Source organism: Miniopterus schreibersii (assembly GCF_964146895.1).
Source record: "Miniopterus schreibersii genome assembly, chromosome: 6".
Taxonomy (NCBI): Eukaryota; Metazoa; Chordata; class Mammalia; order Chiroptera; family Miniopteridae; genus Miniopterus; species Miniopterus schreibersii.
Window position 1 is genome coordinate 2,074,923 of NC_138107.1, and position 68,170 is coordinate 2,143,092.

The window sequence follows — 68,170 nt, forward strand, 5'->3', positions numbered from 1 at the left end:
GGCGCGGGCGCGGGCGGGGGCGCGGGCGCAGCGCGGCGGTTCTGCCTTGCAGATCCCTTCCACTGGGTGGGCCCCGGCGCGCTGGTGGTCATCGCCGTGCTGCCCGTGCTCCTGCTGCAGCTGGCCGCGGGCCTGCTCTTCCTCTGCCTGCAGCGCAGACTGAGAGGTACGGGCCCTGGCCCCAGCCGGCCTCTGCCGCTCATCCCCGTCGCCCGACTTCGGGGCTCAGGGTCGCGCAGCGCAGGCGCCTCCGTCGAGGCGGCCGAGGGGGGTCGCCCCGGGAGAGCGCGCTGCGGGGGGGGGGCTGGGCTCTCGGGGTGCAGAGCTGTGGCCTCGGGGCCGCCGCGCAGCGCGGGTCCCAAAGCCCGTCCTTCCCCCAGCTGCGCGGAGGACTCGGGCCGGCGGCGCCCAGGGCCCGGGGGGGGGGGGGGGGGGGGGGTCATAAAAATGGGGGCTTTTCTCCCCCTGAATTCACCCCCCGTACAAAAGGCCTCCAGCCCACGCGCTGAGCAGAAAGAGCCTGGGGGCACCCCGCGGGCGCCGCCCGCCCTCCCGCCGCAAGGGGGGTCGAGGGGCGATGACGTTCCGCAAAGTGCCCGGAAGGCGGCGGCCGCCGCGAGGTGCCCGCTGCCTCGGTCTGTCGGGGGAAGTGGCCCGTTTCACAAAGGGACAGCCCAGCGGGTCAGTGGCGATGGGAACCGAGACCGAGACGGGGCCGTAAAACCTGGGGGCGTGCGCTGGGCTGCTCCCCGAGGCTCCGCTTTGTCCCAGTATTCAAGGCAGACGCCAGCCAGAAGGGCCTGGCCTCGGCTCCCTCCCGCCCTCCCCCCGGGGCGGCAGCGGGCCGCGGCCCAGGGCGGGGGGTGCCAGGGCCGCGGGGGGGGGGGGGTGCCAGGGCCGCGGGGGGGGGTGCCAGGGCCGCGGGGGGGGGGTGCCAGGGCCGCGGAGGGCGGGGGGTGCCAGGGCCGCGGGGGGGGGGGTGCCAGGGCCGCGGGGGGGGGTGCCAGGGCCGCGGGGGGGGGGGGTGCCAGGGCCGCGGAGGGCGGGGGGTGCCAGGGCCGCGGGGGGGGGGGTGCCAGGGCCGCGGGGGCGGAGCAGGAACTAAGTGCTGCCTTTCTTTATTTTAGGAAAACTTCGGGCAGAGATAGGTGAGTCCCAGGCACCCTCCCCCTGGACCCCATAACCAAAACGGTCTTTGCCTCTGTCCCAATACCCCAAGTCCCCTCTGAAACTCCAGAGCAGCGAGACCGGTGGGGCATTCCTTCCTCCCCCTGCTGAGCCAGGGTAGCCCAGAACCCCAGCCGCCCTCCATCCGTCCGTCCGTCCGTCCTGTGTCCCTCTCAGCTAGAAACAATTCTAAGTGATCAAAAGCCACAGCCAGAGGAGCAAGCACAGCCCGGGTGCCTTCTAAGTCCCTGTTCACTTGCTCTTTGCAGAGAACCTTCACAGGACTTTCGGTAAGCGCTGGGGTTCCCGGCCCTGATCAGCGGCTTCACCCGGCCCCAGCCGCGGGGAGACGCCGGCCCCGGCTCCTGGCTGGCCGCCTCTTTCTTTGAATAAGTCTCCCGCGTGTAGGATGGGTAAGATGATAGCGGGCACACCGCACGCGTGCCGGCGCTGTGCGGCAGCTTCCCCGTGGACTCACCGTGTAGGGGTTAGGCCGTGTGCATGGTTTCTCCTCTCAGGCAATACACAGGGGAGGTAAACAGAACCTTTGCACAAATACTTGCTGTCTAGTTGGGGAAGTGACCTATGTACATGAATTAACTGAAAACAAAGAACACATATCACCAACTGAACTCAAGGTGTCGCTTTCCATGACTAACCATGGAAGGCTTCTTGGAGGAAGAGTGAAGACACCAAGCCCCACTAGGATGTGGTTCATGTCTAATAACTTGTCATTTCAAAATATTGATAAACATAAGCAACATTTTGAGATTTCTGCAACACATTGTCCAAGTAAGAAACATTCAAACCTGTGAAGAATTCTGTGAGTTTGTTTGAGCCAAACTGCCGACCATTCCCGGGAAGCAGACTCTCCAAGGCTGAGACAGTCTCCCGAGAATGGCAGTGGCCCCTTGTTTACACGTTACAATCAGAAGAGGGGACGTGAGTGGGTCACATGAAATCCAGGGGTGACAGGTTGCGGGGGAGCAAAGCGGGGAAACCTCTGGGCTTGGACAGAAGGTGAAATGACGGACACACTTCTTTTACTTAGGTGGGTGCAGGACAGTTGACTCAATACGAGGAGGGGACGGGGGTCTCCGCAGAGCGCAGAGCGGTGCCTGAGCTTTGAGGGGTCTGGAAAAAGGAAAATTGCTCCGACATTCCCATGATATGTTATCACAGATGGAAAAAGACAATAGGCTCAGTTAGGGTAAAGATGGACCCTTGTCAGGGAAGATGCCGGCCTGGGACATGGGCCACCATAACCTGCTTTTAGTTGAAACGCTGTAACTTCAGACCATCCTTTATGGTTACTTTAGGTCTCTGAGTTTGCAAGGCCACCACACAGACCTCCCAAACTAGTCAGGTCAGCATGTGGCCCCTTGTTGCCCACAGGGTTTGGAAACCCAACACACTACGGAGGGGTAGTGGCTGTAGGGAGAGCGCCGTTAACCCTGTTTGTTCTTTGGTGGGCATGTCAGATCCTCACTTCCTGAGGGTGCCCTGCTGGAAGATCACCCTGTTTGTCATTGTGCCAGTTCTCGGACCCCTGGCTGCCTTGATGATCTGCTACAACTGGCTACATCGGAGACTAGCAGGTGCGGAGGGAGGCAAACAGGACACGAGCAGTGGGGGTCAGTCAGTCCTGAATGGGAAACAGAAAGATGAACCAGGGCTCCAGATGCTGGGACTTCCTTCCTCCCCAGGGCCAACTGCGGGCTCCTCAGAGAATCCACAGGGTCCCTTAGTGGAAGGGAAGGGGGGGTCCCTGCGGATCTGCACAGGGAGGGTGTGGGGAGGGAGCTGGTCACCTTCCACCAGTCACCTATTTCTCTTTGTTTTCAGGGCAATTTCTTGAAGAACTAAGTAAGTTCTCTCCTTCTTATAAGCTGAAAACAAAAGCAGGAAAGTAGCAAGAGAAAGAGGGGCTACTGAGGGATGGAAAGCCCAGAGGAAAGGAGGGGTACATGGGCTTCATGGGTACAGGGGGAGCCCCTCTCGCCAGCTTTACAGGTGTCAGGGAAGGAAGCTGGGGGCACAGCAACCTGCTGCCCGATTTGCTCCACCTTTGGTGCCCCTGGGCAAAAATCCCAGTCCTAGGGCAGCTGCCTGGGCCTCAACTCAACCACCCACTGAGACAGGCACAGACCAGATGACCCCTGAGGGCCTTTCCTCTCCCTGGTTTCAAGGTAGAAACTGCTGACAGATTTTTCAAGTCACTTTCTCCTCCTAGGAAACCCCTTCTGAGTGACGCTGCATCTTGGCAGGAGTGTAGGAGAGCCCGGCTGGCCCAAGGACTGGTCCTTGCAATAGTTCCATCCATCAGGTTGCACGCTCACTGGCCTCTGCTGTGGGGACTTTCCAATTTGCACTTCTAGGAATGCTCTAAATTCCACAAAGGATTGATTTCTTTAAAAAAAATGTTTTCTTGGAGAGAAACATGGATTAGTTGTTCCACCTCATCTACACACCCGGTGGCTTCTCTCCCTTCACGTACCTTTTCCCAGCTGCTGTCTTTCTCCACTTTTGCTACTCGCGTCTTTCCAGCTCCTGTCTCCACCTGGAAGTCAGGTGCTCCCCAGAGGCGCAGGGGAGGGTCTGAGGTTGTGTTGTAAACGCTGGCCGGTACCTCCAAGACCTCAGGCCCGGTGGGCCGAGCGGAGGGCGGCAGGGAAGCAGTCTGATGAGCCCGAAACACCCAAGAGCAGAGGGAGCTGCAGAGGACAAGGGGGGCCACAGACACAGGCCGGCTCCACCTCGCCCTGCAGCCTGCCGAGGAGCCGAGCAACCAAGGATGCAGCTGGGCCGCCGCCTGCTTTAGAAGGCTTTCCTTTTCCCTCCCCGGCTCCTACAGACGGGTCCCTGGGACTTGCCCTCCCATTTTCTCACCCATCAGAGTGCTCACTGTTTTGTTCAACAACAATTACTGCTTGATGGTTTATGAGACACAAGGAAACAAGCTAGGTGCTAATTAATAATACAAGTTTCTGGTGCCACTTCTGGTCCCTTTTCCTTTCTGCATTCCTTCATTATCCCCTCGGCTCTCCCCCTCCACCCCAGCCTCTCTACCCTGGAAAACCAAACACAAACCAGGGCCTCCATCAGAAAGTCCATTTATTTATGTTCCAAGACTCTCACCGCCTCATCTGCCTCCCTTCCTCTGCATCCCTTCTCCCTTCCCTCCGTCTCCTGGGGGAATGGCTCTTAGGAGATCCATTTCCTGCCACAGGGGAGGCACCATGCAAAAGGCCAAGCCACTGGCCCAGAATAGCCCAGCACCTGTGGGGACTGCTCAGGCACAGCCCCTTGCCTTTGTAGCTCCCCCAGTGGCCCACAAGGTCCTCCCTCTCCCCAAAGCAGATGTCGCAGACAGGGCAACGGTAGACCTTCTGCTTCCAGTGAGTCTGCTGGTGCCTGAGCAGCCCAGAGAGTGAGCAGAAGGACCTGCCACAGCAGAAGCAGCCGTTGGACTGCTCTGTGAGGTGGGCCTTCTGATGCTTGGAGAGATGGGCCTTCTTACCAAAAGTCAAGGGACAGTAAGAGCAAGAGAAGACCTTGCATCTTGAAGGCTTTGGAAGGTGGGACTTGGACTTGGTACTCAGGCAGTGGACCCTAGGGCTGGCTGCCTGCATGCTGGCCCCAGGCCCTGGGGTTGTGGTAGCGGGGCTCTGAGCTCTTGCCATGACCACCTGGCTCTTGACTGCACATTCCTGCTTCCTGTCGACAGATGGCTGGTTGTGAACTACAGGGCCCTTGATTCTAAATATGGGTTCTTGGGTCCTGGCCACTGGCTCCTGGTTTGGGTGTGTCTTCTGGTGACGTTTGACCTCGGACTGGTCCCGGAAGCACTTCCCACAGAAGGGGCATGAATGGGGCCGGTAACCCAGATGGACCCGGCGGTGGCGACTCAGGCCAGAAGCATCACGGTAGGTCTTGTCACAAAGTGAGCAGCAGAAGGGCCTCTCCCCAAGATGTATGCGTCTGTGGTAGCTGAGGGCCTTGGGGTTCCGAAATGACTTCCCACACTGGCTGCAGTTGTTTGTCCCCTTAAAATTGTGGACAAACTGGTGGTAACGGAGGTTGGAGCGCTTACTGAAGCTCCTGCCACAGATGTGGCAGGGAAAGGATGGCCCGGCCCGGGACGCCAGGAGCACTGGGGTCCTGTTCAGGGACCCAGCTGGAAAAGGGGGTAGGCCAGACCCTGTGCATCCAGTCTCATCTCCCAGACTCGGATTGTGCTCCTGAAGGTCCTCCCTATTGCCTCCTATAACAACTGGGGAAGAAGAACACAGCAAGATGCTCTGAGAACCCGCCATTCAGTCCAAGACCCTACCCCTCCTGCCTCACTCTCAGACCTCATGGGCTAGACATAAGGATAATTTGGGGGGATTCAAATTAAATGCAAGTAAAAATTTAACTGGAATCTGTCAACAGTATCAGATTAAAATGTTAACTTATAACATTTTCTGAAATCCATTTCTGCTTATTTTCATAACATATGCAAACTGGGACAGCAGTGAAAGGAGGTGCTACTGAAAATGAAGCTGAACTGAGAAGTACAAACTGGGGTGCCTGGCAACCAGGTGTGGTCAGCCTGGCCTGCAGTCTCTCTCAGTCCGTACTCAACACTCAGGAACAAGTCTCCCACCCCAGCTTGGCAGCAAGTTCACCCCTCTCTTTCTTTTTCCCTCAGAAAAGACTTTCAGCAAAGGAGTATCACTGATGTAAGCACCCTCCATGTAGTCTCTCAACCCAGAAACTGGAGGCAGTCACTTGTCCTGAATGCTTAAATATCCATCTTCTTGAAGCCAAGGGACTCGAGCAGATGACCGCCTACCTGCAGGGAGGCCTTCTCCACTTGCGGGACAGAGATCTGCTCCCCACTGTTTCTCTTCTTGTTCAAGCTTGGTGATCAGATCTGGGTTAGACAGAAAGATTCTAGCTGGACAAGGGAAGGAGAAGGCACTGAGGTCCCAGGCTTGGCCCCTCCGTACCCAGAGGGGGCAACAGGCTACTTCTTTTGTGTCCTTGGTTTAAGAACCATAGTCTGGGACACATAGGTGCAGGGAGGACACTCAAAAGGTGAGCTCCTAAGTAGTGTGGGTCATGACCCGAGTGCCTCAGAGAGTCCCGGTGGGATGAACAGTGAGTGAGCCTGCGGCCTGGGGGAGCACTGGTACCACGTTGCCTGCACCCAGGCTTCCATTTCCTGGACTCTCACCGAGTTAGTTTCCCAGATCTCTCACACCTGAGACCAAGGGCAGTGAAGCTGCTCGTAAGCTGATCGGCCTGACCAGGGAAATCAAGTGCTGCAGGGTCCCGGACGGGGCTTGCTGCGGGCACCCCAGCTGCTTACCCACAAACACCAGGTTTTTGAAGGTCTCAGACATGACATCCTGGTAGAGGACCCTCTGACGGGCATCCAGACACTCCCACTCTTCCTGGGTGAAGTTCACAGCCACGTCCTCAAGGGCAACTGGCTTCTGGAAGAGCAGGAGAGGGTCAGGGAGTCTGTACACAGAGGCCCACACCTGGTCTCAAGGTCAGCAAGCTAAGAGAAAAGGAAAACCGTGGAGTAGGAAAAATACAGAAACAGGCACAAGGCCAGCAACTGGGATGTACAGAAGGAAAGGAGGACGGGGGACGGGAGGAAACAGCAGCAGGAGGGGGGAGGGTGTACTGAAAATGAACAGGAGGGAAGGAGGCTGCCACTCCGGCAGGTTTCGGGAAGCGCTCCACGAAGGTGCAGGGTGCAGACTGAGAAGGGCCTTGTGCCCCTTTCCTGGGTGTTGTTCGGCTTGAAACAGCTGAGAGTCCATTTGACCTGTCGACGGGAGCGGGGGAGGGAGCTGCAGGAGCCAGGACCCGGCCCTCTCCCAGCGCGGCCTCACCTTCGCCCAGGCCTCCCACCAGCGCTCTCTCTTAGCTGCCCGCAGGGCCTCCTGGTCGGTGCCCGCGCCGGGGAGCAGCTTCTGCACTCCCATGGCGTCTCTTCCCGGCTGTAGCCACGCCCGGGCCTGCCCCGGGCTACACTGATGGAGAGGCTCCACAAGGCCAGGGTGTGGTGTGGCTTTCTGTGGCAAACGTAGCTGCTCCAAGGGCTGTCTTCCTTTGGGTCCCTCAAAGCCCAGGCTGTGGAGCTCAGGGACCTGGTCGCCCCTGGCTCAGCAGCCACGTCCAGTAGTGCCAGGTTGGGGCTGGGAAGGTGGCTGCCAGTGTTTCTCCCGCTTCTAGCCAGACTCGGACTCGCGCCGCCTCTGGGAGCCTGAGGTCAGAGAGAAACAAACACATCAGCAAGAGGGGAGAGGGGAGCAACAGGGAAACAAAACACATGGGCGGGGGTGGGGGAGGACGGCACAGCTTCCCCATTAGGTCAGAAGTTCTCCAGCTCCTCCTGCCGGGGGACCCTCTCAGCGCTGCCCCGTCAGGTGACAATTAACTAGCAGTTTTACTAACCTAAAGTGCAGAGATGCCAAGTTGCTCAAGGTTACTCCGGGTCCGGAGCAGAACCAGCGCTGTGAGGACGTGACTTTGGCTGCCCCAGAGCCCTCTCCCGAGCAGCGCGTGCCCCAGGGACCCAGCCTGGCCTGTCCTCTCCATTCTGACCTGGCTTCACTAGAAACGACATTAAAGGAGGCACTCTCTAAGATGCCATCTAGGAGCAAAAAATATGATGCTTTGGACTTTAATGTACACAGATCTTTGTAAAGGATAATAGTGCCGCCTGGCCGGGAGTGGCTCAGCTGGGCGAGTCCCGTGCTGGGCAGGGCACACACCGGGGTTGCGGGTTTATTCCCCCGCTGGGGCTCGCACAGAAGGCCCCCGACTGATGTCTCTGTCTCCCTTCCTCACAGGTCCTCGGGGAGGATTTAAAAAATTAAAACGGAATAATAGTGATAACAACCCAACATCAAGCAGTATTCAGAGCTCAGGCTGAGCCCAGCATGGGGTTCCTGCCCCCAAGCAAACCCGGCCGAGCGCCCCTCGCCCTCTGGAGGTGGGATGAAAAGAACAAGGGCTTTTACAAAAACCCGCCGAGTTCTTCCTTTCACTTTTTTGGACGGGTGATGGAGCTGAAAATACCAGAAAGGAAAAGGGCATCTGACATTGGCGTTGACTGGGTGGCAAGCAGGAAGGGGACAGGCGGGAGCACTTCTGGGACCTGAGCCTGAGTCGCCCCGTCTCCTGGGCTCTCCAGTCACCCTGAGGGGCGCAGGGCTGGATTATTTTCCGAGTTCAGCGATTTTCAACCGCCTGCCGCCAGGATTTTTAAAACATGCGAAACTGACTATTTAGTCAGGGCCCTGACCTCTTCTCCCTGAGACCGTCAAATAAAACTCCGCCAACCGCCAGCACAGCCGTGGCCGTCTGGTGGGAGCGAATCGACATTATCCGTATTTTGTCAGGTCGGCAAAAGGCACCTTCTTGGTGTGCCGCCAGAGGGAACACCGCCGCCGGCTCCCGCAGAACACAGAACAGGTCACATTTCGAAACAGCATCAGTGTTAGTATCCGCAAGGCCCGCCTTCCCGCTCCAGCGCCAAGGGCGCAGCCCCGTCGCCAGCTGCGGGGCCGTGCGGCCCGCGGAGCTCGCCGGGCGCGTGGCTGCGGCGCCGGGGCTGCGGGGGCTCCCGGGGCTCCCGGGCCGGCGACCGGCCGGAAAACCAATCCCCGAGGGAGCGTGTCGCCATGTTCCCGTCCTGGGACACCCAGTCTCTCTAACGCAAACCGACCCACGGTTTCCCACGGCACGTGGAACCTGCCCTCCTGCCCCGCCCGTGGCCCAACCACCCGAGTTTCCCGTCGCTCAGCCGCGGGAAGCAGCCCCGGGTCTCGGCTCAACCCCTCCAGGGCCCTTTCCGGCCACTGCGCAGCCCTGCCACCAGCGCCCAGCGCCCGCGGCCCCAGCTCCCGCGCGCCCAGCCGCCCCAGCGCCGCCCCCGACGACTGCGCTCCCAGCACCTCGGGGCCCTCACCCGCAAGGCGCCACCGCACCCCGCCGAACCCCCGCACTCCCGCCCGGGGGCCTCAGGCCGCCGGACGATTAGAACACCCACTGGGTGAGGCTTCTGTGCTCCACGCGTCAGTGTGCGCCCGAAACTTCCTTCCTGGGGGCCCCGCTTTCCCAGCACGTGCCAGGACCGGTCCCCAGCGCCGGGTGCGGGTCTCCAGCACGGCCGGGCTGGGCGCGCAGGGGGCCGCACCCCTGACGCACCCGGGTCGCCCCAAGATGCCCCAGGGGTGGCTCCTCCCTGGCTCCCCCTAGACCACAGCGCACCGCTCTCCCCGCCGGCCGACCTCTGGGGGGAGGCGCGCGGGCAGACACCCCTCCACGCGCTGGACCCGGCGCCCCGAGCCCCCGCTACTCACCCGGCCTGCGGCGAGCGCTCCACGCGCACGCTGTGCGCCCGCGGCCCGCGACCGGCTCGCGCCACCGCGGGCTCCCGCGTCCGCCTGCGCACTGCGCCCGCCGCCCGGCGGCCCCGCCCGTCTGTGAGCCGCAGGCGCCCGCTCCCGGCCGAGGCGCGAGGAAGCCTTTAAGGGGCGCCCCGCCCACCGGCCGGCGCTCCGGCCGCGCAGGCCTCCGGCGCCGCCGAGCGCTAGTGTTCCTCCTTCCCAACCCTGACGTAGCCTCGCCAAAGGATCGATTTTTAAATTAGAGCCTCTGATGGAAACCAACCACCATCCCCGAGAGGCCAGCGGACAAAAGCGAGGCCCTCGCGGCCCGAGGACGGATGGAGCACAGGCCGCCCAGGGGCGAAGGCCAAGGTCAAGGTCAAGGCCAAGGGCGGCCCGACAGCCGCGGGCGGAGCTGGTGGCCGCGCTCCGGACGCCGGACTGTTCACTGTAGTCACAGGAAATAGTAATCGCGCTCTGTTGACGGTGGTGGTTCTGTTCTGATTAGAGGAAGCGCCTTCTCACCCGGCTGGGAGCTGTAGGCCCGGGCGTGGGAATTACCCTTGGAATGGGGTCCAGCCTCCTTTTCCGAGAACTGCCCATCTCAGGGAAAGAGGAACAGCCTGTTCCCCGAATAATGGAGCGCCGGAGGCCCCGCCCTTTGCGACCCCAGCCCACCTCGCTTGTAGCCTGTGACCCTTACACCTTGGCTGCTTCCCCAGGCCTGTCATTCCTACTTTCCATGGAGCCTTTGTCCCTCTACCCAATATAAGCAGCTGGCCTCCGGGGGCGGCGGAGCAGATCTCCGTGGATGACCCCCTGCTCTCCCATATTGCCAGTGATACTGGAATAAATGCTCATATACAATTCAAGCCTCTCTGCTTAATTGGCTCAGGTAGGGACAGGCAGCCCAGACCCATTGTTGTCCGGTTTCAGAGTGACAAGATTGTTACTGTAAGGTCAGTTGGAGGGGCAGGCGTGTGGAGCCGCACAGAGCTCGAAGGCACGTGGGGATCCAGGGATGCCCAGGGAACTCTATCGGGCTCCCCCATATGTGAGCACAGTGTCCAGTGTCTAGAGGGGGCTGAGGGCTGCAGCAATTCCAGGCTTCCCAACAGGGGTCCTCCACCATGCCCCCCCATACAGTAGGTAGGGAGCACCAGGGAGTCTCCCCCATTGGCCAAGATGGTGCAGGGGGAGGTTCTTACACTGAGCAGCCAGAGGCTAGAAAGATGGATGGAGAGGGCCTGAGCAGGCCAAAAGCTAGCAAGGTAACTGGATGGGGGAAAGCCTCCCCTCCCTACCCCTGTAAGAACCCTGGGCTCGAGCGGGAAGAGGAGGTGGTCTTTTGAAGGAGAGTCCACCACCAAAGTGTAAGCAGCTGAATAAACCTCTTTCCTTTTGCACCAGCAGCTTTATCAGGAATTTGACTTTTGTTTCAGCAAGCAGCTGAATTCAGTTACATGGTGAGAGATGGCAGGCAGAGGCAGGGGAGCAGAGAGGACCATGACCAGGTAAAGCTACCTTGGACACCTAACCCAGCTGAACCACATCTTTCTCAGAGATATCCTTTTGTTTAATTTTCTTTCTTTATTTATTTATAAATCCCTACTCAAGAATATATTCTTATTGATTTTAGAAAGAGAGGAAGAGAGAGGGAAAAGAGAGAAACATCCATTGGTTGTCTCCCATACCCAACCCAACTGGGATCCAACCTGCCGCCTAGGTATGTGCCCTGACTGGAAATTGAACTCACAACTCTTTTGGTATATGGGAGGATGCTGGAACCAACTGAGCCACCCAACCAGGGCATCTTTGTATTTTTTTAATCAGCCCAATGGAAATATTTCACATTGGCATGGGGTTTTACAGTTTACAAAACACTTTTGTAAATAGAACCTCCATTAAGTCCTCACAATCACCATGGGAGGTAGGAATTTATTCCCCCTTTATGTTACCGATAAGTTTGGGTTCTAGTCTCCTAATATAAAAGAATTTAGACCAGGGACACTGATAAAAGCAAAGGCAGATTTATTGAGGCTCTGTAGAGGGTGAGGACCTGAGATGGGGCCTCAGGCTGTTACTGGAAAGGGGACCGACCTGGCCCTTGGTGGGTCTGCCTAGGACCAGCCAGTAGTGCACAGGTTCTTGACTTCGTGGAGGAAAAATTTCACAGCACGAGTCGAGATGACTATGAGGGAACATTTATTAAAGCTGGGGACAGTAAAACAAGTAAGGGCTCAGCATAGAAGCAGCAGCAGGAGGGCCTAGAGAAGTCAGAGAAAAGGGGCCTTGGGAACAGGCTCAGGGGACTCGCCTGTGAGGAGTTGCCGCTGCCCATTGCTGCCCTGGTTGCAAGTCTCCTGGGTACCCCTAGAGTTTAGGAGATGCGTGCCCATGGGGAAAGAATGGAGGGGTGCTCCCCAGAGGGAGAGCACGCCTGGGTCCTCTGTCTTGAGGCTTTATCTCTTTCTCACAGATGGGAGTCTTAGGGGAGGTCTCAGGGGAGGGTTTCAGCAGAATATTCATCTGTTTTCTAGGTTTGCTCCTCCAGGACCGTGATTTCCACCAATTGGTCAGTGTCAGGGCAGGGGGTCGTAGTCATTGCAGCTGGTCTTGGCATCGTCCACAGGGCTTCGCTACTTTTCTGGGCCTGGAGCTGAAATACAACTGAGGCCTAGATGTTGTTTCTAGGGAGGTGACCTTCTGTGTCTGCTGTAAATTTCTCTGCAGTTTGTTCCACTATGAGTCTCAGTTTCCCTGTTCCACTAGTCCTGGCTTACTGGCCTGTCTCAAGGTTCTGTACCCCAGATGTAGGGCTCAGGGGGTTTTATGGTTTGAGGACATGGAAATTGCTGGGGTTAAACAATCAGAGAGTAGGTTAGCAGGCTTCTTTTTTGGAGCACTAATGTTCAGGTATACAACAGCAAACTGAAGCATTCTAGAATTGTGCAGCACTTACTCTGGGATGCAGGAAGGGACTTTCCCAACCAGGTATTGAGTTTGTCTCTGGAGTTTGTGGCTTGGCTTTCGATCTGAAAAATAAACTTAAAAGAAGTCAGCCCTAGTCAGTTTGGCTCAGTGGTTAGAGCGTCGGCCTTCGGACTGAAGGGACCCCGGTTTGATTTCCTGTCAAGGGCACGTACCTCGGTTGCAGGCTCGAATCCCCAGCCCCGCCCCTGTCCGGACACGTGTGGGAGGCAACCAACCTATGTGTCTCTCTCACATCGGTGTTTCTCTCTCTCTCTCTACCCCTCTTCCACTCTCTCTGAAAAGCAATGGAAAAAATATCCTCAGGTGAGGATTGACAAAAAAAGTCAGAGTAGTTCCTATTGATAACAGCCATAGCTCAGAGCAATTTTGGGGAACATTTTATTCCACCTGTTTTATTTACAGGTGAGGAAATAGACCCTGAGATGTTAAGCCTGCCAAAGCCCACATCCTGCTGCTCCAGGACCTGAACCAGACCCTCTGCTGTCAAGTCACCACCTGGTGTCTGGGCTCCATTGTTAGTTCTGGTGGACTGGCAGGTGCAGGTTTTAAATCTCTCAGGGATCCCAAGGTATGGGTCGGTGCTCTGCTTATGGGCAGACAATTTGTGTTGTGGACTGAGGAGTCTCCAGAAGCTGGCTGGTGGGGAAGGCGCCAGGAAAAGCAGAGGTTGAAGCAATCGCATACATTACCACAATCCAGACCAACATGAAAACAGGAGGGGGGAGGAGACGTCAAATATGCTGCTCATTAGCATGAAGAAACTAGGCCCACCTTCCAAAAAGACAAGATCTGACCCTGCCAGGCAAGAACCTGCCGCACTTGTTTACCCCGTCTAGATAAGAAACATTCAGCCCGGCGGGCGTGACTCAGCGATTGAGCATCGACCTAGAATCCAGGCGATCGGGAGCCCGGGTTGCCGGCTCCATCTCCAGTCGGGGGTGTGCAGGAGGCAGCCCAGCCGATCAATGACTCTCTCATCATTGATGTTCTTCTCTCTGAAATCAATAAAGATATATTTAGAAAAAAAAAAAAAAGAAACAAAGAAACATTCAAACCTGGAGAGAATTTTTATGAGTTTATTTGAGACAAACTGATGACAATTACCAGGAAGAAAAATCTCAATGGATTGAGAAAATGCTCCAGAGAATACCTATTTTGTACCTTATTTTATACATTACAATCAAAAGAAGAGGTGTAAGAGGGTTACAGGAAATCCATCGGTGGGATTAGGGAGGCAGGAGAAAGCAAAAGGAGGAAATCTCTGGGATTGAGTAAAAGTAAACCAATAGACATAAAATTCTTAACAATTAACATGATAACAATAACAATGAAAGGATTTACGGTCTCTGCCCTGGTGCACTGATTGTGCCTTGAGGGGTCTGAAAACCGGGTTACCCTGACATTCCAAAGATATGTTATCTTTATCATAGATACGAAAAAACAATGACAGGTTCATTTAAGGTAAAGATGGACCTTTGTCAGGGAAGATACCGGCCTAGGAAATGACTACGCACCAAGGCTCACTCTTAGTTAAAAGTTTTAGTATCAGACCGTCCTTTGTGGTTACTTTAGGCCTTTGAGTTTGTAAGGCTGCCATGCAGGCCTCCCCTGAGCTTGTCAGGTTAGCATGTGGCCCCTTTTTCATCCACAACCCTAATTCCAGTCCTGATTCCAAATCACCTTATTTCCAAATTAGGCAGCTGGCCCCTGGACCACAGTTTCCTGATTTGATCTAATCCTTAAATCCTGAGGATCAGCAAAGAGAAATGGGATGCATAGGGCATTTATTCATTCATTCAATAAGCATCACACCATGGGTTTGGAGAAAGAGGGATTGAGAGGGACCCGGTTTTATTGATCTCTGCATGTCTCGACAGCACTCTGCACAATCTCAGCCAAGTTACAGGAGTTTGTACAAGACAGGAGAGCAGCACCATATGCACTATGAGGCAGTGCCAAGTCCTAGGGCAGAGAAGCAACCAGGTCAGGGAAACTGATTTAACTCCGATGACGACAACTCCGATGGGGTATTCTAAAGTGTGAGTGGGGATGGTGGCAAGGGGACTACACTGAAGTAATACAAGATGTAAGATAGATATTGGGGCTTGAGTGTGAAGACAAAGCGCTGGAGGAAGGAAGCTAAAGGAGAGCTGGGTATTGTGGGAAATTCTGTATATGAAGCCTCGGTTGATAGAACTGAAGGCTGGTAAGAAGGGAGAAAGGGAGAAGCAGCCTCCTGGTTCTGATCTACACTGTTCCAAATACTGAGACAAGCCCTTGAGCTAACCACCAACTGGTAACAAAGACCCTGGTCTGAAGTTTAGCAACAGCCAGGGCACCATGTGGGACAGTCTTTGAGTCAACTTCCTGGTTCTTGGACTTTAACCAGTGCCTCAATTCTTTCTCGTTAATAGGCAATAAAATGGAAGACCTTTGCCCCACTGTCACAATCTAGCAAGCTGTGGCAAGTTTTCTATCCATGAACCTTTGAGCTACTGTTGGAAGAGGTCATTGAGAGGCCATGATAGCCAGTTGACCCATCAGCTGGACCGAGGCAATCAGAGGCTCCACAGGCCCTCCCCTGTTCTTAGAACGTATGTTCTGCCCACCGTTCCCACACTAGGAGCTGTTGTAAGGCCATAGCCTTGAGAATAAGATGTTGAGACCATCTAGACTGACTATGTGACTGAACCCAGCTAAGACCTCTGGACAAACCTTTAAGATTCTGATGGGAGGTGTGAAGATGTACTTGTTTTGCAGCCGCTCAAGACACACTTTATATGTAAGGTGCCTTGCTTATTAAACTCCCCACCGGCCAACCTGGAGAGCCCTGCCTCCCGACCTCAGTGCCAATGTGCAGCCAAAAACGGGTGTTGTCACTCTACTTGGAGGGCAGAACTCAAGGCCATTTTCATAGTTCTCATCAATACTCCCCTTGGTCAACCTTCCTATGATTTTACTGACTCTTGGGCTGCTGGCCAATGGCCTCGCTATTTGGCCTGACAGTTGAAAAGCTAGACTCATTAGACATTTCACTTTGGAGCTTCAAGCTATGAAAATAAACCATAGCTGCTGACTTAAGCACCCGGGTCACTCAGGCGAATGCCCACAGGAAGAGCCTGTCCTCTGTTGAGACTGACTGGAATCAAGCTGCCCACGGGGGCTGTTTTGTGCAGATTGCCCACTGCTGCCTAGATCCATCACCACACCAGACATGGCAAGAAGTTCACTATCATAGACTGGGCACAAAGTAAAGGACTCAGTTTGATTTGGACTTGAGACTACTGCCAATTTTTGTCCATACCTGCTCCGGGCAGATGAACTTCAGAAGATTTTTAAAAAATTTTTTTAAATTATTGATTTCAGAGGGAGAGGGAGAGAGAAAAGCATCAATGATGAGAGTCACTGACTGCACGCCCCCTATTGGGGATTGAGCCCACAACCCAGGCATATGCCCTGATGGGGAAACCAACCTCGATCTCCCGGTTCATGGGTCAATACTCAACCACTGAGCCACGCCGGCCAGGCTTCAGTGTATCTTTGACCCCCTCTCAGGACTACTAGTAGTGCTTCATCACTGTTGACACTTTTTTAGGGCGGTGTTATTTTAGTCCAATCAGCCTACTCCAGCCATACCACTGTGGCCCTTGAAACTAATGTGTCACGTTCTCAGCTTTCCAGATTACAGTGGTACCTCGGTTTTCAAATGTAATCCGTTCCGGAAGACCGAGTTCTGAAACATTCAAAAACCGAGGGTTCAACAGCTGACAGCTAGGCCTCAGGATCTTGCACTCAGCAGAAGCCGTGTGGCATGTTTGACCTACAAGGCATGTTCGAAAACCGAAGCATTTCCGTCCAACGTTCGTAAACCGAAATGTTCGTCAATGGCGGCGTTTGAAAAGTGAGGTGCCACTGTCTTTTTAGTCTGACAGTGGTGTGCCTTTCATTGCGAAGCCTCCTGACAATGGCCTGACAGGGTGTCCATGGATCTGTCGTGCTTCCTAACATCATTCAGAGGCTGAAACAGCCTTCTTAAAAGCTGACGAGAAAGGGTTTTTTGCTCTTCCTTGCCTCACCTGGCCCAGCTTAGGCACTGAATGCTGCTGTCCTGGCAAAGGGTCATCTCCTGATGGCAACTTCCTGAGTCATAATCAGGAGGAATGGGATGGAAGGTTGTGTAGGCCTATTTTGGAAATTCCTGGACAGGACGCTCCCTTCTTTTCCCTAAAAGCCTAACAACCCCGAGCTGGCCTGGCTGGTGCACCCTCTGATGCAGCCCAACCCAAGGGGGGTGGGGCTAAGAGATTCAGACTTAATTGTGTGCCAGCTGCTTGGATCCTCTTGTTGGGCTTGCTTGGCCCTAGATTGTAAAGATGATGACCACTTGATGGAGTACATTGCTCACTAAGTCTTAAGCACCACACAGACCAAAGTGGAGTCTTTGTACTTTTTCTTTAACCCTCACCCGAGGATATTTCCTCCATTGCTTCTCAGAGAGAGCGGAAGGGGGAGGGGGAGAAACATCGATGTGAGAGACACAGCCATCGGCTGCTCCCTGCTCAGGCGCCGACCCGGGCAGGGGATTGAGCCTGAAATCAAGGTACGTGCCCTTGGCCGGAATCGAACCCACAACCATTCAGTCTGCTGGCCGAGGCTCTAACCACTGAGCAAAATTGACTAGAGTGGGTCTTTGTACTTTTATTTTTAGAGAGGGAGAGGGAGACTTTAGAGAAACATCTATCAGCCACCTCATGCACGCCCCCTACAGGGAGGGGATCAAGCCCACAGCCCTTCTGTGCACAGGACGATGCAAACCTACTGCGCCTTACGGGCCAGGGCTCTTTGTACATCTTATAAAAATGTTCTTGGTCCCTTCTGTTGCAACAGGGAAGGATTTTGATTGCTGCCATGAGGGTCATATCCCAATCCCTGCAGCCAACTACTGGCTACACTGACGTCAATCATTATAGCCAAGAGAATAGGGTATTGTGCTTGGCTGGGACTTGCAGGGGGCAGGGAAGCAGTTCTCTAAAAGGAGGATGAGGCTCTGTTTACCTGAAAAAGGGACACTGGACAGAGACTGAGGAAAAGCCCCCACACAGAGCACAGCACTGTGTACATAAAATACAGGGGCATCTGCGTGTGTCACATTCACATCCCAGAAATTCTGAGAAATCCGTTGGCTAAATTTCTTAATCCTTTCAATAGAATTTTCGTCAATATGGGAGACTTTAGACAGTTCATTCTTAACTAAGTCAGGACATATTAATTTCCCTGGAACAAGATGTGTTGATTAAATGAGAAAAATGGTATTTTCTCCCTCTCTACCACTTCCCCTCTTTCTGCTATTGGGTTATCAGTAAAAATTTGAGTCATGATAAATGAGGTATAGTTTATTCACTATTTAAATTGAAAGTAGGTAACAGGTGAATTTTATTTTTAAATTATTTTAATTGATTAGAGAGAGAAACATCAACTTGTCGTTCCACTTATTGATGCATTCATTGGCTGATTCTTGTATGTGCCCTGACTGGGGATCAAACCTGCAACCTTGGGGTATGGGGATGGGGCTCTAACCAACAGAGATAACTGGCCAGGGCTGGTAACAGGTGAATTTTAGAAAACCTATGCTATCGTGGCATTGCTGACCTGCTTACCACCCACCTTCAGCGTTATTATGGAATTTGTGATGCTAATCCAATAAGACTTTATACTTAGATCTACCTTAACCAAAACACCAATCTGTATACCTTACATCCTCAGTATTTCCAAGCACTTGACTTTCTTGGTTAAGACAGTATCAGGCATGTTTTAATGAGTTATGTCTTATCTCAGGCACCTCATTTAGTATAAGGGTTACAGTAATCATCTTTCGCCTCCTGTCCCTGTAACACGATAATGTTCGTTTTGGCCTTTCTGAACCCTCAACTATTGGATCAGCTCAGCCTAAGGCTTGTCCCATGCCTAGTGGGCCCCAACTCAATAGTTCTACAGCCTGGTTTTGTCAGCATTTCCATTCCCACCCTGGTCTTTCATCCTGAGGCCTATCACTGCTTGCGCATCTTGGCCCCTTGGTACACTATTCCAGTTCCCGAAACGGGTTCCACTGGTCTCCTGCCTGATCTCCAGCTCCTCAGGACTATTGATTTCCTTGCCTTCTTGTTGCCTAAGGACTGGGTTCCTACCCTTGAACTGTCGATCCCTCTTCCGTGCTGCCTTTGCTGCCAAATGTCAGGTCTTCTGCCTGTCCTTCCAGCCCACCCTCACTGTCCTTGGATTTAGTTGCACAGAGCTCTTTGATGACTCAGTGAAAGGGATTTGGTGGGTAGATGGGCACTGAAGCCAGAGTGCACGCAGCTGGTAAAGACTCTCTAAAACAATACTTTGAAAGACTACAAATAAATAGCATGGGAGCTTATTTAAATGGGAAAAACTTGAGCATATTTATAGGTCAATAGGAATGACCCAGCTGAGAGAGAGCAGTTGGATATACTGTCGAGAGAGAAAGAATAGCCCATAGCACGAGGTTATGAAAAAGCAGAGAGGCTCCCGTCTTCTGCTAGGAGAATAGAGAGACAGAGAAAAGCGAGCAGAAACAGAATGAGCAGCCGCAAGGCGAGACGCAGAAACAAGAGTTGGTAGGAGCCCTTACCGCCTGGGTTCCAATGCCCTGTGAGGCCCAACACTGTGAAGTATCTTAAGATACTGCCAACTGATTTCCCCTTTTTATACTAGTCCAAGCAAGTTTCTAAGGCTTGCACACAAGGAATTGTGACCATGATGTTACTGTATTTCAACTCATCAAACTTTTCAATGTTATTTTTAAAGGGCAGGCTCTTGACTATATTTTAAGAAATTCCAGCATCCTTAGTACATTTGGAGCAGACTACTTAAGACATATTTTTCATCTATCTCTAAACAGATATCTCACCTCCTCCTTTACAGAAAAAAATAAGAAGCCACTTCCTACAAGATATATCTTACCTCCTGGGGATTTCTGCTACATTCACATGGGAAAGCCTTTGAGGAAATACCAGCTGGGTGTGCTCGTGTGCTCCTCAAACAGGTTTCCCAGTTTTCTTAATCTTCTTAAGTTATAACCTATCAATCCATTTAATAGTTTGGAAGGCCTCTTTCATTTTGGATAGGGGTTGGAGTCATCATTGTAAAACATATTCAAATGGAAAATCCCAATGGTTTGCAACTACATTGTTTTTGCACACAACCACCAAGTTTGCTACCTGAGCTCAAGTTACCAAAATACTTGAAAATGCCAATACCCACAAATTACTTAGCAGCTCTCTCTGCCATTGCTTATAAAATCAGAAACCATTAAGCACATCTATATTTAAGTCTACCAGTCTTCTTTGTTCCCCAAAGTATTTTAACTGAAATCAAGTTCAAAAGAACATTAAAGTTATGTCTAAGGGAACCCAGGGGCAGCAAGGTGGGCGTGAAGGGGACTGGGTGGGCTTCTCCATCAGCTGCGCTGTAGCTCAGGTGCGCGTGGGTCAGCGTCAGGACCTTTTGATATATACCCCTGCAGATTGTGTGTGTGTGTGGCTGTTTTCATCTTAAAAACTCAACCTTTAAGAATTTGAATTTCCAAACCTATTTTAATAAAGGGTTGATGCCAATGGTATGACTACAAACACTGAATTTTGACCCAAATGGGAGCTTCTTAATGCTGTTTCATTAATTCAATAATTTTCATTTCCTTTACCCAGCAGTCTTGTTCCAGTTGACTCCCAACTGTCCGAGTCAAACTGGTGCCACACGAGATTCCATTTGTTCTGACCCTGACAACTTTTTACGGCTTCATCTACTACCACTCCCCTAGCCCTTACCCTTGCACCTGCTGTTCCCAGGGCCCAACTTCCCTTTCTCATCCACTTATCAAATGCTCCATCCTTCAGTTTAAAAAGTGTCCACCTCTTCTCCAAAGCTTTTCCAAGAAGTTCTTTAGCTCTATTCCAAAGGGCTGAGCAGTCTTTCTCCATTGTTTCTGTAGCACTTAGAACATTTCTATTAGTGATTCCCTCCTGTCACATATGTATCTACCTCTGTCTCTACTACTAGATTTGCTCTCACAGGGCAGGGATCCTACCTTACGCACCCTTATATCCCTGGCAACCAGCAGAGTGCCTGACCAAGAGGATTCTGTACCTGTGGAATGAATGAATAAATGGGCTTTGTGTCTAAAACAGCGTGTCTTCACCTCCTGGGCAATTACTTGCCATGGACTCTGCTATGCTTCCTCACCCCAGATTCTGCCTACCACAGTATCCAACAAGTTTATGTAATCAACACCTGGCAAAACTTGCTTTATTATCAGTCTACATTTTCCGCTCTGCTGTTTTTCCTTGTCTACAAATTGGCTTTTCATTCATATCCTTCTTTATTTTTAATTTTCTTAAACTTATGGGGGTGACATTGGTTTATTAATGTGAAGCTGACCCCAAAGGCAAGATAACAGCAAAGCTAAATGAATGGGACCACATCAAACTAAGAAGATCTGAAACCATCCACAAGAGTGTGACCACCACACGGAAGAAGGTACCTGCAAACACCACCTCTGGTAAGGGGCTAATATCCAAAATGTAACAAGAACACACACAACTCAACAACAAAAAAACAAACTCATCTTTCTTCAGCATTTTAAACTTGAACGATGGGGTTTCCAAGCTGACAGTAGGGCAGTAACTCATATTGAGGAACTTTATGCTTATAAAGCACTACTTACACCTCATGGGAACAACTGGGTGAGGAAGGGCTGTTTTTGTTTGTTTGTTTGTTTGTTTTTAAACCTCACCTGAGGATATTTTTTCCATTGCTTTTCAGAGTGGAAGGGGGAGAGAGAGAGAGAGAGAAACATTGATGTGAGAGAGACACATCGATTGGTTGCCTCCTGCACAAGCCCTGACCAGGGCCAGGATCAAGACTGCAGCCAAGGTACATGCCCTTGATCATAACTGAACGCAGGACCCTTTAGTCCACAGGCCAACACTCTAACCACTGAGCCAAACCAGCTAGGGCAGGAAGGTTTTATTACACCAGTTGTGATCCTAAGGGTAAGGGCTTCCTCCTATCAGCCAGCCAATATATGGCCGAGTTGGGACCCAAAACAAATCTCCAAATTCCAAACTCAGTACTCCATTGGGGCTGAGTCATAGAATGCTTGAGGGCTAGGGAACCTGGACTTCTGTTCAGCAGACATCAGGGACTGTTACAGAGACCATGAATCTCCAGGGACTTTAGCACCCTGGTATTAAAGGGGGGCTCCCAGTAGTCCTCGGGGAGCCCTGTTGTTCAGACTTTAATGAAACTTTAAGTAGACATGTAGGGGCCTTGTCTGGAAGGCAGTGAAGAAAGAGTTCTGAAAAGGAGGCAGAGGAAGAGACAGATCCTGAATTTACTGGAAGGGTATTAAAAAACAAATTAAGTAAATAAATATATTTTAGTACCTCAAGTAAAATAAAAAAAAAATAAAAAAAATAAAAAGGTTTACGCTGTGCATTTTGGGCCTGGCTCTCTTGGACACAGCTGTTTCCAGCAGTTAACAAATGTCTTTTTTCCCCTAACAAGTATTTATTAAGTGTAATATGTGCCAGACTCCACAGAACAAACCTATAGGCACAAACCACCACGGAATAAATATCTAACAAACTCCAGGACCAAGCTGTAATAACGGGTGTACAACTTACACACCTCAGAGAAACGCTCACACACCTGCACCAGAAACATGTTAAAGGAATGTTTATAGAAGGACCATTTGTAGCAGAAAAAAACAAAAACAAAAGCTGGAAACAATCCAAATGGCACCAACAGTAGAAAAGGTGATTAAGCTGCGGCATGTGTCATGCCATGAAAATGAGCTCACTAGAAATCTGCATTTGGGTTATTGGTTATCAGTGTACAGATGACGTTAAAGCCATGAGACTCCAAGGGACTGAGGAGCAGCAAGTGGAGAGGCGCTCTGAAGGCAGCTCTACAGCATCCAACCACCTGGGGAGAGGAGGGGGAAAGAAAATGAACTAGTGTCACACATCAACACGAATGAACTAGAAAACACTACCAAAGCCAGGAAATCAGACGCGGTATATTCCCATTTACATAAAGGCCATGAACAGGAAACTGTCAACAGCTGTCAGCCAGGATACAGCTGGCCCATGAACAATATGGTTTTGAACTGCGCGGTCAAATTTTATGTGGATTTTTTCAATAACTACACACAGTACTGTAAATGTATTTTCCTTATGACTTGAACAACATATATAACATACAAAAATATATGTAAATCAACTATTTTATGTTATTGATAGGCTTCTGATCAACAGTACACTACTAGTCGTTAAGTTCTGGGGGAGCCAAAAGTTAGACGCAGATGATGTTCACAGCTTAGGAGGGTCAGTGCCCCTAGGCCCTGCACTAAGGGTCAACTGTATGTGCATGGGTGGTAAAGACTATAAAAAGGTGGCGATTACTACAAACCTCTGGCCAGGGGCTGCCTCCGGGACCGGGGAGAGGGATGCAAGAGCGAGCGCACACAGGTGGGGCGGGCCACGTCCCGCCTCAGCCTGAGCAGCGGACCCCGGACATCTCTTGTGCTGCCAAGTGCACACATACGTTTTCATTCGTATGACATTTCACATTGAAAAGAAAAAAGATTACGGGATAAAAGAAAAGCATTAAGGGTGACATTATGATGGCATCATGTGCACACAGTACATTGGAAAGGTTTTGCTTAACACCTTGCTGACTAGCCCTAGCCCGTTTTGCTCAGTGGTTAGAGCGTTGGCCTGTGGACTGGAGAGTCCTGGGTTTGGTTCCGGCCAAAGGCACGTACCTCGGTTGCAGGGTCAATCCCCAGCTCCAGTCGGGGCTTGTGAGGGGAGGCACCAATTCATGTCTCTCTCTCTCCCCCTTCCTCCCCCCCTTCCCCCCCCTCCACTGTCTCTGAAAAGCAATGAAAAAAATATCCTCAGGTAAGGATTTTAAAAAAAAACCCACCTTGCTGACCGGTCAGAAGGCTCATGTCTGCACTTACATTAATGTAAGTAATTTTAAACACGTTGCTGACCAGTCTCAAGTATCCAAGTGTGGAAAAGTAGCTGGCCACACAGGCGAGCTCCGGCTCGAAACAGCTGGTCAGCAAGGTGATTAAGTGGGTGATGGAAAGTGACAAAATGTGGAGCTGGAAGAAAATGGAGAGACCAGCACACTCCCTTCTCCGACCTCCCTCCTCGCCCTCTACAGCTCCACTGCACAGCTCTACCATAACCCTTACCACCCTTATCTGCTTAGAGAGTGATCTATGCCATTAGCTGTAACCTACTCAAGGGTGGGGACTTCTCTTTATTCACTCGCAGTGACTAACGCGTGGCACAAAAGAGGTTCTCAAAATTAAGTTTCTCATACAAATAAGTTACACGGTGCAAGTTAAGACTTTCAGGGCATGGTTAACAGCTCCCTGATAAAGGAATGACTGGGAAATGAAAGACCGTATCCTACCTATTGCCATCTCGTGGAGGCAACCTTCCAGGTTGGGGCGGGGAGCGGGGAGCAGCAGATGAGAACAGCTCCTGATTCATCATTGCTGCCCAGCCTGGGTCTTCCCAACTGGGAAACAGACATTTATGAAACATCCGATATATGCTAACACTTCACAGAAGTCATAATCCACCCAAAGACACTGTAAAATACCAATCCCACTTTACAGATGAAAAAACTGAACATCAAAGGGAAAAAAGCAACTTAGACAAACTAAGAACAGCTGCACTGGTCCCCAGGCGGAGCTCTGGAGTTTCCATAGCTGACACACATGGGACCATTCACTCAACTCTGGGGACAGGTGAGAGCCAGCATTGAAAAAAGGTTCGCTTAAGACACACGATTTTATCAGAAAAGCACTGAAACTTGACTAATCTTTTATTTTTATTTGACTTCTCAAGAAGGGTGGCAAAGTCAGGAATTGCCTTTGATGAGGTTTTACCACTGGATCCTCTTGTCTGTTCCGAGGTTTTCCCATGAGAATGTTCACTCGGACCTGGCTGGTGTGTGGCTGGAAAAGTGGGTACGCAGTAACACTTTCCAACTCCTCTCTCTCTCCCCTCACTCCCTCTTGCTTCTCTCCTCTTGGTGGCTGGTTCTGGCTTTTTCTCAAGAATCTTTCCTTGAGCCTCTGCTCTGTAAGCTCTCTCCCTCGAATCATGCGTTCCTGGTGACCTTTAATTTGCATCTGCTCCCTCTCATTTACCTGTTTCCTTCTCTGTGCCTTCTGGACACCAGGCCCGTCTGGCACGATTTTTGGGAATGATGGTTCAGGAGGGGACTGCAGTAACTGTCTAAATGTTTTCTTCGTAAATTCTCTGACCTGTACTGCTCGATGCGTGTGCCTCTCTATGTGTCTCATCTCTCTCTCAGGTACCAAGTAGCACCGTTTCTGTCTCTCTGTGCTTTGGGTTGTCTTCCCTTCCAATTTCTTCTCAACTCCATTGCCTGTCTCTTGTTCTTTCAGCATGTCCACCAGTCTTTTACTATAATAAGACTCCACTCGGGCAAGCCAGTAGTCCAGGGAAAGATCTTGCTCCCTATAGAGTGTTTGGTACTCTTCTTGATTTTTTTGAGTTATCAGTTGTCTTGCTGCTTTTGTATGTACACCACCTAGATTCTATCAGAGGGAGGGACAGAATTTTATAAGGTGACCATATTTATACATTGAACATATTTAAACAGGAGCTTACCCTGACTACTGACACCAAGAAAAGATGAGAGAGGTCTTTTATATACTTTGGTGTAAGAACTGTGATTTCACTCCCATCATTCCTAGGTGAACCTGTGAGCTCTGAAAGTTGAACTATCTACCACCAGAATCAGAAACTAGTTTTTTAAAAATATAGTGTTGGAAGTTTTCAAAATAATACTTTATTTTTCAAGTAAGGACATAGCTAGAAAACAGTTGCCAGTGTAGACACACTACTTGACGGTGTCACTTCAGTAGAAAGATTTCAAACCTAAGGTTCTTTCCCTTAGTAGTTCCGAACTGTATGATGTGAAGATGATTTATTTACCAATATTTTTTTCTCCAGTGGGGATTGCTGACCTGAAGCAATCCTAGGGTCTCTAGATGCTTTAACCCAGGCCAACCTGAAACATAAAAAGCAAAGGTAGGTTAGAATGTGGGAGAGGTCAGAACAAATCTCACATACTGACTGAACCAAACAACCCAATTATCTGGCCAGGGCCATGGGTATTCCCGAGTAGAAAGAGTAAACCTGCTACCGGCAAGACCACCACAGGGCCACTTCCCCATGGAGGCCTGCGTGCTCCTACAGTGGACAATAATAAAATGAATGCCCTTTTAATAAGAGCATATCATCTTTTCATATAAATTAAAAGCATACTTCTCTTGTGGGCTCAACGCAAACCATTCCGAATCTTGTATCAGGGACTGGGAGAGGGGAGAGACAGGTTCCTTGGTGAAGCATTGCCCACGCACACCTATATCAGACTGCTCAGTGCCCCAACCTCCTCTGTCTTCAAGAACTCTAGACTGAGCTGTTAGTTCATTCTCTTTCTGCAGTTTCTTGATCCGGGCCCTCTCTGCCTCTATCAGCAAATATAGCATCTCCGCCCTCCAACCTTTTGTTCTGAAATTCTGCTCCTCCTTACACTGCCACTCATCTTTCACCTTGAATCCATTATGACGCCGCTCCCTGCTGAAACCCTTATGATGGGAATTTGTGCTTACTCTGGGTTTATTTATAGGACAGGCTGACGGCAACACAAGTGATGACCAACTTTTTGTGCCATCCCTGGTCTAATCTAAAGTTCACTGTGAGGTCATATTTAAGCCACCAAAGATGCCTTGAATTTCATCTCTAAGTCCTTCGTTTAAAAATACTATTTATGGTTAAGAGCATGGCCTTTGAAGCCTGACGGGGCATGTGTGACTCCTACTTCCACCACTTCCTAGGTGCAGGACACAGGGCAAGCAACTTAATCTCTCTTTACATCAGCCCCCACATCTATACAACAGAGATATAAGACAATTATCTGCCTCTTGAGATAATAAAGAACAACTGTGAACTAGATGAAAGAGCTTGGCATGATGCTTGATATGTGCCAAGTTCTCCATAAATACCAGTTATCTCTCCTCCACCGGTGAAGCCCCAACTCTATAGTCTTTCTGCTTTACTCAATGTAACAGTGATTTTGCCTTCTTCTGAACCTTAACATTTTTCCTTCTATGACTCATTTGAAAACCAATCATGGTTTACATTATGGTATCTGTATTCATATATCACTTTAAAAACTCTGACTAAAAGTCAGACTCATAAAGGGTGGGACTTATATCTACAACTCCAATGCTGTGTCTCTAGTATCAGAAGGGATCCTCATGTCAAACACTGGGTCTCACTGATGTCTTAGGTACATTCTTCTTTCTTACTGCTCACCTAAGGACATTTTTTCCCATTGCTTTTCAGAGACAGTGGAAGGGGGAGAGAGACACCGATGTGAGAGAAACACACGGCTTGGCTGCCTCCCTCATTTGCCCCAAACGGGGCCGGGGATCGGGCCTGCAACTGAGGTGTGTGCCCTTGGCCAGAGTCGAACCCGGGACCCTTCAGTCCAAGGGCCAATGCTCTAACCACTAGCAAAACCAGCTAGGGCCTAGGTATGTTCTTATTTCCCTTACTATGTATATCTATTTTGACATTTTAAAAAAGAGCATCTTACTTTTATTTTTCTGTATATAGCACCAAGCACAGTGCTTAGCATTAGAGTCTGTGGCCCCAAGTCCTGGCCGTTGACTGCCGAGCATCACACGATACCTGAGCACCTGTCTCTCTCATGTTCCCCGTAACACTGTACCTACTTTTCATTAAAACACTCGCCAGTCTTCCTTGAGGTGTGCTGGCATGTTTGCCTTATATGCCCGTCCTGGCTTCTCACGTTGCCCTACTGGTATACTTTCATTGCATTGTCGTTCCTCATTTGTACTTCCTAAGGTCCCAGAACAGTTTCCAGCTTTGCGCCGAGCCTCAGCTCCTAGGCGGCAGAGGCGCTGATCGACACTCGCCGGGCGGCGGCCTCCCCGGAGGGCCTGGCGGGAGGAGACCGACTCCACTCCAGGCTTCAAGGGGACGGGCACGCAGAGAAGCGCGGGCAGAAACGCCCACCTCAGGGCGGCGGAATCCCTCCGCCGGGCGCCGGGGGTCGCTGCGGCGCCGGCCCAGCTCCACCGCCCCTGCGGCGGCTCCGCCCGCCTCCCTCCGGGGAGGGCCGGGGCCCGGCTCCAGAACCGAGCCGGGAGCCCGCCGCAGCCGCCCGGCGCGGGGCCGGGAAACGCTCCGAGGCCGTCCCCGCAGCGCGAGGACGGGAAGCGGCAGGGCTTCCTAGAGCTCCTTGTTCTCACATCCCAGGAGGGGCTGGGGCCGCCAACTGCGCACCTAACGGGGGACCAAGTCCAGCGGCGGGACGCGAGGCGGGGACGCGGCGGGAGGTCGGCGCGCGACCGAGACCCGCCCGAGCTGCGGCCCCGCGGGCGGCCCCCCGCGCGCCGCTTCCGGTCGCCGCGGGACCGCGAGCCCTCCGCCCCGCCCCGCCCCGAGGCCCCCGCAGCCCCGCAGCCCTGAAACGCTGCCTTCCCCGGCGCCCGGCGCCTGCTCCCGACCGCCGCGCCGGGAGGCCGTCAGGAACGGCGGGGCCGCAGGGCTGCGGCCCCAGAAATCGACAGTCGCTCGGGCTGGCGCGATTTTCGGGGGGAAAGCCCCCCGCACTGGGTCCCTGTAAGATGGGGGACCGAGAAAACACCCCCCCACCTTAGGGTCCTAAGAGGAACAGCAGCGGAGGCGCGTCAGTTACCGCTTTCCTACCGGAAGTCACAGAACCAGGCTGAAGGCGACGCTACGCTCCCCGCCAGAGGTCGCCATCCCCAAGGGTCTCGGGACCGCGTTTGCGTTCATTAGGACGTCACAGCCGACCGCGCGCCGGCGCTCTAGCCCGCCTCGAGCTCGCTGCCCGCCGCGCCGGCGCTCTAGCCCGCCTCGAGCTCGCTGCCCGCCGCGCCGGCGCTCTAGCCCGCCTCGAGCTCGCTGCCCGCCGCGCCGGCGCTCTAGCCCGCCTCGAGCTCGCTGCCCGCCGCGCCGGCGCTCTAGCCCTACCCTAGGCGGCTCCCGCTCGCCGGCCCGGGAGCGCCCCCGCGTCCCCCGGTGTCTGACGCGGGCTGGCCGTTCCCGACGCGGGGGCTCCGTGGTCGCGGAGGCACGACACAGGCGTGGCACGGGGCTCGAGGTACGCAGGCTCGGGTCCAGGAACAGAATAGGAACGACCCCTGAGTGGGGAGGGGCCCCCTCGTTTGTTCATAACCTTCTCATGCGCTTCCCAGCGCTCGACCGCCCGTCGGTCATGGAGCTCGCCGGCAGCGGCTCCAGCTTCCAGTCGGACCTGGACTTCTGTCCGGATTGCGGCTCGGTCCTGCCCCTGCCAGGGACTCAGGATACAGTCACCTGCCCTCGCTGTGGCTTCTCCGTCAACGTGCGAGGTGAGGCGCCCCGAGGCCGCGCCCGGGCTGAGATCCCGCGCGGACGGGGCGGAGGCGCGGGGCCGGTCGGCTCCCCCGGTTGGGACCCTGAGGCCCGAGGCCAGGCGCTAGGACCTTCCCCCGGGACGGCGCCTGAGCGGAGGGCGGGCTGCGGCCGCCCGGCCGCGGGGGCGGTGCGCGCCGGCTGCCGCGCGCGTCCGTGCAGCCGCCCCCTGTGCCTGCGCAGACCTGGAGGGGAAGGTCGTGCAGACCTCAGTCGTGTTCCACAAGCTGGGGACGGCCGTGCCTGCGTCGGCGGCGGAAGGACCTGAGTTCCAGGGGCCCGTGGTGAGTGAGTGACTTCGAGGGCGGGCCCCACGGGAGGGTGGGCAGGAAGCGGAGGGGCAGTTGCTAAGGTCCGGGGAGCCTGGGGCCCAGTTCCCACACAGAGGAGGGCCCTGGAGAAGCAGCGCCCGGGGCGCGCGAGGCCCCTAAGCCGCTCCCCGCAGGTGGACCGGCGCTGCGCGCGCTGCGGGCACGAGGGCATGGCGTTCCGCACCCGGCAGATGCGCTCGGCCGACGAGGGGCAGACGGTCTTCTACACCTGCACCAACTGCAAGTGCGTATCCTTTCCCTCGTCCCCGCCCTTCCTGTCTGTTTGCTAACTAAACAGATCTAGTGATTTACGTCTTGTAGTGAATAAACAATTATTTCTTTTGGTGCCGTCCGTTTTTTGTACAGTTCTGGTAATAGGGAGACTTGTGGTCTTTTTTTAAAAGAAAGTACACTTTTCTTATTCTTTTAATGCCAATGGACTAAATAAACCTTTTAACATATTTAAAAGGAAATGAGCCCTGGCCGGTGTGGCACAGTGAATAGAGCCTCCGCCCACAGACCGAAGGGTCCCGGTTCGATTCCGGCCAAGGGCACGTACCTCGGTTGCAGGATGGATACCCGACCCCTGTCTGGGAGTGTGCGGGAGGCAACCAATGGATTTGTCTCTGTCACATCGATGTTTCTCTCTCCCTCCCCCCTTCCACTCTCTGAAAAGCAACGGAAAAAATGTTCTCGGGTGAGGGTTAAAAACAAAGCAAAACACAGCTAACTAACTAGAGTTCCAGCGCGGGAATCGGGAACATGGGGGAAAGCAGCCTCCAATGAGGTGATGGCTGGTAAGTTTTCCAAGGTTGATGGGGAAAAAGAAAACTCAATTCTCAGTGTCGAAAAGTCCAACAAATCGCAAACAGGGTAAATTTTAAAAGCCACATCGCGATATATTGCATAACACTTAAGAACACCAAAGACAAAGAGGAGCCCTACTAGGCATTCAGAGAGCCTGTGTTCTTTCAATCATGCATGGCTAGTTCTCACAAAAGTACCACTTCCCCAAGTGTAATGGAAGAATCCAGCAGATTCGTACTGACCACGGAGCAGTACTTGCCTTCTGTATTTTTCATTTCCTTTTATTTCATTTTTTTATTATGTTTAATCCTCACCCAAGGGCATTTTTTTCCATTGCTTTTTCAGAGAGTGGAAGGGAGGGAGGGGGAGAGAGAGAGAAACATGTATGTGAGAGACACACAACCATTGGTTGCCTCCCACATACTCCCAGAGGGGCCAGGGATCAAGCCTGCAGAGAGAGAGAGACATCTATTGGTTGTCTCCTGCTCATGTGCCAAGGGGGCCAGGGATCAGGCCTGCAACCCAAGTACATGCCCTTGGCCAGAATCGAACCCTAGACCGTTCGGTCTGTGGACCAACACTAACCACTGAGAAAACCTGCTAGGGCTAGTTGTTTATTAGACTGTCTATTCGCCATTTCTCTCTCTGTCTTTCATATTTTCCATCACTTTCTCTCTATTCTGCTTCTGGGTAATTGCAGGGTTCTCTTCCAGGTCACTAATTTTGTCTTCAGTTTAGTTCAGCTATTATTACAATAAGTTTTTTTTTGAGCCCTACTTGATTATTTTTGAAATTTCCTGTCATTTTTAATAATTCCCAATTCCTTAATCATTTTAAATTGCTCCTTTGTTCTTAAAATATATATTTAAATATTAAACATGGCTATTTATAGTATGTCTCATAATTTTGATACCCACAATTTTTGTGGGTCTGATGCTGCTGTCCATTATTTCTGCTGACACTCTAATGGTGCTTTTTTTCTTTGTTTTGTGTTCTTTGACTGTAAGTTCAGTTTTTTAGAATTTGAACTGTGGGAATTCTTTGAGGCATGGGGTGAATGCTGTATTCTCAGCATTTGTGTTTCCTGTTCAGGTGCTTTGAGGTGCTACCAAGCCAGAATCACTTTAAATAAACTTGGTTTCAGGTTTTTTTGGACTACATAGGTAGTATGGATTTGGGCTGCAAGTCCATGTAAGGGCCAGCTTATGGTTAAAAAATTTCAGGGAGATTTTTCTTTATCTACCTAGTGACACAAATTCCCCTTCTGCAGAGTTAGATTTTTTTTTTTTCTTGTTCACTTTTACACAGAGGGGTAGCCCCTTGGGGGTCCCAAATTTATGCAGAGTCTCTCCTACCAGACATTGTAGATCTGTCTCAGTTTCCTCCATATGGCTGTCAAAACAGCAGGGGTTTCAGTTTTAATGTACCTGTTCAGTTTCCTGGTTTTACATCATTTACCCAATGCGAAGATTGCCTTTACTTTCAATGGATTAAAAATGTTTATTGTTAGGTGTCTTTTGAGAGTATTTTCCCCAGTCTTGTCTATTTATTTTCTTAACTTTTTTTAAATGAACAGAAGTTTTAAATTTTTATTAGGTCCAGTTTACCTTTTTTTTCTTTTATGGCTGGTGCTTTTTGCATCCCAAGAAATATCTGCATACTTTAGGTCATAATTCATTAGATATATTTTTAATCCCAGCATTTTTAGTTGAAGTTGGAGGATTGTTTAGGGGAGCTAGCCTTTTACAGTGTCCTATATAAAAGCCCTTCCTTGACTATTTGAGTATTTCATCTTACTCTGCTGGAACCTCTTCCTTCGGTCCAATATAACAAAGAAATCCTTTCTTTCTCCATAGGTTCCAGGAGAAGGAAGACTCTTGACTTTTTTTTTTCCTGGGCAACTCAACAATCCCTCCCTGCCCTCCTCCTTGGAGGTGAAGGATATTGATACTGGGTTCCTAGGTCCTTCTCCGCCCCCTGGCTGCAGTATTTGCTCCCAGAGGAGAAGCGGGTCATGTGGGGATTACTGTTGTCTCCATCGTGCTCCTATTCCTATTAAAGCTATATTTTTCCTATTAAAGTTCCTATTGAGTTTTCCTATTAAACTATATTTTTCAGTACGTCCCAGACATGTGTCTGTTACCTATAATCTGTCTTGTTCCAAATGGAATTTAAATAGTTCACAGAGACATATTTGTTCTTTCAACAAATACATCAACTACAAAAAGTATAGATGAGAAAGAATGAAAAAAAGGCAAAAAAATGAAGCCAGCAATGAGGCTAATATAAAAAAAGCAATAAGTATTTTCTTACTAAATCTATTTGGTTCCTTAGTTTAGTGAAACAAAAGGTGGGAGTTTGGATAGTGAGAGATTCAACAGAAAATTTAACCAGATCTACTTGATAGGTAAGTTTAGACAAAAAATCTGATGCTAAGGGATACCAGAATGCACTTACTACATGTGAACACTCTGAAAATTGTTTTTTTATTGCTCTTAAGATAAATGTAATATATGTTGTAATAGATTGATATCTAGAAAGATAAAAAGTAAAAACTACAAGGGATCCCACTCCACAGATTTTTAAAAAAATATATCTTTATTAATTTCAGAGAGAGGGAGGAGGAGAGAGAAACATCAATGATGAGTCAGTTATTGATCCTCTGCCTCCCGCACGCCCCCTACTGGGGATCGAGCCTGCAACCCAGGAACGTGCCCTGGCCCGGAATCCAATCTCTATCTCTTGGATCACAGGTCAACGCTCAACTGCTGAGCCAAGCCAGCCGGTCAGATATTTGTCTTTTTAATGGGTTATATTATACATACTGAGTTATATCTTGCTTTTTGCATGTTAAACCAAAAACTTCAAAGGGAAACAAATACATAGTCCAGGCACAATAAACATTCAAATTGTAGCCTGGGAATCAAGAGTTCCTGCATTCCTAGGCTTAAATGGTGATCAAGGGGTGAAAGCAATGATTGCCTTGTAATTGTGTGACCCTTCGTGTATTCAGAGCTCTCAAAAATCCCGGGTCTTGCTGGACCCCCTCGGCTACCTTGAGGGGTGGGCAGGACAGTCTTCTGCACTGTACACTGGAACTGTTCTGGCTTGACTGCCCTGCCCCATTCCTGAAATCTGAAACAAGGTTCCTGTTTCTGCCCTACGTTAAGCCTTTCCCTGGCCCATTACCCTGGATAAAGTCCCCGTTTCTTAGCAAAGCATACAGGGCCTCCCATGTAACCGAGACTACCTGTCAACCCTCCACACTCCCCTTACATGCCAGCTTTGTACATCCCAACTGCATGTCCTTCCGTGCACACACCTATGACTGTAAGCTGCTCTTTTACCTAAAAAAAAAAAATTTGTCTGCCTTCGGGTTCCCTTTTCACCGCTCTTGCTCCCTGAGAAACATGCACATATTTTTATCGTAGCATAAGTTGCCCTGTGTTATAATTTATGAGCATTTCTCTGCGTACGCTTACTCATTACCCCAGAAGAAGTGTTGGCAGTGTGCGGCTAACCTCGTTTCAGAGGTGAGATTCCCATCTGCCTGGATACCCCGGCGTCTTACGTTCTGTTAGCGCCAAGCACGCCCGCCCTTCCCACTGGCCTGGGAGCTGGAGGCGGGCCGAGGGTTCCCGCGCCTGCCCCTCCACGGCCTGGCGCGGCCAGGACAACGCCCCAAGTCGAACGCGCCTCAAGGGCGCTGCTCCAAAACTCGCAGGCGCAGGCCCTCGAACCCAGGTTCTTCTCTGCTTGTTTTTTTGTTGATCCTCACCCTATTTTCCCACTCATCTTTTGAGAGAGAGCGGGGAGGGGTGGAGAGAGACATCGATGTGTCTCACGTCGACCCCCCCACACGCGCCCCACGGCCGGGATCACCCTGCGACACGGGCGCGCGCCCTTGACCCGAGCGAAGCCCAGGACCCTCCCTGGCGCGGACGAGGCTCTGCCCGCGGAGCCCCCGCCGGGCTAGAATCCAGCTTCCCACGGCTGCTGGGCCCCTGACTCCCGCAGGAAACAGGAGGGACACAGCGCAGGGGCGCTGCCTTCGCTCAGCGTCCTCGCCCTGCCACCCACCGGGGACTGGGCGGCCCCGGCGCCGCGGCTCCCCGCCCCCGCTCGCCGCGCCGCGCCGCGCTGCCCTTGACCGCCCTCCGCGCCCCCGGCGCCTGCGCACTGCCTCATCGCCGCGGCCCGCCCCCACGCATGCGCTGCGACGCGCTGGGCGCCGGGCGAGCCGAGGGGTCCGCGGCCTGCGTCACACCCGGAAGCGGAGGGCCGGAAGTGGGCTCGGCCGCGCTCCGCAGGGCTGGGGAAGCGGCCCGGAGGAGGGGAGCGAGGCGCGGAGGGTCCGGCTGCTCGGCGTCAGACACCGTCCTCTCAGGTCCAGGCGCGGGCGAGGGAAGGGCTCATCCCCCGTCCTCCCCGCCTCCCCTCCCGCGGCCTGGCCATGGCCGAGGCCGGGGCCGGGCTGAGCGAGACCGTCACGGAGACGACGGTTACCGTGACAACCGAGCCCGTGAGCCGGGGCGGCGCGGGCGTGGGCCGGGGCGCGGGCGTGGGCGTGGCCCCGGGCGCGCCGGGAGGGAGGGGGCTTCGGAGCGGGGCTGAGGCGCTGGGCGGGGAGTGGGGCGGAGCGGGCGGAGTATCGGGTTGGGGGAGCCTCAGGTCTGGGGGTACCTGGAGGGGCAGAGGTGGTGCAGAGGGCGGTCAAGAGCCGTGTTGGGACGTGGGGTGCTGCCCGGGCTGGCGGCGTGTGTGATGAAGAACGGGAGCCCGCGGTGCGGGAGCCAGGGGTGCGGGCGACAGCGAGCGTGGTGGGAGGCCAGCTGTAGGGGAATTGGGAGGAATGCTGATCAGTATTTGTCAGAGGGATGAATGTACAAGGAAGCAGAGAGGAGGGAACAAAAAAGGAGATGCAGATAATGTTTGAAAAATCAGAGAAGATGTAAATACAGAAAAGGTAGCATTTTTGCAAAAACAGGTTGTTTTTAAAGGGAGAAGATTGTATTGGGCTTAATAACACCTGGATTGAGGGAGTTTAGAATAATAGTTACCAGAGACTCCAGGATTCTGGGGAATGGGTGGATAAGAGGTAGAGAGGGCTGGGCTTGATGACGAGAGGTGAGAATGGAGTTCTTCCTCTAATGGGAAAAAGATTAGGGAGTCTGGAAAAAGAGATCATAGACTAGGCATTGGGACTGAGAAAATAAACACCACCATGATAATTTGGGGGAGAAAATGGAGAAACAGCAAGGGTTATATTTTCCTTTGAAGATTTGCTGGGACCTTCCCTAGGTTAGGAATTGTGACTTCTTTGTATACTAGTGGTTGTCAAGAACAGGAAATACATGATTCCTGCTGGAGGTCAGAGACCTGTTCTATTTCATCTCCGACCACTCAGCTCTGCTGGTGCTATGATACTGATTGAGCTGGGATAGGGCCTCAAGGAGGCCCCTGGGAGGGAGTGGGAATGGTCCGTAGGAGGTAACTACATAGGTATGCCCATCTCTGTTAACCTAGGAGAACCGGAGCCTAACCATCAAACTTCGGAAACGGAAGCCAGAGAAAAAGGTGGAATGGACGAGTGACACTGTGGACAACGAACACATGGGGCGCCGCTCATCAAAATGTGAGTGATTGTTGGCCCACAGTGACGCTGGAGTTCTCACTCCCGCCCGCATGCCTTCTACCTTCTCACATCCACTGCCATCCTGAAGCCACCAGATGCCCCCAGTCCTGTCACTGCCTTGGTTGTTCTCTGGCATCAGGGAGAGGAGGTTAAAGTTAGAGGGGAAAGAGGTACGGATGGGCTCAAATTGGGATGGGCATGCCAGGGTTTGAAGGGTATCAGGTGAGAGAAGTGCAGCTTTGGATTCCTAGCTCTCTAAAAGGATTAGGGGTTGAGTGTCTTAGTGCCAGGAGGTGAGCCGGGGGAAGCTGGATCCTGGATGGTGTTAGGAGACAATGGTGGAAGGAGGAAGCTGGATCCTGGACGGTGTTAGGAGACAATGGTGGAAGGAGGAAGCTGGATCCTGGATGGTGTTAGCTGGATCCTGGATGGTGTTAGGAGACAATGGTGGAAGGAGGAAGCTGGATCCTGGATGGTGTTAGGAGACAATGGTGGAAGGAGGAAGCTGGATCCTGGATGGTGTTAGGAGACAATGGTGGAAGGAGGAAGCTGGATCCTGGATGGTGTTAGCTGGATCCTGGATGGTGTTAGGAGACAATGGTGGAAGGAGGAAGCTGGGTCCTGGACGGTGTTAGGAGACAATGGTGGAAGGAGGAAGCTGGATCCTGGATGGTGTTAGCTGGATCCTGGATGGTGTTAGGAGACAATGGTGGAAGGAGGAAGCTGGGTCCTGGACGGTGTTAGGAGACAATGGTGGAAGGAGGAAGCTGGGTCCTGGACGGTGTTAGGAGACAATGGTGGAAGGAGGAAGCTGGATCCTGGACGGTAGTAGGAGACAATGGTAGAGGACTTCTTACTGAGGTCCAATGGGAACAGAACTGACCCTACATCTTACTCTTCCTCGTTTTTAACTGGGCTCCTCCTTCCAAATGCAGGCTGCTGTATTTATGAGAAACCTCGGGCCTTTGGTGAGAGCTCTACGGAGAGTGAGGAGGAGGAAGAGGAAGGCTGTGGTCACACACACTGTGTACGAGGCCACCGCAGAGGACGGAGCCGCGCAACCCCAGGACCGAGCCCCACCACCCCTTCCCAGCCCCCTGACCCATCTCAGCCTCCCCCAGGGCCAATGCAGCACTAAATTCCTCTCTCCCCCACCGTTCCTGTGTCTGTCTGGCCCTGACTGTGTTCATGTGGCTACTTGGGGACTAAGCCCGTGGTTTGATCACTCTCAACACCCCCTCCCCCTCCGCCTGAGAGGGACGCAGAGGAGGGTGGACAGAGATCCTGGAATTCTGATTTGCTGCTATTCTATTCTGGGTTGCCCCAGCCCTTGTGGTTTTTCCCCCCCAACACCCATCCTCCTCTTGCCCACAGGTCCAGGCATCTTGGTCCCTCTCTTCCCTTTGTTCCCACTGCCAAACTGCCTGTCCTGGATCCAGTTGTCTTCGCCCCTATACTCTGTACTTGAGTCCCAAACACTTAGATTGGGTTTCCAGCAGCCCAGCTTTCACTGCCAGGGTCCCAGTCAGATGCCAGCTGATCTTGCCCAGCTCTGCCTGCTAACCCTGGCTTAGAGCTCATCCGCTGATGTGCTTATAGGGTCTGAGCTCTTGGTGTGGCTGGGAGCTCTCCCACTGCACTCCTGCCCCCGTCTCTCATGCCCACAAGAGGAGCTGGGGGGGAAGAGGTCTTTGTCTTTCTCACCTTTAATGGAAAATGAAAAAAGAAATAGTCATGTCCTCTCTCCTCAACCTCATGAGATCTAGGATTTCTGACACAGCTGGTTTCAAGAGTGGTGGCTTAGAGCCAACTCTCTCCTCAGCCTTCGGTCTCCTAGCTTCAAGACTGATCCATTGTAGTCCCAGGAAGAAGAAGGAAAAGAGAGCAAAGAGATGGGGGAAGGCCCCCGACACTCTGCTCTCACCCCTTCCTTCTTAGGCTTTGCTGTCTGCCGGTCCAGATGTCCAGCTCCCTTGGCCCTCCCCATACCTCAGGGGGATCTGAATGTCATTTTCCAGGCCTCTTGCCATGCACACTTGCAGACATCAGTCAAATCCATACCACCATGGAGAGCTCATTTATTGCCACATGCACAAAATAAATAACACAACGTCACAAAACGTGTTAAATATGGGCCCATTTATACATAGGGGGAAAGGTGAGGCTGCATACAAGGATGCCTTCAGGGTGTCGGGCCATTTCTCGGGTTGAGGAAAGGAGAGGTAGCATGTGCAGGGGGTAGTTTAAAGAAGGTTCTTAATGAGAAAAGACTGAACAGGGGAAGCAGTCACCATGGAGTAGCGCCACCCCCAAAACCCTTGATACTAAGCGTCCTAGAGAACCCTAAGGCTAGAGTCCAGCCTCTTGCTTTTCAAGAGGAGGGTCTTGTTTTGAGAAACCCGAGAACGGACTGGGCAGGAAGGCCCAAGCCTCAGGGCTGTGGGGGAGGCACTGGGCCTTTCTTTGAGACTAGCAGAGGCCGGAGTCAAAGGTAAATATGTGAGGAGCAGGGACTCTGCGTAGTAAACATGGGCCGTTGGCCAAATCTGATGGGGGGAGGGCCCGTTCCCCATCCCGACCTGGAGCAGGGTAAGAGAATGGGGAGACCAGTTGGGAAGTACTGGGGCAGCTGTGGGGAGAAGCTCCCAAGAGGAGGGGGTGGGAATGGACTGGGCTTTGGGAGTGGACTTGGAAACGAGGCCAGTTGAGGTCTCACTACTTGGGAGCAGAGAGTGTAGGTGGGAGGGGGCGCTTGTCAGTACTCCGCTGGGCACGTGGACGCGGTCCCTGGCGGGCGCAGGGAGTGCCAGGCCCAAGAACCAGCCTCGCCGGGCCAGGCTAGAGGAGCTGTGGGCGAGGCGCTCAGCCTTCCGCGGGCACGATGCGCAGCGGGGCGCGAGGGTCTCGCGTGCAGAGCAGTGGGAAGACTCGCTGCCCCAGGGGGCCCGGAGCCTGGAAGGCGAACAGCAGGTCGAGCGAGCGGCCGTCGTAGAAGGCCACGCGGCCCCGCTCCCAGTCCAAGTCCACGCGGATCCTCCGCGGTGGGGGCCCGGCGCCCCCCAGCGGGGTGGGCTCCGGGGCCGTGAGTGCCCACAGGCGGCCGCCTCGGCCCTCCAGGGCCCACACGGAGCCCACGGGGCACAGCCCTACCCGGCCCTTGCGTTTCACCGACTCCCCGGCCGCGCCGAGGGCATAGAGGCCCTCCGCGTCCCCGCCCTCCCCGGGAGGGCCTCCGCCGGCGGCCGCCGTCTCCACCTCCCAGCAGTGGCGCCCGGCCCCGAAGCCCTGCGCGCCCAGCACCGCCGGGAGCTGATCGAAGCGCGCCGGGCTGTCGGGGGGCTCGGGCGTCCCCGGCGGGGCCAGTCGGACGCTGCGGCGGTCAGCAGAGATGAGCAGGCGGCGGTGTGCGGTGCTGGGGTCCAGGGTCAGGTCCGCTGCGGAGCACAAGACGGAGAGCACCGAGTGAGGGGTTTCGGGGTTCTGAGGTAGGGGTGGGACAGGACCAAGAACAGGCGGCAGCTGAAGGGGCTGTGGGGCCAGAGAGGGTGCGGGCATGTGAAAGCAGGTCTAGGCCGGACCCAGCCTCTGCACCGATGCACCATTTCTGTGGAATTGGACTCGGAGAAGGGCCTGCTGGCCCAGGGCAGGGGGCACAGCTTCGTCGGAGGAGGGTGCGCCTGGCTTGTGCGGTGGGGGAGGTGAGGCTGATGGGACAGGGAGGGAGGAGCATCTGGGGTGGAGCTCAGGAGCTGGGTCAGCAGGATGGGGAAGGTGGATCTAAAGAGGAAGACTGATACCAGATACCGAACCCCAAGTGTCATAGGGGAGGGGCAAAGGGAGGAATCCTAGGTATCTGGAGAAACCAGCCCACTCACCCACAGGAATAGGTGGAGTGGACAGGCCTATTCTACAGGGAGTGGGGCTGAGTGGCACAGTTTGGTGACAAAGGGGCCAGAGAAATGGTCATTAGCCTTGAATGTATGGGGTGCCCCGAGGAAAGACTTCTGGATTCAGGTACCAGAAGCAGTCAGGGAGCAGGATGGTGGGTGACCAAGAGGGTGGAGCATCTTCTGTAGCAGTTTAAAGAGGGGTGAGGACAGCCTTGGAGGGACTGAGGAAGGAGCTCCCAGAAGCTGCAGAGAAGGCCCAGAGTGCCAAGGGCAGGGCAGGGCTGGCGTCCTGGGGTCCTGCTGGAGAGGAGTGAGGAGTGGTGGAAGCAGGGACTCCTGAGAGGCAGCTGACCTCCAAGGGTCTGCTGTGTGAGTGTTTGAAAAAGTAAGAGAGGGGAATGGCTGGAATGTGAGGACTTGAGGGTAGACATTGTTATGGGTTGAATTGTTTCCTCCCAAAAAGATATGTTGAAGTCCCCCAGTACCTTAGTACACGACCTTATTTGGAGACAGAATCTTTATAGAGGTAATAAAGTTAAAATGAGGTCAGTAGGGTGGGCCCTAGTCCAATATGACTGGTGTCCTTATAGAAAGAAGTTTGGACCTGGAGACAGATGCTCACAGAGGGAATGTGAGGTGAAGACATAGGGAGACTACCACCCACAGGCCAAGGAATGCCGGGGCCACCAGAAGCTAGGAGAGCCACGGGACAGACCCTCAGCCCTGAGGAGGGACTGAAACGGCAACACCTTGGTTGCTGCCTGCAGAACTGAGACAAGAACTCTCTGCTGTTTAAGCCACTCGACGTGTGATGTTTTGTTACAGCAGCCCTAGGAAACTAACACAGACATCAAAAAGGACTTGACTGTTTTTGAGAGAGAAAAGGGAGCCACCCTAAAACAGACTTACTCACTTTCCTCCCTCCTGCCCTCCTTACCGGTCAGCCTGTGAAGCATGTTCTTGACCACTGGGTAATCTTCAGGGAGATCATCATCTGAGATAGACGACTTGGGTGCTGGGGCATCAAATCTGGACGAATGAGGAAGAGAGGTCAGGAAACCAGTAGACACCCTCTGCCTCCTGCTGCCCCTGTCCCACCGACTCGAATCCTTAGAGCAAGGAGGGGTAGGGCACACCCAGAAAACCTGTCTTGAATGGGTACAAAGATGTGGGCCCAGTGAGGTGATGGATGTGGCAGCGGGTAGTGGAAAGAAGGAACAGTAAACATGGGACTCACCTTCTCCATGCCTTCCTCATATCCTGGGTGGGCAGAAGAAACGTGCAGGTGAGCTCTGAGCTTTTACTGTGGGGAGCCCTCCCCCCCCCCTGCTCCCATGAGCTGGGTCCAAGCTGGTGAGGGCCCTCCCCACCTCTCAGCACATCTCATTACACCCCCCTTCCTGTCCTCCTCCATGCCCCCCCCACTCAGGTCACCACCCCTTCTGACACCACCGTGTGCCCTCCTCCCCTTCCCCGTTCCCCAGGGGCCTTCGGGGCCCAGCTGCATCCGTGCCATTCCCTGCTGCCCCCACAGCCCCTCTGTCCCCCACTCTGTCCTTATGCACCCTCCTGAGGGTGTGACCCCTCACATCACACAGGCCAAACACATACTCAGAGCCCCCGGGCTAAGGGTTGGTATATAAAAGCCTTATAATAAAGCTGCTTCACTTCTTGTCATAAAAGCCCAGTGGCGTTTATTGAGCCCTTTGCTTTGTGGTCTCTCTACTCTGACCAAGGAGGCAGCTGGACTTGTGTCCAGGAGGCTCAGCAGATCTGCAGGAAACCGTGGGAGCCGGAGAGCCCGCCGGTTACCGCCCCCACCCCTCCACGGCGGGGATTCCTCCTTCCCCTGTCCCTGTCCGGCGAGAAGGCTGGAGCCGACCATCCTGGTGCTGAAGGGACGAGAGGAAAGGCTTTGCCTGGTTATGCCAATGACACCTAAACCGATTAGTTCTACGCAGACTTCAAAGAGGGGCAGCGGGACCAAGATGGCTTAGCTGCTGGGGGGGAGCCGGTGGGGAATCCCCGGCACCGGGGGGCCGCGCGAGGGAGTGGGGGTGGTTGGCGGCCAAGGAGTTGGGGCCCGGGTGGGACGCGGCCGGTGGGTGGGTGAGAAGGCTGGGAAGCAGAGGAGCCGGGGCCCCAAAGGCAGCTCTTCCGGACGTGGCCTCCACCCCTGACCGCCCCTGCCTGGGGCCCTGGGAGGAGCCGAGGACCCGGTAACAAACAACCGGCTGCGCGGACCGCGCGCTCTCCCTCCCTCCTTTCCTCGCCGCCCTCCTCGCCCTCCGCTGCAGCTTTTTCTCCGCGGCCCCGGAGTTAGCTACGACCTCCCCACCCTCCGCACCCTCCGCCCCCGCCCCCGGGGTACCCCGCTCGGCTCCCGCCCTCAGCTCCCTCGGCTCAGCCGGGCCCCTGCTGCGCGCGCTCTGTCCAGCGCGCACCGGACTCGGCCGCGTCCCTCCCTCCCCTGGCGGCAGAGGGTCAACTCCTTCCCGCCGTCCTCCGGCCGCCTCTCCCCTCGCTTAGAGGGCTGGTGGTCAGCCACCGCCCCTCGTCCTTCGCTTTTCTCTAAACTCCAACCTTTGCCTCAACTGCCGCAGAGGCCCCGGCTCGGAAGGTGCCCTTCCCCGCGCCCCAGGGGACCGTGAGGCCCCCGTTCCGCCGACGGCAGCGGCGGGCGGAGCGCACCGCGGCCTCACCTCTCCCAGCGGGTCCAGGCTGCCCATGGTGGGGATGCGGCCGCCTCGGCGCCTCCCCGCGCGGGCCCCGGGCTCGGCCAGCTTCTCCCGCAGGCCGCGGCTGATGCGCACCTCCACCGCCAGCCGCACGTTGGACCTCAGGCTGCGGCGGGGGCACGGCAGGCCGCAGGAGGGGCAGGCGGGCGGGGGCGCCTCGGGGCCGGGCGCCGGCGGGGCCCCCCAGCGGCGCGCCAGGCACGCGCGGCAGAAGCTGTGCTCACACGCCAGGAGCACCGGGTCCTCGAAGGGGCCCCCGCACAGCGGGCAGGTCGCCAGCTGCTCCAGACGCTCCACCAGCCCGGGGCCCAGCGCGGGCGCCTCCATGGGAAGCCAGCGTCCGGGCGCCGTCCCTTCCGCGACCGCCTTCGAGCCCCCGCTGCCCGCTGAGCCGCTGCCCTGCCGCCCGGCTCCCGCATGAACTGCCTGCCGCGCCTCTGCCCCTCTCCCGGGACGGCCTGAGTCCCGTCCAGTCCCAGCCTCCGACCGCCCGGCGCGGCGGGCTTTATAGGGAGGGAGGAGGCCCCTGCGGGAGGTAAACAGCAGGCCTTGCGCAACGCCTCGTCTGGTTCTCCCGCGTCCCGAGGAAGGTCTGGGGGAGGAGGGCGAGAGGAAAGGACACCTGGTTCTCGAACCCGAAAGGGGTCGCAGGGGCGCTCTGGGGCGAGGGAGCCGTTTACGGGGAGAGAGCCCAGCCCCTCTCACCCCCCGAAGAGCCCAAATCTCCCCTCCCCTCTCGGCCTGCGGTGTGCGGGTGGGCAGGGTGCCCAGGCTCGCTTCTGGCATGTGTGCCCACATCGCCGGGGTGTGAGTCACCGCGGGTGGCTGGCACGCCCACACCGGGAGCTGGGCCGGAAGCGCGGCGGGCTGCGGAGCTCCGCGGGCCGCTCCGCCCCGTGCGCGCCTCTGCCCCCGCCCCTGCCTTAGCTATGGGGGGCTTAAGGACGCTCCGAAGCTGTGGGGCCAGGGGTGGGCAGCAGGCGCCCACACTCCTGCCTCAAGGAGTCAGGGTCGGGCTCTCTCAGCTCTACTTCTGGCTGGCTCCCAGGCCTCTCTCCTTACTTCTTTCTGTGTCTCTCTTTCTAGTTCGTTCTTACTGTTCTTCCCTATGTATGACTTTATTTCCACTTTTTTCTCCCTTCTTCTTTGGGATGTATCCAGGGGTTAACTGTTTCAAATCTCTTGGTAAACTGAGGCCCAGAGAGCCGGCATTGCCAAGGTCGCACAGCAAGGAAGTGACCAGAAGTGGAGCCATGCCCAGATCTTCTAATTTGTGTCCTTTCTGTGACTCCACCTGCCTCTGTTTATCCACACCTGAGGATATTTTTTCCATTGCTTTTCAGAGAGAGTGGAAGGGGGAGGGAGAGAGAGGGAGAGGGACATCAACTGGTTGCTTCCCCCAGGTGCCCCAACCAGGGGTGGGGAGCCAACCCGGGACCCTTTGGTGCATGGGGCGACGCTCTAACCACTTAGCCACACCGGCCAGGGCCACCTGCCCCCTTTTTATTTCAGATTCCTATAACTCCCTTCTGCTTTCTGGTGCTTTCCTGATCTTTCCCTGTCTTTCCTTGTGCCCTCTTTCCTCACCTCCATGCCCGTCTCTTCCACCCTCCTCCCTCTCTGCCTCCCTTCCTTCCTCTCAGCTCCCTCTTCTTCCTAGCTCCTGCACCTAGCTCCAGCCAGGCCTTTCTGTCTGGATACTCTTGGGGGTTTGTGAGTAAGTAAACATTCAGATGTCTACAACTAGGATCATACACACTGTTGTTCAAACATGCGTGTGCATCCATCAATGTCTAAATGCCCAAAAGTGCACAGACTTACAGACAAGTACATTCACATAATGCAAACCTCACAGACGCCCATATCGCCGCACACACACTGGATACCACAGGGACGAACACCGGGTATTATTCAGGGGCAGGTGGGCATACTCCCGGAAAACACGCAGAGACCCTCTGTCGCTAGTCTTATTGTCCGTAAGAACAGTACAACAGCAGCGGGTCCCTAGGGCGCGGCAGCACTGTATTGGGCACCCCTCAGGCACCCTCCTACCCCCTGCATGCTCAGCAGGGAGACATCCAGATATGATACCCTAATGAACTATCACAAATAAACACACACGCACTCTGCTTGAAACACACCTTCCAGATCAATGCTCATAAAACACTCAGCTATTCAAGTAAAAGACTACAGATACGACCAAATCTATTTTGTGAAAGATGGGCGTCTCTGTTCTGTTATAGAATGATGGTCCCCCAAAGGTGTCCACATCCTGATTCTGGAACATGTGAACATGTGACCTTACATGGCATAGGGGAATTAAGTTTTCAGATGGAATTCAGGTTGCTAATCAGTTGAGTTTAAAGTAAGAAGATCACTGCAGATTATCCAAGTGGCTCTAGTACAAACTCAAAGTCCCTCAGAGTGGAGAAGACAAAAGAGGACAACCAGAGACACTGAATCATAAGGCATGCTTTGCTGCCACCCGGCGTGGCTCAGTGGCTGAATGTCAACCCATGAACCAGGAGGTCAGGGTTCGATTCCTGGTCAGGGCACATGCCTGAGTTGTGGGCTTGATCCCCAGCAGGTGGGGTGCAGGAGGCAGCCGATCAATGACTCTCATCATTGATGTTTCTATCTCTCTCCCTCTCCCTTCCTCTCTGAAATCAATAAAAACATTTTTTTAAAAAAGAAGTACTTTGCTGACATTGCTGGCTTTGAAGACTGAGGAAGGGGCATGTGCAAAGGAAGTGGGCAGCCTCTCGGCGCTGCAAAGAGCAAGGGGAAGGAATCTCTCCTGGAGCCTCCAGCAGAATCCAGCCCTACTGACACCTTGGCTTTAGACTCTAAGACCCATTTCAGACTTCTGACCTCCAGGACCGTAAGCAAATAAATGTGTGATGTGTGTTATTTCACACATTTCAAACATAAGCGTGTGATCATTTGTGACAGCAGTAAATAGGAAAGGAATGAGCAGGCTTTCTTTCCCTTTCCCCTCAGTCTCTGGCCCTGGGGGCTGTCTGCATTTGTTCACCCCCTCCAATTCGTCTGGATTTCTCTGAATCCCCCTGCCTCTTTTGGCCTTCTTGTCCAACCTTTCTTGTCTTTTTTCCTTTGTATTGCTTTATCTTCTTGCTCCAGCCCCACCTCACAGCCTCTTAGACATTGGGTTCTTTCTGGATCTGGGCCTACAGCGTGGGGGAAATGCCTCTGGGTCTCTGCATGTTTTCTTGGAGCATGCACACCTTCCCTGAATAATACCCGGTGTTCGTCCCTGTGGTACTCAGTGTGTGTGAGGCGATATGGACGCCTCTGTGAGGTTTGCGTTATGCGACTGTACCTGTCCGTAAGTCTGTGCACTTCGGGGCACTAGACATTCAAGCAGATTAACCAAACAATCCTCATGCCTAGAGGCATGGCCCATGTCATAGGAAGGTCATCTTCACAGCCTGGTCTCATGCTGTGACAGCCATGGGACCGAGAGCCCAGCCATTTGCAATGAAGACCCTGGGGTCCCACGAGGTGAGGGGCTTGCCTAGGCTGACACCGCAGGTTAGAGGCAAAGCCAGGCTGAGACTCAGGTCCACTGCTGCACTAGGTGTCCTTCCCTTAAACCTGACTCCTCTCGCGTTCTCTTGTCCCTCCTGTGAGCCTCCCTCATCCTTGTGGCGTTAAAGCCCTGCTGAGGGCTGAGGGCTGGCATTTCTGTCAGAGAGGTTTGTTCTGGATGCTCATCTTTCCTTCTGACAACCCTTATCAAGGTCACTGATTTTTCTTTATCCACCCTTTATTTTTTTATTTTTGTCTTTTAGAAACTTTATTTTTCATCAACCTTATTCTGTTTAAGAGTTTGGGGAAGAAGAGCCAAGACCCCTCGGTGGTTCCTGCCCGGTAGGTGCCCTGAGCAGTGGGTGCAGCCCAGTCCCAGTCCTCCTCGTGGCGGCTGAGCTCCAGGCTTCCGTGGGAAACCGCTGAATGGCTGGGGGCCCCGGTGCCTCCAGACCCCCTGCAGCCTCAGGCTGAGCAGCAGTGAGCTCAGGGCCCAGAGCTGTCCATTCCCCCTGAAATGCCTCCTCGGTCACACCTGGTCAGCAGCACCTGCTCTTCCTCTCCTGTCTCCTCAGGGCCTCTGTAGAAGCAGAGACTAAGCAGGACCTCCCGTGGGTGCTCTCGGGAGATGGTGCCACCATGCACAGAACTTCTTGCGCCAGCACCCACCACCAGAGACGCACCGAGTAAGCCCCTTTGTTGCTGCTGCCAGGGCAAGCAGTATCCACAGAGCGCTGAGGAATCTGTGTGACATGGAGCGTGGCAGACAGGTTAACACAGGCTGGTGCTCAGACTGGGGTCAGACCACCAGAAACCTCGGCTGTGGGGATGCTGCCCGGGTCTGGCTGGTGGACGTTCCAGGGGTGAAGCAGCCAGGCCGGCAATAGGAGCAGCTCCAGCAGCAGCAGCAACTTCAGCGCAGCTCGCTGGCCAGTGTTCTGGAGGATATGCCACCAACCTCATGGGGTTTTCAGAGGCGACAACCGCAGAGCTGCCAGCAGAAGCTTCTCCCAGGTTCTCTCCAAGGCTTCTGATGTAGATGTGTCACTCTTCCTTCTGTAGATATGATGTTCCACTTGGGAGTCAAGGTGGGTGCCACCTAAGTGAGTTCCTGCTGCAAGGAATTTGAGGACACCCCCTCCTTCGTGTGCAGGACATCAAAGGCTCCAGACATTCTGAAAGTTTCCCTTTAAGTTGCGTGGGAACCAAGAACAACGCTGTGTGGACCCCTCCTGGGTAGCACAGAAAGGCTCTCTACCCTTCACATTCCCCTTAAACGGTTACTAGTCATTCTGTTCTGAGTGTCCCTGGCCCTCTTATCCCTCCCCCGCTCAGCAGGGTTCCTTTGGGAGTGTGCATTCAATCACTCAACAGCTAGGAGTTAGGGTATAGTGGTGAGGAAGCCAGCTGGCCCTGTAGCTTCTGTTGGGGAAGACTAACAATAAGTGGAAGATAATTACAGATGGGACAAGTGCCCTGAAGAATATAAAGGGTTATGTAAGAGGAATTAACTGGAGGTCTGCACTATTCATAATAGGGTGTTAGAAAAAGCTTCTCTGAGGATGTGACTTTTTAATTTTACCTTTTTTCAAAAAATACACTTTTATTTATTTATTTTTTCTTTAGAGAGAGAGGAAGGAAGAGGAAGAGAGAGAGAAACATCAATGTGAGAGCAAAACACTCATCAGCTGCCTCCTGCACGCCCCCTACTGGGGATCGAGCCCACAATCTGCAACCTTTTGGTGCACAGGGATGACACTCAACCAACTGAGCCGCACCAGCCAGGGCAGGATGTGACTTTGAGCTGAGTCCCAACTGAGGAAAGGAAGCCAGCAGTGACAAGAACTAGGGGACAGCATTCCAGGTAGTAGGAACAGCAGGTGAAAAGACCCCGAAGTGGGAAAGACCTTGATAAAGCATGAGTTGTAATGAGAATGGTTTGATGTAAGATTGGAGAGGTACTAAGGGCTAGGCTGTGCAGGCCCTGAGGGCCCAGGCTAAGGAGATGAGTTTTCTCCTAAGAGCAGTGGCATGCCACTGAAGGACTTAAGTGGAGAATTTATAGGGCTCAATTTATGTATTTAGACGCTCTATCCTACTAGTCTCTTCTCCCCATTTTCTTTTCTAAGCCTTGTCTTCCTTTGCATATTTACTGTGAAGATGAGCATCCCATTTCCATTCCACTTCCCCAAGGGAGAGAATGAGTCTTCCAGACAAATTGCTTATTAACCTGCACACCAGTGCAGCTAACTCGATTCTGGTTCCCATCTCTAATAGAGAGTTGTAGATTGTAGGATATTAGAGTTGAAAAGGACATTAATGACATGTAATCTAACCCTTATATTATGGATAACAAAACTGACCCCCAGAGGGTGACCTGGCTTTTGAAGATAACTCGTATGTTAAGTGGAGGAGGTGGAGGAGTCCTTACCCCTCGGAAATACAGCAGCAGGTTGTTCCCTGTTTCTTAAACACTTACTTCAATTTAAAAAGGTATTAACTGACCCCTTACTATATGTCCAGAATCAGGGCCCAGCTTTACCAGGAACAGAAGGAGCAAATGACGAGGTCCATGCACAGCGCCACTGGGGTATGCTGGTGAGGGGGACAGCCACTGCCCCGCAGCAACTTAGAATTCACAGCAGGAGAGAGACTTCGCAATCGCAGTTACACAGACTGTGCTATGGAAGGAAAGTACAGGGTGAGGATCACATCAGGTAGGCCTTAGTAAGGAAGCAGAAATCACTCCAGATGTCTTAAGCAACAAGGAAACCAGATCATAAGAAAATCACTTAAAGGCCTGGAGGACTAGAAGTCAAGTGGTCCTTCAAGGTCACCATCTGCAGCTACTCCTAGCATGACAGCCACCCCCCAACTGTCCTACTCCAATGGATCTCTCCTGTTGATGGGAGCTTGTCTCCCCGATCTGTTAGAGGAAAATGGCCTCCACCTCACCCCCGCCTTTAAAATCTCACTACATCTAATTAGCCGAACTTGATTTTCCTGTCCAGAAACTAGCTGCAAAAATTTCTGAGAAATAGATGCTTTTTACTTTCCAGTCTCTCCAAGAGGAATGAAGTCAATCCATACATCTACAGTTGCCAGATAAAATACAGATGTCCAGTTAAATTTGAATTTCAGAAAAACAATGAACTTTTTTAGTATAAGTATGTCCCAAAACTTGTATGGAGCATACTTATACTAAAAAATAATTCATTATTTATTTGAAATTCAAATTTAAATAGGTATCCTGTATCTTTATTTGCTAAATCTGGCAACCCTACAAAAATCCAACACAGACACTAATTAATAGCAGGGTGTCCTAAGTTAGACTGGGGTAACCCGAGAGATAAATAAAAGTTCATAAGGCACAGAGAGGAGGGAAGGGCATTCTAGGCAGAGGGAACAGCCTTGCAAAGACTCTGAGGCAAGACGAGGGGCCTGTCAGACACCCCGCACCTCTGCGAGCTGTGCAGCCCTCTAAGCATGCGACATCATCAGAACAAGATCAGGTCTCATTTACACAGCAACTCATAATTTTCAAAGCTTCTTGTTTTTGTTTTTTTAAATTTCACTAACTACTCCAGGAGTGTGTATAACATCATTACAGGGAGAAACTGGCCTAGGCTCGCCTGCCCAAGGTCAAAGGCTGCAGGGGCCAGAGTCGGGGCTGGGAGTCAAGTGCTTCTCCAAGCCCGGAGCTAGAACCCTGACTCCTGACCCCCAGAGACACAGACACAAAGAGCGCCAGGGACAGGGACCATGAGTCAGAGAAGCCGAGTCAGGAGCATGAAAGGAAGCGGGAGGCAGGGCAGGGGGCCAGGAGGGAGCCAGCAGCACAGAGTGACCTAGAAAAGCTTCCGAGCCGGAGCCCGGGCTGCGAGGAGCCCCGCGCTCTCGCACAAGACAGATTCAGCTTCCTCGTTCCTCCGCCGGGTGACCTGTCACCAAAGCATCGCCGGCACGCGGCGCGCACCCAGCCTCCTAATTGGTTCCCGAGCCTCCCAGTCCTGCCCCCGCCCCCGGCGCTGCCCGCCCTGCACCCCGGGGGAGGGGGAGCGGGCCCGGGACCCACCCGGCGCTCCGCCGCCGTCCAGCCCGCCCCGCGCGGAGCCCGGCACCTGGCGCGCTTTTATCTGCAGTCTCTGGGCGCCTTTGCTAGCGTCCTAGAAACCCGCGCGGGTAGCGCCCCCGCGCCCGCGCCCACGCCCGCGCCCCGCCCGCGCCCCGCCCGGGGGTGTGGCAGGGAGCCCCGAGGGGGCGGCCCGAGGAAGCTGGACACTTGGGAGGAGAAAGCAGAAGGCTGCAGACCCGCGGTGGCGGGACGAGCTGGGGGCGCAGGGCCCACCCAGTGGGGGGGGAGTGAAATGGTCAGAGGCAGGAGAGAAGCCGCCTCACAGGAGTGTCTGGACCTGCGAGACCGTGTCAGAGCTGACGGAGAGCTGGAAATGGGTTTGGAGAAGGCGTCACAGTGCCCTTTCCATTTACAGCACCTCCATGTGCTTTCATTTAGTTCATCCTCTGAAGTGGGAATCCTGACCCCATTACAGACCCAAGCAAGCTGAGCGTGGGGGGCTCCGGGGACAGGGTGTGCGGGGACTGGGCAGAGGGCAGCGACACCTAATGCATGACCTATTAAAGGCGCGGCACCGCCGCAGGGGGTCCCACAGCCACGGCGGTCCTCCCTCGGGTGGGCGGTAGGGACTTAGGCGAAGCCAAGACACTCCTGGAGCCCGCAAAGCGTTTCCACGTGCAGGACGTGACTTCATCCCCGTAGCAACGGAAGAGAAGGGGAGACCCCTGGGCGGGCGGGCGGCGGCGTCGGAGGCCAGCGCGCACCGGAAAAGTAAGCGCGGAGCGCTCGGGGCCGAGTTACCCGCGACCGAGACGCGGCGACCGCGCAGTCGGAGGGCCAGGGGGCGCGCGGGGGGCGGAGCCCGGGGGCGGGGCCTGGAGGAGGGCGGGGCGCGCGGGCGGGACGGGGCCTGGAGGGGGCGGGGCGCGCGGGCGGCGCGGGGCGGGGCCTGGAGGAGGGCGCGGGGCGGGGCCTTGAGGGGGCGCGCGGGCGGCGCGGGGCGGGGCCTGGAGGGGGCGGGGCGCGGGGAGGGGCCTGGAGGGGCGGGGCGCGCGGGCGGCGCGGGGCGGGGCCTGGAGGGGGCGGGGCGCGCGGGCCGCCGCGGCGGGGTGTCCCGCCCGGCTGCGGGCTCGGGGCCAGCCCGGGTCTCCGCGGGCCCCGGTTAAACGCCCGCGGTGGCGAGCGGAGCGGGGGCAGGGAGCCCGAGGGCTGCACAGGCTGCGCCGGGAAAGGCGGAGACGCGAGGGCAGCGCCTGTGACCCGGCGGAGGCCGGGTGGGCAGCACCGCGCAGGGCTGGTGGGGAGAAAAGGAACACGACGCGGATCACTTCTCAGGACTGTAACCGAAGTTACGCATACGCGGGAAAAGTCAAATAATTAGATGAGTCAGTGAGGAAAATGAGTGGCCCCACCCCCACCTTCCCCGCTGATTTGCTGTCCGGCGTCTGTCCCACGTCTGTAGACACCAAGCTCCCATCCCCGCGGCAGGCTCCTTCAGTTTCAGGCTTTGGGCCGTAATTTGCTTTTATGAGAGATACACTTTTTTTTTTGGTATATCTTTATTGATTTAGAGAGAGAAGGGAGAGAGAGAGAGAGGAACATCAATGAAAGAGAGTAAGAGAGTCACTGGTCGGCTGCCTCCTGGGTGGACCCGCAACCCAGGCATGTGCCCCCGCCGGGAATCGCCCGGGATCTCCTGGATCCTTGGTATATGCTCAACCGCTGAGCCACGCCCGGCGGGTGGAAGATCCCTTCTTTCAACCACCAGTCTCAGCTGACCCACGGACAGATATCCTCACCATCCCCCGTCCTTACTTTATAGCTGTTTCAAGAACACTTACGCCCACACCGCATATGCATTTCCCCATGAACATAAATATGTAGGTAAATGCCCTAAAAATGTCCTGAAGGACATCAAACTAGGATTTGGGGGGACACTGGCTCAAGGAGAATTTCATTCTACCTGTCTGGTTTAAATTCTTTGCAAATGAATGTGTACATTCATTACTTGTGAAATAAAAAAAAAAAACAACAACAAGGCAAAACTAATCCACACAACAAAACAAAAAGGTAGCTATCATTACCCACAGTTTACAGATGCGAAACTGAAGCCCAGAGACTTAAGGATTTGTTCAAGGCCTCAGGCAAGCACAAGTGGTAAAAGCCAGATTTGAACCAAAGGCAGAGACGGAACAAGCAGCGGGGCACAGCAAAGGGAAGCAAAAAAGAAAGCCAGGCGTCAGGGGTGGGAGACAATGAGGAGCCTTTACCAGGAGGGCCGTCACCTCTGGCAGAAAGGGACAGAGAAGGCAGAAGGTGGGACACTAGAGCTGTTGGTTTGAAGGAAATGTAAGGGCCCTGCCAAGGAGGAGTCTCAGTCATTGTCAGAAGCTCTGGACTGGAGGAAGAAAGGTCACGGCCCACGTCCTCAGAGAGCATCCCCAGAGAGCTCAGATGCCAGGCACCTGCAGAGAGTCACCGGATCCCAGGAACTGACGGCAGGAGTGAGATCATCACCCCAAAAGGCAGTAAGCAAAGACAAGGACCTTGAGGTCCAGGGAGCTTAACCCATCTAGTCTGAGGCCACTGTCATGAAACCAACAAAGAAGTCACATCTGATAAGTTTCCTAAAGGCCCAAATGAGTAGGTATGGGAGTCACTGGGAGGCTGTGATACCAGCAGGCTGACTCACACAGGCAGCCGGGCCAAGCAAACACGCTGCAGTCTCTGCCCTGACAGAATAGGAATGTTGGGGAGGAGTGGCAGAGAGAGGTCACAGCCAAGGCCAGGACAGCTGGCTCCTCCCTAATCACGACTCAGCCCCACCAGTGCTCCGGGCACCTGTCCCCTCCCAAGGTCCAGGGGTGGTGACATTAGGGCTGAAAGTGGCAGCCCTGTAACCTGGGATAATATGATTGGGTTGGGGGCTGGACACGAGATAAACTGGAGACTTGCTCTACTTGAAAATCGATTTCTGTACAGATACACACACATACCCCAACCGTCCCAATTCATCCTTTCCCCCTTCCCCACCTAAATACTGAGAAAAAAGAAAGAGCAGCCTCGGACATTGAGAAGCTGGCCTGACACTCAGCATCTAAGCCATGTCATTCTCCGTTAGGCATAAACTACTGCACAGAACACCAACCTCAGAGAAGTTTACTCTGAGACCATGATAAGTGAGGCAAAGTAAGTCTAGTTTATAATTCTGTGCGAACACAGACAAAAACAGGTCACTCTGCCACCCACAAAATATCAAACATCCTTTCTCTTGGCCAAAAGGAATGGCTGCTACTAAAAAAAAATAAAATAAAAAGGCAAAAATAAAAACACAATTACAATTACAACTTTATTCTCATTATAGTTTTCCCTACCTACAGATAGGATTGACATATCCAGCCAGAATTTTCTCTGCTTTCTGACGCTATTCAATCTAGAGCAAATCCCTACTTTCCTAGACTCTCCTCCAAATCACCAAACCAAAGCCCAAATCTTATAATAGGTATTTTCCCTAACACCTTGTACTGAGATGCCCCACAGTTCCTTGTCATATGCACCCACTCTTGCTGTAAAGAGTAATAAACTCAACTTGTTCAACTGCAGGTGCGTTTCTGGGGGTCTTTAGCAGGAGGACATTGATAACATCCAGTGTTTCTCTTTTTCATTCTTACCTTCTGGGATCTACAATGAGAGACTGGAACCAGCATGTGTGGGAAAAGATGGTACAAAGGCAGGATGTGCTGTCAGAGGGACAAAACCAGTCATGCATTCATTCAACAAATATTTATTGGGCACCCACATGTGCCAAGGACAATAGACAAATAAAGCAGAACCCATGATTATCAGGAAGCTCTCAGTGGGCAGCAGGAGTGGGCAGACATCTGAACAGATCACTGTGACTCACGGAGGTAAGTGCAATGACTGGATGTGCCCTGGGGACTGTTTCATCTACACTACTGTGGTAATGCGGGTAGTGGAGGTAGCGATTCCAGAAAGGCTTTCTGGGCCTGGCAGGTGTTCTCAGTGGTTAGAGCATCAGCCCGTACAGGAAGGGTTGTGCGTTCGATTCCAGATCAAGGACACATACCTGGGTTGCAGGTTCAATCCTCAGCCCCAGTTGGGGTGTGTATGAGAGGCAACCAATTGATGTGTATCTCTCACATCAATGTCTCTCTCTCCCTTTCTCTCTCCCTCCCTCCCTTCTATTCTCTCTAAAAATCAAGGGAAAAATATATCCTCGGGGGAAGATTAACAACAACAAAATTTTTTAAAAAGAAAGAATGAATGAAAGGCTCCCTGGGAAGGGGAGTACTTGAGGCCCTGCAGGCTGAGGACAATCTCATGAGAGTGGACAACAAGAGCAGGTCAGGGAGATGACAGATGAGATGGTGGGGAATTTTACCTGCTATTGATCTTTATTAGAGTGAAAACTCGGAGGCAGGTTAGGGGGCTGGGGGCACTTACAAATCATGATATGCAATTTGAGTTTTTTCCCTTATCGAAAGTGGGCATCATTGAAAGCCTGTTGAAAGTTCAGTAAGTCCTGACATTATCATATTATATTTTAAAATTTTCATTTTTCAATTTCAGTTCACATTCAATATTTTGTGTGTGTGTGTGTGCGCACACACATATATAAATATATACATATGTATTAGTTTCAGGTGTACAGCACAGTGCTTAGACATTTATATAATTTATGATGTGATTCCCCCAATAAGTCTAGTACCCACCTGGCATCAGACATAGTTATTACAATATTATTAACTATATTCCTGATGCAGTACTTTACATCCCTATGACTATTCAGTAACTACCAATTTTTACTTTTTAATCCCTTCACCTTTTTCACCCATCATCCCAACCCCCCTCCCATCTGGCAACCTTCACTCTGTTCTCTGTATCTATGAGTCTGTTTCTGTTTTGTTTGTTTGTTTGATTACACATAGAAGTGAAATCAATTGGTATTTGTATCTTTCTGTGACTTATTTCACTTAGCATAATACCCTCAAGTCCAGATGGTAAGGTTCCATTCTTTTTTATGGCTGAGTAATATTCCATTGTATATATGTACCACCTCTGCTTTATCATTTATTTAAGGCCTCTGTCTCCTTGTTCATTTTCTGTCTGAATGATCTATTCACTATTTCAATGGTGTGCTAAAATTACCTATGGTGACTGCATTACTGTCAATCTTTCTTTACACCCATCAACATTTGCTTTATGTATTAGGTGCTCATGTTGTAACAGAAACCCAGGTTTGACTACCTGCCAAAACCAAAGCCAAACTCGTGAGAGAGGTGCTGCTGAAAAGGAAAGAGGTTTATTCAAGTGCCTTCTCCCCCCTGAGAAGATAGGAAACCATTGTCCCAAAGCCTATCTCCACATCTCAGTGCAGGCAGAGGTTTTTATAAAGAGGGAGAGGGAAAGCAGAACAAAGAGATCAAGGGGAGGGCGTTGAAAAATTCTCTACGTGCAGTCAGTCCAGCACAGCACATTCTGATAAGGATCTCTAAACCAGTCAAATGATGGTCTAGTGTGACTCTCCTGGTTTTATGGTTGAAGGTCAGCAAACCACCCATAGCTGGGAAGACTGCAGGTCAGAGTCATACCCTTTTCCATCCCTTTACTTTTAGTGTGTGTGTATCTTTCATTCTGAGGTGGGTCCCTTGTAGATAGCATAAATATGGGTCTGTTTTCTTATCCATTCGCTACCCTCTGTCTTTTGATTGGAGCATTTAACCCATTTACATTTAAGGGTATTATTGATAGATAAGTATTTATTGCCATTTTCTTCTTTATAACTATGTTCTCTCTTTTTTTCCCTTCCTCTTCTTAAAGAAGACCCTTTAACATTTCTTGTAATATTGGTTTGGTGGTATTGAACTTATTTATTTATTTATTTATTTATTTATTTGACACTATTACAGATATCCCCCCCACACACACACACGCACACACACACTTTGCCTGCCTCCACTCAGCCTTCTGGCCATCACCACACTGTTGTCTGTGTCTATGGGTTATGCATATATGTTCTTTGGCTAATCCCTTCACCTTATTTCATCCAGTCCCTCCATCCCACCTCCCCTCTGACAGCTGTCTGTCCATTCTATGTATTCATGCTTCTGTTTCTATTGTGTTCATCAGTTAATTTTTTTAAATGTATTTTTTAATTGATTTTGGAGAGAGAGGAAGGGAGAGGGAGAAAGAAACATTGATGAGAGAGAAACATTGATCAACTGCCTCCTGCACACCCCCTACTGGAGATTGAGCCTGAAACATGGGCATGAGCCCTGACTTGGAATTGAACCAGTGGCCTTTTGGTGCGTGGGAGGATGCTCAACCAACTGAGCTTCACTGGCCAGGGCTTTCATCAGTTTATTTTGTTCATTAGATTACACATATGTGGAACTTATGTTTCTCTGACTGGCTTGTTTAACTTAGCATAATAATCTCCAGGTCCATCCATGCTGTCACAAAAGGTAAGAGTTTTTTATTTTTTATGGCCGTGTAGTATTCATTGTGTAAGTGTACCACAGCTCTTTTATCCCCTCATCTACTGATCTTTATTTTACCTTCCATTTTGAATGATAGCCTTGCTGGGTAGTCTTGGTTGTAGGTCCTTGCTTTTCATCACTTTGAATATTTTATGCCAATCCCTTCTTACCTGAAATGTTTCTTTTGAGAAATCAGCTGACAGTCTAATGGGAGCTCCCTTGTAGGTAACTTGCTGCTTTTAGGAATCTCTCTTTGTCTTTACCTTTGACATTTTAATTATGATGTGTTTTGGTGTGGGCCTCTTTGGGTTCATCTTTCCTGGGATTCTTTGTGCCTCCTGGACTTGTGTGTTTTTTCTTTCACAAGGTTAGGGAAGTTTTCAGTTATTATTACTTCAAATATGTTTTTAATGCTTTGCTCTCGCTCTTCTCCTGATACCCTATGATGAGGATGTTGTCACGCTTGATGTTGTCCTAGAGGTCCTTTAAACTATCCTCATTTTTTAAAATTCTTTTTTCTTTTTGCTGCTCTGATTGGTGTCTTCTGCTACCTTGTCTTCTAAATTGCTGATTCGATCATCTGTTTCATCCAACCTACTGTTTATTCCTTCTAGTGTATTCTTTTTTAAAAATTTTTTTTTATTGATTTTTAGAGAGGGAGAGGGAGAGAAACATCGATGTGAGAGTGTTATATTGATTGGCTGCCTTCTTCATGGCCCCTACTGGGGACTGAACCTGCAATACAGGCATGTGTCCTGACCGGGAATCCAACCAGCAACCCTTCCGTGCATGGGACGACACCCAACCAACTGAGCCATGCCAGCCAGGGATAGTGTGTTTTTCATTTTAGTTATTATATTCTTTATTTCATTTTTTAAATGTGTTTTTATTGATTTCAGAGAGAGAAGGCAGAGAGAGGTAGAAACATCAATGAGAGAGGGCAGGAAGAGATTAACCAAAGAATTTATATGCATAACCCATGGACACAGACAATGGTACAGTGAAGGCCCTGGGGGGGGGGGAGTGGGGAGGAGGAGGGGGTCAATGGAGGAAAAAGGGGAACATCTGTAATACTTTCAACAATAAAGATAAATAAAATAAAAAAGAAAAGAAAAGAAACATCAATGAGAGAGAAACATTGATCAGCTGCCTCCTGCTCAGATCAAGGCTGCAACCCAGGCACATGCCCTGACTGGGAATCGAGCCGGTGACCTCTTGGTGCACGGGACAACGCTCAACCAACTGAGCCACACTGGCCAGGCTGTATTCTTTATTTCTGACTGGTTCTTTTTTATGGTTTCTGTGTCCTTTCTTATGCTTATTGTTACTGTGTTAAAGTTCCCATGAGCTCACTGAGCATCCTTATAGCTGGTGCTCTGAGGTCTGTGCCTGGTGGATGGCTTGTCTCCATTTCACTTAGTTTTTCTTCGTGAGACTTTTCTTCTTCTTTCACCTGGGGCGTGTTTATTTGTCTCCTCCCTTTGGCTGCCCCTCTGTGTTTGTTTCTGTGTTAGGCAGAGCTGCTACATCTCCCAGTCTTGGTGGGGTGGCCTTATGTAGTAGGTGTTCTGTGGTGCAGCCTTTCCATTCACCTGAGCCAGGTGCTCTAGGAGTGTCCCTTGTGTGGGCTGTGTGTGCCCTCCTGTTGTAGTTGAGCCTTCAATGCTGTCGGCATGTCAGTGGGTGGGCTTGTCCCTCAGGCTGACTGGCTATAAGGATTGGCCATGACAACAGTCTACTGGCTGCTGTGCTGCAGCTGATCCCACAGAGCAGGATTAGTTCCAGCAGGTTCTGGCGTCTGCCAAGACCACCCTTTGGGCGTGCCACTTGTGGAGATAATCATGTGGTGCTCTGTTGTAGTCTGAAGCCGGCCACCAGGTGTGTTGGTCGGGGGCCTCTTGGTTGTGGTTTCTGATGCAGGTCAATGTCAGATGCTGCCTGTGACCAGCCCAGCACTACCTGATAGGAGCTACAAATTGATCTGTGGTTGGTAGCTGCCTGTACTGGACCTGGATGCACGTGGGAGAGGACACACTGTGAAGCGAGACTGCCACCAGTATCTGGCCTGGGGCAGGTCAGCGAAAGACATATGGCACCCTGAGGCCTGCTGCCACCTGCTGGCTGCCTGTAATGCTCGGCAGCTGAAAGAGCCTTGGACATTATGTGAGTTTGCTGAAGGATGTCACCAGGGTGGGACAAGAGGTGTTCACCAGGTTAATGCAGATTCAGATCTGATGCCAGTGCTGAGTCTGAGGCTACTCAGAAAAGTCTCAGAGTACACCGAGACCAGCTGCCACTCCCTGGGGCCTGAGGACCTTCGCTGAGGGATGTGTTCTCAGGGACTGTCAGAGTTGAGTGAGTAGAATTCACCAGACTAATGCAGATTCAAATTTGGTCTTGTGTGGGAGGGCTCAACACAGGGACAATGGAGGCTGTCCCTCCAGCCCTGGCTCTGAAGCCACACAACCGAGCTTTTCCCTCTGAGCCACTGTCCCTCCCCCGAGCCCAGGTGAGTACCTGTAAGTCTGAGAATGGACACTTTAAGAGGATGCCTGGGTTTCCAGTAGCCTTCTGTCTTGGGAGAACAGATTTCCCACTGATATTCACAAGCATATGCTTTGTGGGCTCCTCAGGGGGTCCTCTGCAGTGTGATATCCCTCCAGATTTTCAACTGCCACATGTGGCTGTGGGGCCAGTGGTTTCATGTCTCGACATGGTTTCTTTTTATCTTTAGTTATAAGACTTCTGTTCAGCTAGTCTTCAGATGGTTCTTCAGGTTGATTGCTCTATAATTTAGTAGTAAGTTTGACGTGGTCATGGGAAGAGGCGAGCATAGCGTCAACCTGCCTCACCATCTTAACCAAAACTTCAATTACATTATATTTTTAAAAATCACGTGAATGTCTGCAACTTATTTGAAAATGCATAAAATTATAAGATGGGGTCATGGATGGATAAAGGGAAGGATAGATAGAAACATTTGATAAAGTAATTATAATAAAATGCAAATAATAGAATGTAGGTGTAATTATCTGGGTGGTTGCTGTAAAATTCTTTCAACTTTTCCATCTAAAAATTTTCATAATAAAATTTTGGGAAAAAGTTTAGTTTAGCCTCAGTAGTGGAGGATGGGTTGGACAGGATAAGTCTAGAGGCAGGGAGATGGGGGAGGCAGCTGTCATCATAATCTAGGTGAGGTCGACCAGACAAAAAGACAAATTACTGAATGGAAGGAGCTATTTGCTAATGATGCATCCAATAAGGAGTTAATATGCAAAATGTATAAGGAAGTCATACAACTTAACACTCAAATTACAGAACACCTGATTAAAAATGGCAAAGGAATTGAATAGATACTTTTCCAAAGAGAGCGTAGAGAAGGCCAACAGAAAAGATGCTAAAAATCACTAACCATCAGGAAAATGCAAATTAAAAGCACAATGAGCTATCACCTCACACCTGTCAGAATCAATAATAAATCAACAAAGAACAAGTGTTAGCGAGGATGTGGAGGGACGGGAATGTTCCCCGCACGCACTGCTGGCGGGATTGAGAGTCGGTGCAGTAATTATGTAAAACAGAACGGGTGTTCCTCAAAAAAGTAAAAACAGAACTACCATATGACCCAGTGATCCCACTTGGGGTTTTTTTTTTAAATTTTATTTTTGTTTAAAATATTACAGATGTCCCTTTTTCTCCCCAATGGCCCGTTCCCCCTCCCCAGTCCCTCTCCCCACCATTGTCCGTGTCCTTGGGTTGTGTATATCTGCATATAAATTCTTTGGTTGCTCTCTCCCCCTCCACCCACCCGCCCTCCTCCATCCCTCTGACACTCCTCAGTCTCATCTATGCTTCCATGTCATTGAATCTATTCTGTTCATCAGTTTATTAAGTTCTTTAGATTCCACGTATAAGCGAGATCATGTGATGTTTGTCTTCCTCTGCCTGGCTTATTTCACTTAGCGTAATATTCTCCAAGTCCATCCATACTGTCCCAAAGGGTACGAGATTCTTCTTCTTTACAGCTGCATAGTATCCATGGTGTGAATGTCCCACAGCTTTTTATCCACTCACCTCCTGATGGGCACTTGGGTTGTTTCCAGATCTCAGCTATTGTAAATTGCGTTGCTATGAACATCGGGGAGCATATATTCTTTCTTATTAGTGCTTCAGGATTCTTAGGATACATCCCTAGGAGTGGAATCCACTTTGGGGTTTTTATTCAAAGAGATCCAAAATACTAATTTGAAAAGACATATGCATCCCTATGTTCATTGCAGCATTATTTAGAATAACCAAGATATGGAAGCAACCTAAGTGTCCATCCATACACAAATGGATAAAGAAGATGTGGTGCGTATATACAATGGAATATTACTCAGCCATAAAAAAGAATATAAGCTTACTACTTGGGACAACATAGATGGACCTAGAGCATATTATGCTCAGTGAAATAAATCAGTCAGAGAAAGACAAATACCATGTGATTTCACTAATATGTGGAATTTAAAAAACAAAATAAATGAACAGAAAAACAGGAGCAAACTCATAGAAACAGAATATTTTGATGGTTGCCCTATGGGAGCGGGATTAAGGGATGCATGAAAAGGGGATGAGATTGAGAAGTACAAACTTCCAGTTATAAAAACAGTCATGGGAGTAAAGTACAGCATAGGGACTACAGTCAATAATATAATAACTGTATGGGGTCAGATGGGCACCAGACTTACTGGGTTGGTTGCTTAGATCTAATCACTATGTTGCACACCCGAAACTAATATAATGCTGTATGTCTACTGTAATTGAAAAAATTTAATTTAAAAAATGAGATAACTATAAAAGTAAGAAAGAAATCAGATGAGGGCTCATGGCCTCGCCTAGGCACTGGCAGGGCGAAGGACTGCGAGAGTGAGGAAGAAGGGGCTGAGGACAATGCCCAGGGGAGGGTGACTGGGCAGGTGATGGTGCCATCAAATGAGCAAAGAACAGGGCAGTGGGGACAGATCTGGGGATGGGGACAGTGTGACTTGATGACCTCGAAGTGTCTGCAGGAACATGCTTTGGGACTCACAGATTCGCGGCCCCTCAAGGGGGCCTTGCTTGCGGTGGAAGGAGGCTCGGCACTGTGGGCTTCCTTCTGTTGACACCCGCGCGGCTCCGATGGAGCTCCCTGAGGGTCGGGGGGCTCCTCGCACTGTCCCCCAGGGAGCAGCCCTGCTGCCTTCCTAGTGCCTCCTCAGCTCCCATTACACTGTTTCCTCCGCTGCCTGTTGAAGTCTCCCTCCCTCCTTCCCCCAGTCCCCAGGCGCCAACCGTCCCTCTTTCTGGAGAACAAGTCCTCTGCCCCCCACTGCCTGTCTTCCTCTCTCTTCATCTTAGCCTTCCTCAAGTCTTGTCTTTGGCTCCCTTCCCCGTGCCATGGTCTTTCTGTGCTTTATAGCCATGCCTCCGGGGCGATAGGTGGAGCACCGGTTGAACTGTGTCTGCCCGAAAGACGTGCTGAAGTCTTAACCTCTGGTATTTATAAATGTAATGTTATTTGGAAATAAAGTATTTTCAGGCGTAATCAAGTTAAACTGGGGTCTTCCTGGCTGAGGGTGAACTGGACACCTAGTCCAATTCAACCGGTGGCCTTACACGAAGAGAAGAGTTTGGACACAGATGGGGGAAGAAGCCGCGTGAAGCTGGAGGCAGAGGCGGGGCCGATGCGCCTGCAGGCCACGGAGCGCCGGGCGCTGCCCTCGGGCAGCAGAAGCCAGAAGCGGCCGGGGCCCCCGCAGCCTCCGGGGAGCACAGCCCCGCTGACACCTCGTGCAGACTCCCGGCCCGCAGGGCTGCGGGAGCATCAGCTCCGCCCGCCCAGCGCCGGGCTGCGGCGCGTGGAGCTGGGAGGCAGCGGCCGCACCGCAGCTGCCCAGGGGATTCGGTCCTTTCAGGTGGGCTTCGTGTGCGCCTGGTTCGAAAGACCTGGGCCTGCGCCTCGGTGTCGCACCTGGACCATGGGGATGCACTGGTGCCTGATTCAGGTGAGGAGTGCACGGAGTCCTGTCTATGGACCGAGTTAGTAAAGTGTCAGGGGCGTAAGCAAGTCGTTCCGGCACCGCCGAGACCTGCGGGGAGCAGGAGGCCCAGGGCCGGGGGCAGCGCGGCCAGGCCTGGTGGCGAGTTCGCAGCCCCAGCCTCGGGCCGGGCCTCGGCGGGCGCGCCGGCCTCCGGGAAGTTAAACAGCCCCCCCCCGGGAAGCGCTCCCCGGGCAGCTCGCCACAGAGTATCCCTCCGTCCACCCCCGCAGCTGGAAGGAGGGCGGAGGGCGAGGCCGCACCGGGAAGGAGCCGCTTCTGCCGCCAGGGGTTCGCGGCCTTGGGGTGCGCGCAGCTCCACGGGGGCAGCCGGGGACCCGCCGGCGAGGCGAGGAGAGCTGTTCTGCCAAACCCGAGAGGGCGGGAGGAATTAGGGGCGGCCTCCGTTTAGTAAACATCCGTTCACCGACCAGCCATTCTGGGGTCCGCTGGCGGCGAGGGCCCGAGAGGCGGCAGCGTGGCGTCGGCCCCGTGCGCCGGGAGCGGCTGTGCCCCCGGGAGCTCAGCTCAGTCCGCGCGCCGAAAGGAAATGGACGTGACGCCAAAGACGCGGCTCTGAGTGCGGGAAACGGGCAGTGCGGGCGGGCGGGAGGATCCCGGACAAACGTGCGAGGGCTTATCTTGCGGGTCCTGGCCCGCGGGTCCCCGGTCCCTGTTGTCACCGGACAGCCAGGTGAGGCTGCTCGTGAAGCCCGCGGCGCCTCGCGGGGAGCCGGCGAAACTGGCCCGGGAACCGGCCGGGGCCGCCCGCGCCCCTGGGATCCGCGTCTTTCCGCCCCCGCCGCCCGCGTCCCTGGGATCCGCGTCCCCCCGCCCCCGGCCCCGCCCCCGCCGCCCGCGCCCCTGGGGTCCGCGTCCCTCCGCCCCCGCCCCCGCCGCCGGCGCGCAGCCGGGACTGGGCGCCTCCCCAGGCCTCCGCGCCCCGCCTCTCAGCTGGAACCGGCGGCGAATCCCGGGGAGCCCGGCGCCCCGGCTGGAGAGCCAGGGCGGGGAACCGCGCTCATTTTCAACTCGGGCGAAAATCCCGGCCCTTGTCCCGTCTGCTCCGGGCTTACGAGCCCCTCTCCGCTTCACTTCTTCGGGGTCCCCGTGGAAACGGGGCCAGTCAGGCCCCCGAGCCCCGGAGGCTGCGCGCCTCTGGCGCCTTTGAAAGGAGCTCTGCGGGGAGTCGCACTCGCTCCCGAGCGCCTGCCCTGCGAGACCGTGCTTGCAGCGTGTCTTCTTCAGTTTTTGTTAAGTGTGAACTTTCTTATTATGGAAATTTCAAATATGTTTAAAGCGGAGAAAATAATAGGATGAAGTCTCGTGCACCAATCGTCCCCTTCAACAGTGGTCAGTTCTTGACCGATTCTGTCTTATCCGTTACCACCCACTCATCTCATCCTCCCACTGTCCCCCCTGTTATTTTTTATTTTTATTTTTTAATCCGTAAGGAGAGAGAGGCAGAGAGGGAGGGAGAGGGGACATGGGCCACCCTCGGGTGTATGGGACCGTGCCCCAACCAACTGACCCACACTGGCCAGGGCTCCCACTGCGTTTTAAGCAAATCCCAGACATGTTTTATTGGTAAACACGTTAATATGTAAAAAACTAGGGTGTGGGGGGTTCTTTTGAGAATTTTTGTGAGTTTATTGGAGCCAAACTGACAACATGCCAGGAGGCAAGATCTCAAGTGCTCCAGAGAATAACCGTTTTTGCAGTTTCTTTTTTGCGTTTGAAATTGAGGGCCCGCAGGTGTGGCTCGGTGGCTGAGCACCGCCTCCTGACCCAGAGGTCGCTGGTCGGATCCCCGCGCGGGGCACTCGCTGGGCGTCGGGGGCTCCCAGCGGGCCGGGCAGGTGACCGATCAGCGACGCTTCTCTCTCGTTTCTCTCTGTATTCCTCTCCTTTCCTCTCTCTCTTAAAAAAAAGAAAAGAAAAGAAAAAAATTAAAGGAGGGGGAAAATCCCTTATGAAAATGCAATTCTCGCCCAGCGGGCTTACTCAGCGGCTGCTGGGCGCCTCGGGGAGGCGGCCGCCCTGTGCACCCCACGTCCGCGCCGCGCGCTTCCACTCTCCGAAAAGCGTCGGAGAAAGTATCCTCCACGGGGACAAAATAAAATAAAAACCGTTGTTATCATATCTTTAGGAAGCACAGTTCTTTAATATAAATGTGCAATGTTCAAATTTCTGTTTCATAATTTTAAAAATTAGATTACAATTGACTTGCTCAGACCAGTGGCTGTGAGTGAGTGCAGGGGGCATTGGTAGGTGTGTCCTTAACTCTCTTGTCTAACAGGCTCCCTTTCTCACCCACCACCCTTCTTTTTTTTTTTTCTCCTGGCAATTTATTTGATGAAGAAAACTGGCCCTTTGTCCTGTGAATTTTCCCAGACCGGGATTTGCTCGCCATGCTGCAGTGGTGTTACAATGATTATGATGCTAGGAGTGATCAGTGGGCTCAGGTGTTGTCAGTCTGGTCCAACACGACAAGATTCCCCATCAGCATGTCACATGTTTCTAGCAGCTTTTGATGACTATCGCCAAGGGCCATTATTTCGTTAGGTGTTAGCCAAAAATAATGTTCTTTCAACCGTTCTTCACTCATTACCTGAATTTGTAATGCAGACTGTCCCTCAACCATTGGGTTGTCCTAGATATGTTTGAACAAGAATGGGAGCGTAAACACTGAGGCTTTCTCTTTACTTACCAGTTTTCAGAAAGTTGAGTGGGTTCCTGGCATTCTCCAAAAACGACCAATGAGTTAATTTTTTTAGTTATTATAATGAACTGATTATTTTTTACAGATCTGGTGTGTTTCAGTCAGTCAGTTATTGTCTTTATCGATGTTAAAATTGTCCCATCTTTGACACTTCAAGTTGTCTCCTGAGTCATTTCTGATGTGACTCTAGGAGCTTTCTCACAATGTAGTGCGTCACGGTGTTCCAGAGTCATCTTGTATATTTTTCCCCCAGACCTAGAATTAGCCGGTTCTCCAAGGAGCTGTTTTCTTTTTGCCAGGAAATAATATTTGGAGACCACCATCTAGGTGTAAACAGTGCTCACTCTGTGCATCTAGTCAGGCCATTATTTTCAGGCCTTCTTTGTGAACTGAGATTAGAAATATATTTTATTAGTGTTAAGAGAAAATACATCATGAGTTTATACTGCTTTTCCAATTAAAATTTGGGATTACTATATTTTTATTTCTCTTCTTTTATGTCACATTCATATAAGAAAACCTAATATTTTCTTTTAGGTTGAAAATCTTGGATCCTAGTAACATTAACATAATTACTTGTTTGCTTCATCCTACTATATAGGTGTATATACGTATATGCCCAAACACATAATAGATTCAGAATAACAACATTACCAAGATGACAACGGAAAATTTTGTTTTATTTGCAATTCTTTATGTCATTAAGATATATCCCACTAAATATATATGGTCAATTACAGCATTTAAAAAACATGTGTTTTTATTGATTTCAGAGAGAGGAGAGGACAGGGAGAGAGGGAGATAGAAACACCAATGATGAGAGTCATTGATCAGTTGCGTCCTGCACCCCCCTGCTGGGGATGGAGCCCACAACCCGGGCATGTGCCCTGACCGGGAATGGAACCCTGATTGCCTGGATCCTAGGTCCATGCTCAACCGCTGAGCCAATTACTGCATTTTAAAGTCACTTAAAATAACTCCTCTCCTCTCAAATACATTTTGTTTTATAATGATGTAAAACATTTACATGGTTCCAAATGTACACAACAAGGTACATCCACAAAAGACTAGTTTTTACCCTTTCCACCCGGCTTTTCTTGCCCCCATAGGTGTTTTGTTAGGTGTTGGTTTATCCTTCCACTTAAAAAATAAATGCAAACAAACAAATATGTATATTTACATTCCTCTTTTCTTAGGTAAACTGTAGCATGCTGTGTGCACAGTTACCCTCCCCCCCCCCTTTTCACTTAACAGTATATCTTGGAGGCCATCCTATAATAATACACAAACAGTCCTGATCTGCAAGAGTGGAAGGCACGGGGAGCCTGACCGCGTTTCCTGGAGACACAACGTCCAACATCACGTTTTTCAGGTCCCCAGAAAACAGACGGGCCAAGGCCGCGTGGGCAGTGAGGCGAGGAGAAGGGCAGCGGGGTCAGCCGTGCAGGCCCGTCTGCGTCGCAGCCAAGGAGCAGCTGGGCGCAGGCCTGCCTTCCACCGCTCCGCCTTCAGCGCCTGTTGGTTGCCATTTGGGTGGTTTCCAGTCTGGTCCCTCTGGCCCCGGTACACACTGCGCTGCAATGACAGCCCGCGGAGGTGCGGGGAGCGGGCTGGTGAAAGTGGGGCCAGAAATCAGGCCGGGCTCAGGAAGCCCGAGGGGTGTAACCTCCCCGAGGGCTCGCGGAAGCCAGCCCCACCCTACCAGGTGCGGCGTGGGCCAAAGCGAGCGGCGCGGGGAGGAGGCGGGGAGGAAGGCAGAGGAGCGACTCCAAGGGCTCTGGGTGACCCGGTGCTGGCCAGCGCGAAGGTCTGCCCGGGAGGGAGGTGCGCAAGGTGTGGGCGTGGTTGCTCGAGTGGGGTCGGAGGAGGCCACCTCCCGCACTCGCGATCCACGCGGACGCCCGCTGTCCTTGGACAGGCCCGGAGATCCTCGGGTGCGGGCCGGGTGAGCGCCGGGCTCCCGCAGCGCGCGCCGCCCGGCGCCCAGAAGCCTCCCGCGGGTACCAGCTCCAGGACCCCGCCCACGGCCCCCGCCCCGAGTCCCGGGGAGCCCCGCACCGACCGCACGAGGTCCTGCGTCACGTTTCGGATCCAGGGTCGCGGGGCTGCTGGCAGGTGAGCGGGAGGAACACCGCAGCCCGGGGTCGGGTCGCCCCGCCCCGCTCCGAGCGCCCCGGCCCAGCCGGAGCGAGGCTTCCTCTTCCCAGCCGCCCCCCGGGGTGGTGCCCCACCCTGCGCGCCCGTGTTAGCCCCTAGCGGGCCCCGCGCGGGGCTCTGTGGGTGTGGGGAGCTCCCGAGCCGGGTGGGTGTCACTCGAACCCGGAGCTGAGACTGCCTCTTTTCCTTCCCGCTTTCCTTTGGTCCCGACTCGCCTCTCGAAAAGGACTTGGGTCCCGTGCAAGGCCCGAGCAGCTTCCCCGCGCGGGAGCCGCTTCGCAGAGCGCGGGACGCGCGGAGCTCGGGCTGCGGGGCCCGCCCGCGGCCTCCGTGCCGAGGTTGGGGCCGCCCCGGCTCGCACCCCACAGCCAGCGGGGTCCGCTTCCCCCGGGGGTGTGCCGCGGGCCGCCTCGGGTCCGTGGGGGTGCGGTCGGCCGACCGCGTGACTCCCGCAGGGCTTGCGGGTCCCCAGACCCCACGCCTGGCAGAACGGCTGCCTTAGGAAATGCTAGTTTTTTTTAAAAAAAAAAAAAAGTGTAAGAGAGAGGAGTCACTCTAGGGACGTCCTCTGCCCACAGCGG

At 52.8% G+C, this 68,170-nt stretch overlaps 6 protein-coding genes across 8 annotated transcripts in view; 3 read left to right on the forward strand and 3 right to left on the reverse strand.

The window, feature by feature from the left end:
- The window catches only part of MOG (myelin oligodendrocyte glycoprotein), a 13,255-nt gene extending 7,630 nt beyond the window's left edge, over positions 1–5,625 (forward strand). The window contains exons 3-8 of one of the 2 annotated variants that reach the window (XM_081140077.1): positions 53–166; positions 1,128–1,148; positions 1,437–1,457; positions 2,649–2,765; positions 3,013–3,033; positions 3,401–5,625. In XM_081140077.1, the coding sequence (XP_080996203.1) occupies positions 53–166; positions 1,128–1,148; positions 1,437–1,457; positions 2,649–2,765; positions 3,013–3,033; positions 3,401–3,414 (308 nt within the window). In that variant the 3' untranslated portion in view covers positions 3,415–5,625. The remainder of the gene's footprint in view (positions 1–52; positions 167–1,127; positions 1,149–1,436; positions 1,458–2,648; positions 2,766–3,012; positions 3,034–3,400) is intronic. The other variant, XM_081140078.1, reaches the window with a different exon arrangement.
- Positions 4,264–9,645, reverse strand: ZFP57 (ZFP57 zinc finger protein). 2 transcript variants are annotated; one of them, XM_081140076.1, is made up of 6 exons: positions 9,537–9,645; positions 7,624–7,782; positions 7,059–7,432; positions 6,524–6,650; positions 6,005–6,085; positions 4,264–5,440 (listed from the first exon to the last, which is right to left on the reverse strand). In XM_081140076.1, the coding sequence occupies exons 3-6, from the start codon at positions 7,149–7,151 to the stop codon at positions 4,302–4,304; spliced, it is 1,440 nt and encodes a 479-aa protein (XP_080996202.1). In that variant the 5' UTR covers positions 7,152–7,432; positions 7,624–7,782; positions 9,537–9,645; the 3' UTR covers positions 4,264–4,301. The 2 variants fall into 2 exon arrangements, with proteins under 2 accessions (XP_080996202.1, XP_080996201.1); XM_081140075.1 differs by lacking the exon at positions 7,624–7,782 and having other exon boundaries at positions 9,537–9,638.
- A 14,817-nt stretch (positions 9,646–24,462) lies between these two features.
- LOC308558665 (uncharacterized protein ZNRD1-AS1) lies at positions 24,463–28,518 on the reverse strand (the record flags this gene model as incomplete). Its single annotated transcript, XM_081140589.1, has 3 exons — positions 24,463–25,227; positions 25,628–25,703; positions 28,436–28,518. Coding segments are annotated over 3 exons (909 nt in total), but the record flags the coding sequence as incomplete, so codon positions are not given.
- A 13-nt stretch (positions 28,519–28,531) lies between these two features.
- Positions 28,532–32,344, forward strand: POLR1H (RNA polymerase I subunit H). Its single transcript, XM_081141075.1, has 5 exons — positions 28,532–28,853; positions 28,948–29,103; positions 29,330–29,430; positions 29,592–29,701; positions 32,121–32,344. The coding sequence occupies exons 2-5, from the start codon at positions 28,968–28,970 to the stop codon at positions 32,143–32,145; spliced, it is 372 nt and encodes a 123-aa protein (XP_080997201.1). The 5' UTR covers positions 28,532–28,853; positions 28,948–28,967; the 3' UTR covers positions 32,146–32,344.
- Positions 32,345–34,493: 2,149 nt separating this feature from the next.
- Positions 34,494–38,025, forward strand: PPP1R11 (protein phosphatase 1 regulatory inhibitor subunit 11). The gene is made up of 3 exons (XM_081141077.1): positions 34,494–34,786; positions 35,791–35,899; positions 36,835–38,025. Exons 1-3 carry the CDS (start codon positions 34,718–34,720, stop codon positions 37,035–37,037), a joined length of 381 nt encoding a protein of 126 aa, XP_080997203.1. The 5' UTR covers positions 34,494–34,717; the 3' UTR covers positions 37,038–38,025.
- Positions 37,956–43,002, reverse strand: RNF39 (ring finger protein 39). Its single transcript, XM_081141076.1, has 4 exons — positions 42,492–43,002; positions 41,027–41,049; positions 40,727–40,818; positions 37,956–39,333 (listed from the first exon to the last, which is right to left on the reverse strand). The coding sequence occupies exons 1-4, from the start codon at positions 42,852–42,854 to the stop codon at positions 38,762–38,764; spliced, it is 1,050 nt and encodes a 349-aa protein (XP_080997202.1). The 5' UTR covers positions 42,855–43,002; the 3' UTR covers positions 37,956–38,761.
- Positions 43,003–68,170: the final 25,168 nt, after the last annotated feature.

Coding starts and splice junctions, on each gene's coding strand:
- RNF39 (XM_081141076.1), bottom strand. CDS start 42,854: ATGGAGGCGCCCGCGCTGGGCCCCGGGCTGGTGGAGCGTCTGGAGCAG. Junction 40,819..41,026: donor ATGAGGAAGGCATGGAGAAG/GTGAGTCCCATG, acceptor TCATTCGTCCAG/ATTTGATGCCCCAGCACCCA. Junction 39,334..40,726: donor CATGCTTCACAGGCTGACCG/GTAAGGAGGGCA, acceptor TGTGCTCCGCAG/CGGACCTGACCCTGGACCCC.
- POLR1H (XM_081141075.1), top strand. CDS start 28,968: ATGGAGCTCGCCGGCAGCGGCTCCAGCTTCCAGTCGGACCTGGACTTC. Junction 29,104..29,329: donor CTTCTCCGTCAACGTGCGAG/GTGAGGCGCCCC, acceptor GTGCCTGCGCAG/ACCTGGAGGGGAAGGTCGTG. Junction 29,431..29,591: donor CTGAGTTCCAGGGGCCCGTG/GTGAGTGAGTGA, acceptor CGCTCCCCGCAG/GTGGACCGGCGCTGCGCGCG.
- PPP1R11 (XM_081141077.1), top strand. CDS start 34,718: ATGGCCGAGGCCGGGGCCGGGCTGAGCGAGACCGTCACGGAGACGACG. Junction 34,787..35,790: donor TTACCGTGACAACCGAGCCC/GTGAGCCGGGGC, acceptor CTGTTAACCTAG/GAGAACCGGAGCCTAACCAT. Junction 35,900..36,834: donor GGGGCGCCGCTCATCAAAAT/GTGAGTGATTGT, acceptor TTCCAAATGCAG/GCTGCTGTATTTATGAGAAA.
- ZFP57 (XM_081140076.1), bottom strand. CDS start 7,151: ATGGGAGTGCAGAAGCTGCTCCCCGGCGCGGGCACCGACCAGGAGGCC. Junction 6,086..6,523: donor CAAAAACCTGGTGTTTGTGG/GTAAGCAGCTGG, acceptor TGTCTAACCCAG/ATCTGATCACCAAGCTTGAA. Junction 5,441..6,004: donor TGGAGAAGGCCTCCCTGCAG/GTAGGCGGTCAT, acceptor CTTCTTCCCCAG/TTGTTATAGGAGGCAATAGG.